Source organism: Clytia hemisphaerica, unplaced genomic scaffold (genome assembly GCF_902728285.1).
Source record: "Clytia hemisphaerica strain Z4C2 unplaced genomic scaffold, Clytia hemisphaerica genome assembly, whole genome shotgun sequence".
NCBI classification, from domain to species: Eukaryota; Metazoa; Cnidaria; class Hydrozoa; order Leptothecata; family Clytiidae; genus Clytia; species Clytia hemisphaerica.
Window position 1 is genome coordinate 1,381,202 of NW_027103573.1, and position 71,360 is coordinate 1,452,561.

At 36.0% G+C, this 71,360-nt stretch overlaps 5 protein-coding genes and 2 long non-coding RNA genes across 7 annotated transcripts in view; 4 read left to right on the forward strand and 3 right to left on the reverse strand.

The window, feature by feature from the left end:
* Nucleotides 1-2,542: 2,542 nt before the first annotated feature.
* On the forward strand, nt 2,543-6,485 carry LOC136801187 (uncharacterized). Its single transcript, XR_010845814.1, has 2 exons — nt 2,543-2,697; nt 5,554-6,485. It is a non-coding gene; the product is annotated as an uncharacterized lncRNA (long non-coding RNA).
* A 5,405-nt stretch (nt 6,486-11,890) lies between these two features.
* LOC136801190 (dnaJ homolog subfamily C member 2-like) lies at nt 11,891-27,244 on the reverse strand. Its single transcript, XM_067057826.1, has 18 exons — nt 27,111-27,244; nt 26,507-26,706; nt 23,865-23,940; nt 23,397-23,649; nt 23,102-23,182; nt 22,906-22,971; nt 22,582-22,673; nt 22,169-22,278; nt 16,140-16,208; nt 15,882-15,962; nt 15,630-15,715; nt 15,448-15,517; nt 15,267-15,321; nt 14,892-15,125; nt 14,470-14,601; nt 13,258-13,301; nt 12,963-13,073; nt 11,891-12,021 (listed from the first exon to the last, which is right to left on the reverse strand). Exons 1-18 carry the CDS (start codon nt 27,172-27,174, stop codon nt 11,971-11,973), a joined length of 1,875 nt encoding a protein of 624 aa, XP_066913927.1. The 5' UTR covers nt 27,175-27,244; the 3' UTR covers nt 11,891-11,970.
* A 50-nt stretch (nt 27,245-27,294) lies between these two features.
* On the reverse strand, nt 27,295-27,924 carry LOC136801116 (Fanconi anemia core complex-associated protein 24-like). The gene has a single exon (XM_067057737.1). The coding sequence runs from the start codon at nt 27,922-27,924 to the stop codon at nt 27,295-27,297; it is 630 nt and encodes a 209-aa protein (XP_066913838.1).
* An 11,411-nt stretch (nt 27,925-39,335) lies between these two features.
* LOC136801117 (uncharacterized) lies at nt 39,336-43,825 on the forward strand. Its single transcript, XM_067057738.1, has 2 exons — nt 39,336-40,377; nt 43,616-43,825. The coding sequence occupies exons 1-2, from the start codon at nt 39,336-39,338 to the stop codon at nt 43,675-43,677; spliced, it is 1,104 nt and encodes a 367-aa protein (XP_066913839.1). The 3' UTR covers nt 43,678-43,825.
* A 9,293-nt stretch (nt 43,826-53,118) lies between these two features.
* Nucleotides 53,119-63,440, forward strand: LOC136801195 (tyrosine-protein phosphatase non-receptor type 18-like). The gene is made up of 18 exons (XM_067057832.1): nt 53,119-53,273; nt 53,786-53,888; nt 54,070-54,146; nt 54,497-54,592; nt 55,119-55,157; nt 55,486-55,551; nt 56,437-56,499; nt 56,723-56,865; nt 57,629-57,695; nt 57,819-57,890; nt 58,024-58,149; nt 58,337-58,568; nt 59,078-59,149; nt 59,569-60,243; nt 62,085-62,192; nt 62,501-62,715; nt 63,068-63,140; nt 63,342-63,440. The coding sequence occupies exons 1-18, from the start codon at nt 53,172-53,174 to the stop codon at nt 63,404-63,406; spliced, it is 2,394 nt and encodes a 797-aa protein (XP_066913933.1). The 5' UTR covers nt 53,119-53,171; the 3' UTR covers nt 63,407-63,440.
* Nucleotides 63,441-65,072: 1,632 nt separating this feature from the next.
* Nucleotides 65,073-71,360, forward strand: part of LOC136801197 (G/T mismatch-specific thymine DNA glycosylase-like) — a 17,142-nt gene continuing 10,854 nt past the window's right edge. The window contains exons 1-2 of the mRNA XM_067057833.1: nt 65,073-65,175; nt 65,613-65,856. Coding sequence (XP_066913934.1) covers nt 65,147-65,175; nt 65,613-65,856 — 273 coding nt within the window. The 5' untranslated portion in view covers nt 65,073-65,146. The remainder of the gene's footprint in view (nt 65,176-65,612; nt 65,857-71,360) is intronic.
* LOC136801095 (uncharacterized) lies at nt 66,900-67,987 on the reverse strand. The gene is made up of 2 exons (XR_010845805.1): nt 67,531-67,987; nt 66,900-67,193 (listed from the first exon to the last, which is right to left on the reverse strand). It is a non-coding gene; the product is annotated as an uncharacterized lncRNA (long non-coding RNA).

Here is a 71,360-nt window from a genome sequence, read left to right on the forward strand (position 1 = left end):
TTCAAACTTCTAAAAACCATAAATAGCCTCATTTGCATGTGTTGACGTAAATTTTTAATAATGAAGAAACACCCTCGACCTTCAAAATGCGTTTTTTCTCAAACTCCCTTATTTAGGAGAGACAAGAGCGACTCACTTTCTGTTTGACCCGCGTTTTGACCGCGCTTAAACGCGTTTCTTAAATATGGCCCGATCTATATTATTACTTTTCACGAAATTCTCATGATGTAGATCGGCCTTTAGATTGATGGACCCTAACCATCCTAGGTCCACGAAACAAAAGCAGAACTCAACCAAATTTTGCTAGAAGGGAGAAAAAACGTACTGAGTCGATCTATGAAGTTCAAAACTTGCCCCGCAAAATGATGAGAAGGCCAAAAATTAGCGAAGAAAGAAAAGTCTCCTAGTTAAGAGAAAGAAATCTCCTATATAAGAGACCTTCTCTTAAATAGAGTATATCTCTTATTTAGGGCATAATCCTCGACTGACTGAATTTTTTTAACATTTTCTTTGAGAAAAACTTGGTTTCTCTTACTTAATTATATTAAATATATGAATGTTGTAAATTCATATAAATATTAAATGTCTTATTTGGTATGAAAACATAGTTATAAATATACTTAGGGTGGAAATATTTGCTAGTAAACTGGTCCTGGTTTTAAACTGAAGCGTGTCCACGGGAAGCTCGTAAAGTTTTTTTGAGCGATATAAACAAAACAGACAAATCTTATTTTGTACTATTTTGTTTGACTGGACATGCTGAATCAATTTAAACATGGCCTGAACATGGCCCGAAGAGGCCCGCGAGAATTCACGGGCCATGTCGAGGGTCGTTCCATCCATCGATCACATATCGATCCGTCATTGAGCCGTTCCGATGATCGATCCGTCATCGAGCGCAGACGTCTGGGATATTGTAATAATTATGCATGGTTTTATCATTGTTTTTCTGCTGGACTACAATACATAATTATATTCAACACAGGGTGGCCTCTTTGAAAAAAGGTCTATAAAATAATTGATTTTGGCCGAATAAGAGCAATGAGCTTATAGTTATATACATTGAAATAAACTCAAAATTCAGTAACTAGTAACTGAACTGGCATAAACCTAAAGAAAACGAAAACATCCTGTAATTTTCATCACAAATTGCTGGCCACATGCTTTTTCGAGGTTTTACTATAAAAACTTGACACTGATCTCTATGGTGTTGAGTAGAATGTAAATGACTACCAAGTCGAAAATTTTTTCAAACTGCGGAAACGTTTAGACGGGGGTATTGTGGTTCCATTGAGACGGGGGTTCTGTTATTATCAGTTAGGTAGGGTCAGTGTTGCTAGTAACGGCTTGTCACTGTGCCGGGTGCATACTCGGCGCCTTGGGCCCCGCAGGGTTGCTAGTAACGGCTCGAATTTCAGTCAGGTTAAAAAAGGGGTACTTTTACCCATATTACAATAACATTACCCCCGTCTTTTTTATCATTCTATAAGTATTTACAAATTTTGTATTCTGCTGTGCGAGTGTGGCTCAACGGATAGCGCGCTGGGTTTCTGATCAGAGATTCTTTCATTTGGTGAGTTCGAATCCCGGTCGGGTCGATATTTGGAGAAAGTTTGAAATATAGAACAGTTAGTAGAAATCATCAGAAAACAAGTCTCAGAAAGTCAGAAAATAGAAAAGACGAAGAAATAGAATGGAAGATAGGAAGTAGAAGAAGTAGAAAAAATCCTGGAGAGTCATTTACAATCTACACACGACCGATCTCTATTTTCCTCAGAAGGTTGGCAGACGATATCATCCACCAGGATGCAAGTGAAATTTTTCAATCTACGGACCTAGACGGGGGTTCGGTTATTATCAGTTAGGGTTAGGGTTGGAGCTCGAGAGTCACAATATAAGGCCGAAGGCTTTCTTAGGGGCATCCGTACCCTGTGACCTAACTTAGGATCCCGTAGGGATCCTTGTAGGGGCACCGGTAGGGTTGGGAGCTTTCTTAATAAAGGTCTGTAAATTACACACTATAACTATTTGTGAATGACAGCATTCTGCCGTGTCTCGTTGGCGCTAGCGGTTAGGCATTGGGTTTGTAAACCAAGGTTGCTTGTATTTGGTGGTTCGAGCCGGGGTCGGAGACCTATTTCACCGGTACGGGCAAATTTCAGAAAAATACTTAGAAAACAATTAGAAACACTAGAGAAAGTCAGAAAATCAGGATAGAAGATAGGAAAGTAGAAAATAGGTGGAAAATAAGAGAGGATGCATCCTGGTGGATGATATCGTTTGCCAACCTCCTCAGAAAGTCCGACTATCCGTCAAGAAGAAATCGATATCTGTAAACAATTTACTGACCAGTTTTTTTAATAAGTGTAAGGTAATTTGAATATTTTGGACTCTAAATATTTTACTAAAACTTTTTAAATAATAATAAAAACAAATTAAATGAGAATTATTACATTTGAATGAGGTCTTATGAATTTTATTCTGATTCTTTAGTAGTCTTCAAATTATCTATTTTTCGTTTGTTTGTTATTTTTGGCGCAGCACGAAGTACGAGTCTATATTAAAAGTTATGCAAAAAACAATCGGATCGTAAAGAAAAGGAAGAACAGCAAAAAAGCCTCAATTTTCTTCGTTTTATCAATCTTCTCTAAACAACAAAAGTTCAATACTTCAACATGGTGTGACTAATCATTGATGGTGAGTTTTTTTTCCTTAAAGGTGTGTGGTTTCAGCTTTATTTTTTCTTTCTGCTCTTCCAAACTATTCTTGAAACTTTCAGACTTTCAGAACACTGGACACTGAACCGACCGACCGGTAAAATTATGACCAAACACTGTGATCTCCGACCCCAAAATGGCGCATGTAATGATAAAAAAAGTCAAAATGCTGCGAATGCGCTAGAAATCGCTCTCAAAAAATCAGCAATAATAAAACTTTTGAACGAAGGAAAGGTCATTATATACCAGTCGGGTGTTTAAGATAAAAACTGCAATTATTGCTCTTTTCGGAAATTATTGCCGAAAACGGCAATTTTTTTAACGATGAAATGCTGAATCAGCAAAATATGTTGTCCTTTTAAGGGCAAAGATGTCAGAGGTGTTTGAAAATAGTAAAATTGCATCAAGAAAAAGGTTTTTCGGATTTTTAAAAGTGATTTTTTAAATTTTTCGTTGCTCAATAACATGAAAAGTTCTAAAATAATAAGTTAGAAGATCCTGCATCGATGCCGAAACACAGCCAGAAAGAGATAACAAAACCCCCGTTGTGTAAATTTGTTTACATATGACTCGATTTTGCTATCTGCATTTCCAACAAAAACCAGTTGAAAACAAAACTAAACGAGGCACAGTGGGCCTACTTATAGCGAGGGTGTCAAACACCACGTGTTCAATAATTAAATCAACTTTATTTGCAAAAACGGCAATAATTGCCGAAAATGGCAATTTTCATTTATTTACTTTTTTATTTTTCTGCTGATTCAGCATTTCATCGTTAAAAAAATTGCCGTTTTCGGCAATAATTTCCGAAAAGAGCAATAATTGCAGTTTTTATCTTAAACACCCGACTGTATACAGAAAAATACTAACAAATTTACCGACTCACTGACTCAATTCTACTCAATTTTCGAGTGTCGGTCAGGCGAGGCGAAACAAAGATATTTCTGATTGCCGCCTTATAGACCTTTTTTCAAAGAGGACGTCCTGTTGAATAATTATGTAGTCCAGCCATAAAACGATGATAGAGCCATGCATAATTACTGTATCATGCATATTGTAATAATTATGCATGGTTTTATCATTGTTTTTCTGCTGGACTACATAATTATAGACCTTTCTTCAAAGAGGACGTCCTGTTGAATAATTATGTAGTCCAGCCATAAAAACAATGATAGAGCCATGCATAATTACGGTATCCTGCATATTGTAATAGTTATGCATGGTTTTATCAATTGTTTTTCTGCTGGACTACATAATTATTCAACAGGGTGGCCTCTTTGAAAAAAAGTCTATTTAAATATGGGCAAAAGTACCCCAAAGCGCCGAGTATGCACCCGACACAGTGACAAGCCGTTACTAGCAACCCTGACCTTACCTAACTGTTAGTTAAAGAATGTATATGGCTTTTTGAGGGGTATTCGAGGTCCCCCGCAAAGATCCAACCATGGTCTGCTGAGTCAGCATACTGACCTGACTAAACGATAAATCATCGTCTATTTTGAAAGCATTCTCTCACACACACGCACACGACTATTCTTTTAAACATTACTTTTTTCTTCCAAAACAACCGAAGATATCACCCTCACCCTTCCGGTTTTTATTTAATAGTCTTTTATATTGTAGCATTTAAAAGAAAGCTTAAATCAATAAGGAGTAGAGAGTTTTGTTTGTTTTGCAAATTCTTCCCCTCTCATTTCATTTGTGAAAAGTTTCTTTGTTAAAATCTTTTGTTTAAAAATTTTTGTTTAGAGAATTATACTAATTATGTGAATTCTTGATAATAGGCCCGATAAAATTTGAATCTCGATTTTTTATTTGTTATGATGACTTAGCATTTTATGGTCGGATCTTTCATAGTGTCCTTCAGGGTCTCTTCCCCCCATGCCTAGAATGAAAATTTTCCATTCCCCCCCTCATTTTTCCCCACCCTGCCTCCAAAAATTTCTCTGTCCCCCCCCCCTCAAGCAAAAAATTAAAAAGCTGTAATTTGATGAACTTAACGCTTATTGTTTTCCCTAAGGTAGTTCTAATTCAAGATAAAATGGAAAGGATGGTTGTTTTAAACCATAATAATACATGTTTTTTTTTTTATAAGCAAGTGTATGCCCCTTGGTCAGGCTCGAGTATGCTTAAGCTTTCAAAGCATCCAGACATAGAATATGCTTATTATATGCTTAAGAATTATTATGCTTTTGATTCACCCAATCAAATTTTTTAGTAAAATCTTTAAAATTTTGTTAATATTCAATTCAAAAAGCATTAAATTTTTGAGCAGTGGAATGTGGCTAGCCGTGGAATGTCTTTTTTTACTTGACCACTTGCAAACCTTTTTGAATAGAAAGAGATTGACTACTTGAAAACTATTTCAGGCTAGCGTATATGCTTATGTTATGCTTAGGAAATCTGCAAATCTGAGCCTTCATATGCTTATAAGCATTATGCTTATAAAAAAAACATGTATTAATAAAACTAAGCATTATGCTATTATTATCATCTCATAAAACCAGATGTTTTTCAATTTTGAATTGATTTTGGTGAGTTCCCCCCATGCCTAGAATGAAAATTTTCCATTCCCCCCCTCGTTTTTCCCCACCCTGGCTTCAAAAAAAATTCTTTCCCCTCTATACGTCCTTTTGACCTCAAAACCCATTCCCCCTGAATCCAGGGGGGGAGGACACTATGTCTTTGCGGGGGACATGGATATATAAAGATTTCATATGGCTTTAATCAATTCCAAACAATAAAACCCCCGGAAACACGAAATCGTAGATAGGAAAAAAAACCATGTTTGACTGACGGTCAATTTTTATCAACTTCCTATTTTTTCAACCTTTAGCTGGAGCATATGTCTCCCGAAAGATCAGCGCCTTCTTTTCAAGGTCATCAAGGCAAGCTGTTCAAACGGGAGCTGCTGCGTCAGCATGTCCATTTCGCGGAGAACCAAAACATAAACCACTCAAAGAAGATGCAGCAGACCAATCAAATGATCAGAAATTTGATGACATCTCTAACAATCAACCGTTAAGAGATAATGGCACAGAAAGTAACTTAAAACAAAGATCAACTGTTTCTTGATCACATTAGCATAATCTTATTTATATATGTATTCCTCTTCATTTTTTGTAAATATTTTCTGGAAATTATGGTCATAAAAATCTAAAATGACGTGTGCAATAATTTGAAATCAGATGTTTTTGCCAAGAATCGAAATAATATCATCTGCTTTTTTTGCTTCTACCATAAGTTGGTCTAATATCAACATCCCTCGTCTAATTCTGACTCCCTTCTTTAGAGAATGGAATAATATGAAGGCTTGAATCACTGATTGAAAAAGGATTATTCCTCTCTGACCACTAAGCAAAGAAAACAAGTTTCAACCTTTCTATAAATTTCAGCTGATAAAAAGGGTGTCGGAATTAGAGGAGGATTGTCGACATTAGACCAAGTTACGGTACTACATGAAGGTTTTTTTGACTGAAATGCCTAACACACTTTTTAATTTTATTGTACATGCATAAATGATAATTTGTGAGTGTTAGATAAAATCATATTATATTTGTTCGTCAGTTCGTATTTTTATATTTTGAAATGAAATCTTTAAAACTTATGAAAATATCAAGTGGAAAGTTTTATATTATAAGCTAGCTTGTTGTTTGATGTACATATAAAAATGAAATGTGTTGTTTTATGATTTCATTGCAATTGTATAAATTTAAGTATGAATAATGTTCTCAAGACTTGAAATAACAAAATGCTTATCAACGATAATTTCCCTTTCAGAATTGGTACGGATGCTCGGATGAGCTTTGGAGTCTGAAAAATTTTCAGTCATACACGTTTTTTTTAAGAAACACGAAGCTCAGAATGCCTAAAAACTAAGAAACATCTACAGTAAGAAACATGCTGAGGTTGAGAACGAGAACCTTCCAATCAAAACAAATGTTTTTTTTCTTTGCATGAAGAATAGACTGATTATGTCAAAAAGTTTAGAAACATGTAAGAAACATTTAAGGCTCAAAAGGCCGATTTCCTAAGAACCATTGAGGCTGCTTGGTAAAACTAGTTTCTTAAAAAAAACAACGTGTAATTAAAAAAAAGGCATTTTCATAAATGATTTCGAGTTCAAAGGCTCGTTTTAAACCAATTACCAAGGTGATTACAATTCCCCCATGAATTCAAGTGTGTTTTTTTTCACTTTTAAAAATAGATTAAACTTCGCATTGGCAATCTTCAGAAATGTCAAAATTTTAGTATGCTCTACTTTATAGCCAAGAACATCTTGATTGTCACTGAAAGACTAAAAGGTTGCATAGGAGAAAGAAATCTCAAATCAGGAAAAAAATTCAAAAAGATTTACTAATTTTTGCATGCGTTACTACCTTAAGGGCCCTAAGGGAAAGAATTTTTCGTGGAACAACGAAACACAAAGAATTTCAAAATTTAAAAAATTACCTTTTAAGGGCAAAATATGCCATATTGTGAACAGAAAATGATCTCAATCGCGAAATATGACCTATACCAGACTCGCATTATGCTATAGCATACTATTGTTGTTAAACAAAAGAGCCATTGTTTAGGTACAAAAAAACTGAGCCTATGTTTTTTAAGCCTCATGCTTATAAAAAACCTGTAACTGGCGAATCAACACAACGACAAAACTAAAGGCTTGGGAACACGAGAAGTTTTTTTTCGTGTTGGTACAATGCAACCTGCTCTATGCCACCAACACAAGGAAAAAAGTGTCCCATGGTTTATTTTTTTGGATTCATGATGGGACAAAAAATGAGGGAAATACCCAAAAGACATGCTGATTTTGTCCTTGGCATAACCATAACGTTTAAGTATACTTATAGGCTCAAACTCGGCCACCATATACCTCCAAGCTGAAATGCAAAAAAACTTGGTGCAGCTTTTCTAAATCGCTGACCTTTTCAGGGTTACTTATAAAGCATTACAAAAAAACTGTAATTTTTTGAGCCGAATCAATGTTCTGACTTAAAAGTTAGAAATTTGAATGAACCCAGAGAAAATCAACAAAATTAAGGCTGAAAATGAGATTTTGATAAGAGTTTTTTGAGCCTCGACCCGATTTTCTCGCATGCTTATAAAAAAGAGTGTAAGTGAATATAACAGGCCTTCCCAGCGGTTTTCGTAAATGACGTAATTGACCTTTTTCCAAGTTCATGATTTTTAAAATGCGTGATTACGTGATAGAAAGGAAATTGATTACGTGATAACGTATGATTTGGAATTTTTTTTGCGTCACTGTGTGATTTGAAAGATGACTGACGGGCCTCATATTCATGATATGCACCATAGTAGGGGGAATTTTGTTCGATTTTTTGGAATCGCTTGACTGTTTTGTTAGAAGCACTTGTTATACATTTTTGGAAAGCTAAGGGGTAGGGGAATCGAAATTAATATGTTTCCAATTTTTTTTCGGACACTTTGGTGTGATTTTCGGACAAATATGACGGTCTCTCAGGGTTAAAAATTAATAAAAATTTTAACTCGAGAAAACGGAGACCTGTTGTATATTTTTGGAAAGCTCTCAAAAAAATAAGATTAGAGCAACGGATTAGAATAGGTGGATTAAGAACTCATAGAAAACACTCCTCGTTAGGTTATAAAACTTTTTTACGAGTTTGCTAGCAATTAAAACTTGATAAGTTGTAAAAAAGTTGTAAAAAATCATTACTTTCAACATTTTCATTGGTCATTACGTATCACGTGGTACATTTTAAATAAGAAAATGCACTTTTTTAGCCCTTTCTATCCAATGCAGAAATTAGCCAAATAATTTGAAATTTATTTTCCTAATTCTAAATACAGTCTTCTTTCACCAGTATGCAACCCATTCGTGACCCATCGATAGTTTCTTAGTTATAGACCATACGTTAATTTTCACTTATCTGAAGATTGCCATTGACAAAAGATTAAAAATTTACATTAAAACTGGTCTAGCGTTTGTTGATGCTAAAACTTAAGTGCAGGATTTAAAATATTTGCAAAATCATCAAAATTGATCGAATCATAGGACAAATTCGTTTTCGAAACTGTATAAATTGGAAAATTGTTCTTATAAAAACAATGAAAAAACTAAACGAGGAGTGCGCAGAGTCATTTACAGATTTTTCTTGTAACAATGAGAAGACAATGGATCTCTCTTGGGAGCAACGAGAGAAGTTAATCCACCTATTCTAATCCGTTGATTAGAGATATATTGCAAGTATAGGTGATTTCTGTACCTAACTCAAGATATTAACCCTTGAAAACCGTGTTTTTCAGCCAGAAACAGCTATTTTGTCCAGTTTTTGCGCTTTTTGAAGCTCAATATCTCGAGTTAGGTACTGAAATCACCTATACTTGCAATATATCTCTAATCCTAATTTTTTGAGAGCAATGAGAATGAAATCTGACGTTTTGTTTTTGAACTACGTAATCTTACGCGTTCGAAAACCAGCCAATGCCAGGGTATTATCTAGCGCTATCAGTAAGCATCAAAAAGCTGATAATGCGCAGGGAACGAGGTTGTGAATGTGATAGAGAATCATAACATAAAGTCTGTCTATTATTTCGATTCAATTAAAGTGACATTTCCATAATTAAAAGTTTAGTAATTACTGTTATACATTTGGGGATATCATGTAAAAGATTTCTTTCGAAAGAAACTCCACTTCAATTACACTTGGAGGTTTCTGGGGAATATTCGCAAATAGTAAACTGCATACTGATACAGTCTGCTAGACATTAATAAGGTAGTATTTGCTCTTCATCTTTGATTCTTTCTACAGTGATTAGATTGACACATCTCCGGTAAGTTAGGCACTTTAGGCAATAAGATTTGGCACACTGAAAGATATTCAGGTAAAGAAAATTTTTAAATAAAAAATTTCCCCTTTTTCTGCTGATGTCAGCAGGAATAAGCAAAAATCGAATTTTTTCAATAAAATGCTGACGTCATCGATTTTCTTTAAAAAAAAAAATTTCAAACTCTAGTTTACCACAATACCTTTCAGTGTGCAAAATTTTAGCTTTGCAATCAAAGTATATCAAGAGTTATTGCAAAAAACAATTTTATGACGTCATCAGTTGCCTTAAAATTGAAATTTCTTAATTTTTGAGCCACAAATTTGAAAAATTGTAAACTTTTAGATTCAGTATCACGAGACACCATTTTTAGCACCGAAATGAATCAAAATGGACATTCAATATCGAAATCCTGAATTTTAATTGTGATTTTATACTTTTTACCCCCGGATTTTCTCGTTTTTACGTTACCTCCCTGTATAAAAGTGGAAGGCTCCTTCTTGCAGTAAAAATCCGCTAATTTTTGTTCCAATTAGCTTCACAAAAAATCCAATAACTTTTTTCTATAAATATTACAGAGTTCAGTGACCCCCGTAGGCAAAATGGGTGCCGGGTATGTGCGAGCCATAAGGGTACCTTTTCTCATTCCTCAAAAGTCTCTCAAAGGGGTACAAATTCAAAAGTTAGTCTCTGAAAGGGTCCCAAAATCACGAAAATAAATTTCTCTCTCAAAGGGTCACGATTTCCAAAAATTTTGACCAAAATTTGGTGAAAATCAAACCAAAATTTGGACCAAAATTTAGGAAAAAGTCTCTCAAGCCGACAGAAAACGACCAAACAAATGACTGAACATGAAGGGTATTATGATGTAGTTTCTAACCTGATGTGTAACCTAATTACTTTTTCACTGATTTTCGCAAAAAACCGCAAAAACTGATAATGACGTCATAAAAACTTTCAAATGATCGACTTTAGTGGACAATTGGATAAACCATTCTCGAGAAATTCAATTTTTAGTTTTTATTATGACGTCATCGACGTCATTCGTGTTCAGTCATTTTCTGTCGAATGGTAGGTGCGGCCACGAGTAGGCAAGCCCTATGTATTACTCGAGTCACCCGACATCTAACCAAAAGAGTAGAAAGTGTTGATCAAGCACAATCTATAGAAACAAAGAGACTTAGAGATAAATAAATGGAAATCTCATTATTCAAATGGATAGTATTGTAATGACTAAATCTTTTGTTGTCCCCGACCAAAAGTTTTACCGAAACTTTATACTCTAGCCGAAAAATCAGATCAATATTTTTTATGTTCTTAGGGGCCGTCCACATAGTACGAGGGGAAGGGGGTGTCTTCTCAAGAGCGTATGCTTGCGTACCGGGGGGTGGGGGGGGGGTCGAAAGAAATGTACGTACGCAGAAAAGCCTTTTTCGCTTGTAAAATCGTTTGAAAGAGAATAAATAGAGAATTATTGTTCGCTTGTTCCTTACGAAATATCAGCTGTTTCTCTCTCTAAAAGAAAAAGGGGACAACTTTTACGCTTTTTATACTCATCCTCCAAGGAGAAAAAAAAGTTCCTAAACATTGAGTTTCCTAAAAGAAAAATAGGTCCGACCGTGGTCTGGCAATTAGAAATGAAATGTTTTTCAGCCTTGTGGGGGGGGGGGGGGTGAATGAAAAAGGTACGTACTCTTAGGTTCCAAATAAACACCCCCCGCTTGTTAATTTTTCGAAAATTTTCCAACCCCACAGACCTTACTAGGACCCCCCCGTTTATTAATCTCTAAGAATATTTTCAGCTGTCATAGAGAAGGCCCCTCATTTTGCTCTAAATAGCCTGATTTTAGCCTAATTTTACCTTATTTTTGGGTTTCAGAAGTACAATTTCCAACCCCCCGGCAATTAGCCCCCCCCATTTATTAAAATCTAGAAAATTTTCCAACCCCCCCCCCGTTTATTTGGAACCTAAGAGTACTAACCAAGGGGGTAAAGCCATTTGCGTACAGGGGTACTTGATTTTCGACATTATAGTGCGTACGTACTACGTGGAAGATTTTGCTGGACATTTTTTCGGGACACCCTGTAAACAAATCCCCACGTAGCAGATTCATGTAAAAACAAGTAACAAGCCATGGCTCTAAAATAAAAAATGTATCCATAGTGTGTCTTTAGCCCAGCCCAGCAGTATTCTTGCTTGAAATCTCCGGGGAAATCTCCATACCTCAGAAAGAATTGTGACAGGGTGATATCAACATAAAATTTGGAAAATATTTTTCTCTGCTTTAATTTAAATTGCTTTAATCCAAAATCTCATTCAACCGGAAAAATTTTCAAGGCTGACACATTAATCACGAGTACAATTTAGTTTAGAATTGTAGATATTTTTTATAAAAATAAACAGTAATTGGAATATTATAAAAACTACAAAAGAGAGGATTTCTCATCCTTGAGCTGCAGCCTTCTTCTTAGCTTTAATCATCTCTACCAGTTCCTGAAAACGAAGAAAAAGGTTCAATAATCTGATAACAGCTGTTCATAATTTTCTTACGCGCGCGGTAAAACTCTGAAGGCGCTTGAAAACAAAGAAAAATGTTGGTACTGTACTAGAAAATGTTGGAGCCACCCGTACGGTTTATACATTTTTGAGATTTTTTAAAGAAAAATCATTATTGATCATAAATTTTTGAGATTTTTTAAAGAAAAATCATTATTGATCATAAATTTTTGAGATTTTTTAAAGAAAAATCATTATTGATCATAAATTTTCAAACATTGGGCTCTTCCAGAAAAAATTCGTTCATGGGGGGTGGAGGATATATTATTTTGTCTTTGATCTACCCCTGGACATTTCGATTTTTCACCCCCTGGACACGTGTTTCACCCCCGGACAAGCATCAAATTGACCCCCTGGACACAAATAATTACCCCTGGACATCGTAGATTCACCCCATGGACATGGCAGTTTTTCAGGTTTTTTTCACTACCCCTGGACAATATATCCTCCACCCCCCATGAATGGTTTTTTTCTGGAAGAGCCCATTCTACACTTTATAATCGAAAACAGGAAAATTTATAACTCTCATGATTCGTAAAATTAAATTCCCGCGAAATACGAAAAATTTTGCGAATGGCTTAGCTTGCGAAATTATCTAGTCAAAAAGACTTCTGAAATTGTTAAGAAACAAACTTTTTTTTTTTGAAGGAGGGGGTCCTTTCGCATGAAATTTGATGATGGATGATTAAAATACAATGAGGTGGAAATTATTTTGAGTCATGGCAATAGCGGAGGTCGGAGTTGCCGCCTTTTAGTTAACATTACCGGATTTTGAAGTTGATTTTTGGGATTACTTTCAAAAGCCGTATACTATACTCCTTTAAAATGCGGGACAGATTGGTAGGGTGATTGTATGATAAAAAGCTATCTTTTCTCACCTTGTATCTTTTCATACATTCTTTTTTCGTCCTTGATGGTACAGCGAGCGCAATTTTCTCCCAACGTTCGGGCGTTTTGGCGTCGTATGTTTTCAAAGCTTGTTCTAATAACTGAAAGTAGAGGTGGGGTGTTTCGAATAGAATCAGTCATTTTGGAACTTGAAACATAAAAAGTGTGTGAGACATCCTCTCGGCGAGTAGGGAACCCGCTTAAACTTCAACTCAAAGCTACATATCACAATTTTGAGAATTTTATCCAAAAACAACAGTTTAAATAAATAGTTTCTGCCCTCACCCTCTGTTCATCGGAGCTCCATGGTTTGGCTGCTTGTTCAGGACCTACAAGAAAAGAAAAGCGAGGTTAAGCATCGATAAATAGATCACGAAAACGAACAAATCCCCTCTATCCTTCGTTCACGTCACGGAACTTTTCTACAGATAAATAACAAGAATGCAGGAAAGACTTATTACGCACCTAGTGTATTCCCCTCTGCTTTTAGAACAATTTTAGATCCAGCAGAAATTCGTTCTGAGGCAAAATTTCTTTTTCGAGTAGGAACTACGTGTATGTAAATGTGCCCAAAACTCAAAAACAACTCAAATTGTAATTTTTCGATTCTACTGCCATTTATTTACGGTGACATACACTGTGTCCAAAAAAGCAGACAGATTTGTTATAAAGGTAAAAAATAAGATAAGGTAAAATCCTCAAAACTCATTATCTAAACTGGGCTTAGAATAATTGAAACAAGCAACATGCTGAATGGACTTACCTAATGATTAACATCAGATGAAATAAGAAAAAAGTGACAATAATTGTACAGAAATTCAGAATGGAAAAATAAAGCTTGTGTGTTGAATATTATAAAATGGTAAAAAGGAATTTCCCCAAATACGAAAATCACTTAAACTATTCAGGCCCAAAAAACCCTATTTTTAGGCAGTTTTTGGCACAAATTTGCCCAAATATATTTTTTTTTCGAAAATCTAGCTCCGTCACATTTTAGGCATTGCCATTTTGCATCATTGTGCAAAAAATCCGAAAAAAATAATGAGTCAACATTGAGAAAAGCTATATTTTCTTACTTATTTGGGTAAAGGTAATTTCCCCAAAATACGAAAATCCGTTAGCCCAAATAAATTTTTTCCTCAAAAATCGGGCTCCGTCACGTTCTGGGCATTGCCATTTTGCATAATTGTGCCAAAAATCAAAAAAAAACTAATGAGCCAATCCTGAGAAAAGCTGGTAACAGACGGACGGACGGATGGACGAACGGACAGGGGTTAATTTATAGGAACACCGGTGGTAGGTCCAAAAAGAGTTAAATTCTCTGTTCAATCAATAGATATTCAATTTCAAAGACGATTGAAATACGTATACAAGTCATGAAATTTGGCATATGTTATGAGGATTACATGAGGATTATATTATTAGCATAATACTTTATATATCAACGCCTCACATTATGTATCAACGTTCAATAAAAAAAACAACAAGTAAACATACCGCCAATTTTGTCGTTGTTGACCGTGGCGTCGGATTGTATATTTTGTGCTGACTTTGCATTTTGTTTGGCGTTCGTCGTTTTCTCTAAAGCACTGAACGCTTTTTGGTTCACCTCTTCCTTTAGTTTCGCATCTGAAGTTATGAAATAATATGGTCAAAGCAAAATTCTTCATCTCAGACGGAAAATGGACAAATTAGATACATATTCAATATTTTTCTGGATTTCGCTAAGCTCTGGTAGTTGGAATAGTTTAAAACCAGATAAATCAAAGCCATCGTTCACCTGGCCAATAAATATTTTAACTTCCAACAGCTCATACCACCCTCCAGATCTGTCTGACCGTTTCTGTCACGAATGCCGGCTCAGCTCTCAAAGACTTTTTCTAAACTAAATTTGAGTAAGGATAACGAAAGAGCCTTACCTTGCTTTTTGAGACTTTTCACTTTATTGATGACTTGCTTTGAATTCTTGGTATTGCCTTCATTTTGTCCATGTTCGTTGATGTAGTCTGCAATAACGTCCCATCGTGAAGCTGTTCCAATCGGATACAAAGTGGTCGCTTTGACCAACAATTGAAGCTCCAATTCTGACCATTTGTTCTCAGAACTACTCTGTGAAGATTGGCTTTGTTTCGCGTTCTGTGTTTTTTTGATTTCTTTAAAAAGAAACATAATTTATTCAGTAAATTTCTCTTACTCTTTATCCACAACCTTGCACTACGTAGCTGGATGCTCTAACTGCTACGGCATCAATTCAAAACAAAAGAAAAATAGAGAGTTTAATTAAGTTTCTTTACCGCTTTGTTTTCGTTCGTCTTCGACGGCTTTGAGTTTCTTCAAAACTTCACCTGACTGAGGAATAAGCAAATATTTTTTGAATACTGCACCGAAAATCTAAATTCATTGCACACCTTTTTAAGCATTTAATCTTCTATCAAAATTTTCCGACAAGTTAAAGTGTAAGCTGCAATAACTCACCATTTCGGAGTAAGATTTTTTGAAAGATTGTTTGTCTTTTTTGTCCACCAGGCCTTTCAGTGTCTGCAAGCTAAAGAATGAAGGCTATCGAGTTAAATGAGTCAAAAAAGTTGAATGACTCCTTACTCTCTATGGGATATCGAGACAGATGAACAAATGAGGACAGTGTTAAAACCCCTTACTCTTCTATTGACAAATTCTCCAGTGATTTTTCTAAGCGTTCGAGTGACGTCAGCTCATCTTTATCTAGTCCAAAGTGATTTTCACACTGTGAAAAAAAAACAACAAAAGGACGTAAATAAAAGACTAGCAGTTCTTTCGTAAGCCTAAGAAGAAATTGAAAATTACTTCTCTTACCACTTATGAGATTTACAGTATATTTTAGTTATCAATGAATTTAACAAGAGAAGTTGTCAAACAAATTACAAACTCACCTTGACGAACTGTCGAATAGCTTTCCGATCACGAGCGGCCGCTTTCTTCATTTTATCTTTTTCTTTCTTCTCTTTTTGAGCCTGGAATAATCGCAAAGTGATAAAATGTTAGACAAATAGCAGATACTCTTGTAGTGTGTAATCGCCTGTAATCGCTCTTGCAGTATTCCAGTATTCTGCTAAAAATGTTAACTCTAATGTCGTTGACATCACGAATTTCGGCCTTCCAGTCATTAAGAAAAGTTAGAAAGTGAATACTTTTTCTTTAGCTTCCAGTTCTGCTTGTTCTTTCTGTTTTCGTTCAGTTTCCAGTTGCTCTTGGCGTTTCTATGGAAAGAAAGATAGATATTTCAAAACAGTTTCCAGTTGCTCTTGGCGTTTCTATGGAAAGAAAGATAGATATTCCAAAACAGTTTCTAGTTGCTCTTGGCGTTTCTATGGAAAGAAAGATAGATATTCCAAAACAGTTTCTAGTTGCTCTTGCCGTTTCTATGGAAAGAAAGATAGATATTTCAGTTGCTCTTGGCGTTTCTATGGAAAGAAAGATAGACATTTCAAAACAGTTTCTAGTTGCTCTTGGCGTTTCTATGGAAAGAAAGATAGATATTTCAGTTGCTCTTGGCGTTTCTATGGAAAGAAAGATAGACATTTCAAAACAGTTTCTAGTTGCTCTTGGCGTTTCTATGGAAAGAAAGATAGATATTCCAAAACAGTTTCCAGTTGCTCTTGGCGTTTCTATGGAAAGAAAGATAGATATTCCAAAACAGTTTCTAGTTGCTCTTGGCGTTTCTATGGAAAGAAAGATAGATATTTCAGTTGCTCTTGGCGTTTCTATGGAAAGAAAGATAGATATTCCAAAACAGTTTCCAGTTGCTCTTGGCGTTTCTATGGAAAGAAAGATAGATATTTCAGTTGCTCTTGGCGTTTCTATGGAAAGAAAGATAGATATTCCAAAACAGTTTCCAGTTGCTCTTGGCGTTTCTATGGAAAGAAAGATAGATATTCCAAAACAGTTTCCAGTTGCTCTTGGCGTTTCTATGGAAAGAAAGATAGATATTCCAAAACAGTTTCTAGTTGCTCTTGGCGTTTCTATGGAAAGAAAGATAGATATTCCAAAACAGTTTCTAGTTGCTCTTGGCGTTTCTATGGAAACAAAGATAGATATTCCAAAACAGTTTCTAGTTGCTCTTGGCGTTTCTATGGAAAGAAAGATAGATATTCCAAAACAGTTTCTAGTTGCTCTTGGCGTTTCTATGGAAAGAAAGATAGATATTCCAAAACAGTTTCTAGTTGCTCTTGGCGTTTCTATGGAAAGAAAGATAGATATTCCAAAACAGTTTTCTAGTTGCTCTTGGCGTTTCTATGGAAAGAAAGATAGATATTCCAAAACAGTTTCTAGTTGCTCTTGGCGTTTCTATGGAAAGAAAGATAGATATTCAAAAACAGTTTCTAGTTGCTCTTGGCGTTTCTATGGAAAGAAAGATAGATATTCCAAAACAGTTTCCAGTTGCTCTTGGCGTTTCTATGGAAAGAAAGATAGATATTCCAAAACAGTTTCTAGTTGCTCTTGGCGTTTCTATGGAAAGAAAGATATTTCGAAAGAACAGTAGAAGTTTTCGTTCAGTTTCCAGTTGCTCTTGGCGTTTCTATGGAAAGAAAAATAGATATTCCAAAACAGTTTCTAGTTGCTCTTGGCGTTTCTATGGAAAGAAAGATAGATATTCCAAAACAGTTTTCTAGTTGCTCTTGGCGTTTCTATGGAAAGAAAGATAGATATTCCAAAACAGTTTCTAGTTGCTCTTGGCGTTTCAATGGAAAGAAAGATAGATATTTCGAAACGACAGTAGAAGTTTTCGTTCAGTTTCCAGTTGCTCTTGGCGTTTCTATGGAAAGAAAGATAGATATTCCAAAACAGTTTCTAGTTGCTCTTGGCGTTTCTATGGAAAGAAAGATAGATATTCCAAAACAGTTTCTAGTTGCTCTTGGCGTTTCTATGGAAAGAAAGATAGACATTTCAAAACAGTTTCTAGTTGCTCTTGGCGTTTCTATGGAAAGAAAGATAGATATTCCAAAACAGTTTCTAGTTGCTCTTGGCGTTTCTATGGAAAGAAAGATATTTCGAAAGAACAGTAGAAGTTTTCGTTCAGTTTCCAGTTGCTCTTGGCGTTTCTATGGAAAGAAAGATAGATATTCCAAAACAGTTTCTAGTTGCTCTTGGCGTTTCTATGGAAAGAAAGAAAGATATTCCAAAACAGTTTCTAGTTGCTCTTGGCGTTTCTATGGAAAGAAAGATAGATATTCCAAAACAGTTTCTAGTTGCTCTTGGCGTTTCTATGGAAAGAAAGATAGATATTCCAAAACAGTTTCTAGTTGCTCTTGGCGTTTCTATGGAAAGAAAGATAGATATTCCAAAACAGTTTCTAGTTGCTCTTGGCGTTTCTATGGAAAGAAAGATAGATATTCCAAAACAGTTCTAGTTGCTCTTGGCGTTTCTATGGAAAGAAAGATAGATATTCCAAAACAGTTTCCAGTTGCTCTTGGCGTTTCTATGGAAAGAAAGATAGATATTCCAAAACAGTTTCTAGTTGCTCTTGGCGTTTCTATGGAAAGAAAGATAGATATTCCAAAACAGTTTCCAGTTGCTCTTGGCGTTCTATGGAAAGAAAGATAGATATTCCAAAACAGTTTCTAGTTGCTCTTGGCGTTTCTATGGAAAGAAAGATATTTCGAAAGAACAGTAGAAGTTTTCGTTCAGTTTCCAGTTGCTCTTGGCGTTTCTATGGAAAGAAAGATAGATATTCCAAAACAGTTTCTAGTTGCTCTTGGCGTTTCTATGGAAAGAAAGATAGATATTCCAAAACAGTTTCTAGTTGCTCTTGGCGTTTCTATGGAAAGAAAGATAGATATTCCAAAACAGTTTCCAGTTGCTCTTGGCGTTTCTATGGAAAGAAAGATAGATATTTCAAAACAACAGTAGAAGTTTTCGTTCAGTTTCCAGTTGCTCTTGGCGTTTCTATGGAAAGAAAGATAGATATTCCAAAACAGTTTCTAGTTGCTCTTGGCGTTTCTATGGAAAGAAAGATAGATATTCCAAAACAGTTTCTAGTTGCTCTTGGCATTTCTATGGAAAGAAAGATAGATATTTCAAAACAGTTTCCAGTTGCTCTTGGCGTTTCTATGGAAAGAAAGATAGATATTCCAAAACAGTTTCCAGTTGCTCTGGCGTTTCTATGGAAAGAAAGATAGATATTCCAAAACAGTTTCTAGTTGCTCTTGGCGTTTCTATGGAAAGAAAGATAGATATTCAAAACAGTTTCTAGTTGCTCTTGGCGTTTCTATGGAAAGAAAGATAGATATTCCAAAACAGTTTCTAGTTGCTCTTGGCGTTTCTATGGAAAGAAAGATAGATATTCCAAAACAGTTTCTAGTTGCTCTTGGCGTTTCTATGGAAAGAAAGATAGATATTCCAAAACAGTTTCTAGTTGCTCTTGGCGTTTCTATGGAAAGAAAGATAGATATTCCAAAACAGTTTCTAGTTGCTCTTGGCGTTTCTATGGAAAGAAAGATAGATATTTCAAAACAGTTTCCAGTTGCTCTTGGCGTTTCTATGGAAAGAAAGATAGATATTCCAAAAAGTTTCTAGTTGCTCTTGGCGTTTCTATGGAAAGAAAGATAGATATTCCAAAACAGTTTCTAGTTGCTCTTGGCGTTTCTATGGAAAGAAAGATAGATATTCCAAAACAGTTTCTAGTTGCTCTTGGCGTTTCTATGGAAAGAAAGATAGATATTCCAAAACAGTTTCCAGTTGCTCTTGGCGTTTCTATGGAAACAAAGATAGACATTTCAAAACAGTTTCCAGTTGCTCTTGGCGTTTCTATGGAAAGAAAGATAGATATTCCAAAACAGTTTCTAGTTGCTCTTGGCGTTTCTATGGAAAGAAAGATAGATATTCCAAAACAGTTTCTAGTTGCTCTTGGCGTTTCTATGGAAAGAAAGATAGATATTCCAAAACAGTTTCTAGTTGCTCTTGGCGTTTCTATGGAAAGAAAGATAGATATTCCAAAACAGTTTCTAGTTGCTCTTGGCGTTTCTATGGAAAGAAAGATAGATATTTCAAAACAGTTTCCAGTTGCTCTTGGCGTTTCTATGGAAAGAAAGATAGATATTCCAAAACAGTTTCTAGTTGCTCTTGGCGTTTCTATGGAAAGAAAGATAGATATTCCAAAACAGTTTCTAGTTGCTCTTGGCGTTTCTATGGAAAGAAAGATAGATATTCCAAAACAGTTTCTAGTTGCTCTTGGCGTTTCTATGGAAAGAAAGATAGATATTCCAAAACAGTTTCTAGTTGCTCTTGGCGTTTCTATGGAAAGAAAGATAGATATTCCAAAACAGTTTCCAGTTGCTCTTGGCGTTTCTATGGAAAGAAAGATAGATATTCCAAAACAGTTTCTAGTTGCTCTTGGCGTTTCTATGGAAAGAAAGATAGATATTCCAAAACAGTTTCTAGTTGCTCTTGGCGTTTCTATGGAAAGAAAGATAGATATTCCAAAACAGTTTCTAGTTGCTCTTGGCGTTTCTATGGAAAGAAAGATAGATATTCCAAAACAGTTTCTAGTTGCTCTTGGCGTTTCTATGGAAAGAAAGATAGATATTCCAAAACAGTTTCTAGTTGCTCTTGGCGTTTCTATGGAAAGAAAGATAGATATTCCAAAACAGTTTCTAGTTGCTCTTGGCGTTTCTATGGAAAGAAAGATAGATATTTCAAAACAGTTTCCAGTTGCTCTTGGCGTTTCTATGGAAAGAAAGATAGATATTTCCAAAACAGTTTCTAGTTGCTCTTGGCGTTTCTATGGAAAGAAAGATAGATATTCCAAAACAGTTTCTAGTTGCTCTTGGCGTTTCTATGGAAAGAAAGATAGATATTTCAAAACAGTTTCCAGTTGCTCTTGGCGTTTCTATGGAAAGAAAGATAGATATTCCAAAACAGTTTCTAGTTGCTCTTGGCGTTTCTATGGAAAGAAAGATAGATATTCCAAAACAGTTTCTAGTTGCTCTTGGCGTTTCTATGGAAAGAAAGATAGATATTCCAAAACAGTTTCTAGTTGCTCTTGGCGTTTCTATGGAAAGAAAGATAGATATTCCAAAACAGTTTCCAGTTGCTCTTGGCGTTTCTATGGAAACAAAGATAGACATTTCAAAACAGTTTCCAGTTGCTCTTGGCGTTTCTATGGAAAGAAAGATAGATATTCCAAAACAGTTTCTAGTTGCTCTTGGCGTTTCTATGGAAAGAAAGATAGATATTCCAAAACAGTTTCTAGTTGCTCTTGGCGTTTCTATGGAAAGAAAATAGATATTCCAAAACAGTTTCTAGTTGCTCTTGGCGTTTCTATGGAAAGAAAGATAGATATTTCAAAACAGTTTCCAGTTGCTCTTGGCGTTTCTATGGAAAGAAAGATAGATATTCCAAAACAGTTTCTAGTTGCTCTTGGCGTTTCTATGGAAAGAAAGATAGATATTCCAAAACAGTTTCTAGTTGCTCTTGGCGTTTCTATGGAAAGAAAGATAGATATTCCAAAACAGTTTCTAGTTGCTCTTGGCGTTTCTATGGAAAGAAAGATAGATATTCCAAAACAGTTTCCAGTTGCTCTTGGCGTTTCTATGGAAACAAAGATAGACATTTCAAAACAGTTTCTAGTTGCTCTTGGCGTTTCTATGGAAAGAAAGATAGATATTCCAAAACAGTTTTCTAGTTGCTCTTGGCGTTTCTATGGAAAGAAAGATAGATATTCCAAAACAGTTTCTAGTTGCTCTTGGCGTTTCTATGGAAAGAAAGATAGATATTCCAAAACAGTTTCTAGTTGCTCTTGGCGTTTCTATGGAAAGAAAGATAGATATTCCAAAACAGTTTCTAGTTGCTCTTGGCGTTTCTATGGAAAGAAAGACATTTCGAAAGAACAGTAGAAGTTTGACTGAGTGGTAGGGTTGGGTTAGGGGTTGGCTAAAGTTTAAAGTTGATAGAACTGACAATGAAGCAAATGCTTATGTAGAAACTTTCGTTATCTTTACGTGACTTCATCAGCAAAAAAGTTGAAAGTTGAAATACACCTCTATGTGAGTTTATGACAGAAAATGAAAATGACGACTCAATGTAAGTATTTCAGTTTTACTAATGAGGTAATGAGGTTGTGAAAAAAGAAATTCTAAAACCCGTTGTTAAGTAATGAACGGAAGAAATGGATGTTGGTGAGTTGAACAAAACAAAAAAGCAAAACAGTCATGCAGCTTACCCTTTTTTCTTCAGCAGCAGCATCTTCGCGCGCTTTTTTCTTCTGTTCTTTTCTCTTCTTTTCATCATCCCGATGCTTCTTTATTCGAGGGTCATTCTGATAGGCCAGTTCTAAAACAACACAACAAAGTAAAGTAAGCTATTGAGTGCCATCACTCCACACTCAAATGCACGCATTCACCCCAACTAAGAGAAAAATGCTAATCTCGACTCGACTCAAAGCAGGGCGACGTCAGGTCCAGACCTACCAGTAAAGAACCAAAGAAATTGAGCGATCTCCTATGATTGCAGTGGCACTTAATAATGGGTTAAGCTTGATTTTGATCCTCCTAAATTCCTAACTGTTTATAAGAAAATTACCAAGTACATATAAAGAAAGACCTCAATTTGAAGAGCATACAGTTTTAGGCATACCGACGAAATTTTTGATTCGTTTCATTTCTTCCTTTTTTCGTTTGGTTCTTTTGGATTTGTTTTCTCGCTCCATCCAGCGTCTTTCTTCACGACTGAAAAATGAGTAAGAATTAAATATCAAATTGTTGTTGAAGGGTTGTTTATAAGGAAAGATCACATGAGGATTTTGGATTTATTTTCAAGTTCTTTTAATATATGATATCGTTAAAGAGAGAATCTTTTATTAGGAACGGGTTTTTAGAGTCCATATCCTTCACTCTCTATACAACAGAAACAGCAAATGAAAAGGAGAACACTTAAAATGTAAAGCACTGTTAATGTAACCTTTCAGCTTTGTCTGTTTCTTCTTCATCTTCATAAGAGTAGTTTCTCCACGATGAAAACTCGAACCTGAAAGAAAATAAGAGCTGTTACAACATCCCTTAGAAAAGCTGTTACAACATCCCTTAGAAAAGCTGAAAAGTCCCCAAGTCGAACCGAATAACCAGTAACGTAAACGAATTTCAAAATTGGAACTTACCAGAAAGTGTAAAAGTTGTTGACGTCATCAATGCTTTCATCCATATCTCCTAACAGAGGAGCTGGTTGTTCGTTTGACCACCTGGAAATACAACGAACAATAAATTGACACACCACTATTATGACAAGCTTCATATTTTCTTATCTTAGTAGGTTAAATCATATTCGAAGAAGGCTTACTTTGAAGTTTGTTTAATCATCAATAATTTTGATGTTAAAATTGAAGTTACAACCCTGCCAATCTATACGAGTCTTGAGTTTAAGTCTAGTAAAGTGGAAGTGCTAAAAATACCCACCTAGAATTTCGTTCAAAGACAGCTTGGAACGTTCTGAAGAAATCTTGTTTTGAAGAACTATACGTCGAGGGTGTTGTCTCGTCAAAGGTGGGATCCACACTGTCGAACGCCTGCCGCCCTTCCAGTGTGGAAAGCTGTTCGAATGCTTTTGTGATACACGTGAAGTACTCGTGAAGATTGACTTCTTTTGGGATGTCCAAAGCACCTTCAGCTTTCCTTTTGTCTGGATGGTATTTCAAAACCATTCTTCGATCTGAAAATTCCGGAGAAAACTCAAATCAATATAGTGTTCACTTGATGAAACAACTTTGTGTACTCACATCCAGTATTGAAACGAGCCACTTAACTAACCAAATAAATAACTCGTATCATCAAGACTTTAGACTGCCTTAGGGAGACAGTCATATAAACTTTGAGGGCGAATTAATAAAAATACTTTTCGAAAAGGAAGAAACCATCGAAACTTACACGCTCGTTTGATATCATCGTCTGTCGCTTTTGCTCGTAAATGTGGAATTCTCAATACCCTGTAGTGGTCTTGTTTCTGCAAACAAAACGAAAAATCATGCGTAAAACCAAAAATATTTACGAATTAAAGCTTGAAATACTGTCAAGATATACTGATATAATCTATGTAAAATTAAAAAAATAACTGAAGCCTTTAAACTTGATTAGTCGATTATTTAGTATTTTTCTTCAGTTAAATAAAGGATTTGGTACTTAGTTTTAAACCGAAGGTTAGATGTCAATCTTCAACTTATCCCAAGCAAGAAAAAATGAAGGCCTAAAAATTTAAGCGCTTTCTTTCTAAAAGTGTTATTTTTTTTACAGTTACCCACAATAAGAACGACCTGTCAAATCAAAGGAGGAAAGGGAAGCATCCCTTAGATCGGCGCATAGAAAATGGATCATCTCACTTCAAAACGACGACACTGAGAGACGTAGAAGGGAGTACGTAAGATGGCGCAACGCCGCTAATAGAGCCCTGACTCGCTCCAAGAGAGAGTTCGAAAAAAAGATCAGCGAACAATCAAAAACAAATCCAAAAAGATTCTGGAAATATGTACGTAGCAATCTGAAAGCAAGAACGGGAATACATCCTCTCCTCGAAAACCCTAATAATGAAAATTCGATCAAATATGATGACAAAAGTAAAGCCAACATACTCCAGAGCCAATTCTGTAGTGTCTTTACACCTGAGCCACTTGAACAACTCCCTGAATTCCATTCCAGGACGGATAAAGAAGTAGAGATAAATATACTAACTGAAACTATAAAAAAGGAACTCAAGGCGTTAAATCCAAACAAATCCATGGGGCCAGATTAACACCCAAGGATGCTCAAGGAGCTCGCTGAATATATTGCAGAACCGCTTTTCCTTATAATGACAAAATCTCTCAACGAAAGTTGTCTCCCAAACGACTGGAAGCATGCTAATGTATCACCTGTTTACAAAAAAGGAAACAAAAATATAGCTGAAAACTACCGTCCGATTAGCCTGACATCCATTGTGTGTCGAATGATGGAAAAGATTCTTAAAACACATATGTCCACTAGAGCAAGAGAAACTACTTTCTAACAAGCAACATGGTTTTATCAATCACCGATCAACAGTAACACAACTGCTAAACTATCTAGATGTGTGTACCGAAGACATTGCTAACGGTAAAACTGTTGACGCAGTATACTTTGACTTTGCAAAGGCATTCGACTCAGTTCCCCACCAAAGACTCTTAATCAAATTAGAAGCCTACGGAATAAGAAATAAGTTGCTTGAATGGATCAGATACTTCCTGAAGGATCGATTTCAGATAGCTAAAGTAAATGGAGTTGAATCCGAAAAACAATTAGTTCTTAGTGGAGTACCCCAAGGTAGTGTCCTAGGGCCTACCCAATCAACGATTTACCGGATTCAATTAAATCACAACTCTTTCTATTTGCTGACGACACTAAACTTGTCAATAAAGTAGAATCAATTGAAGATGCACTTATAATCCAGGAGGACATCGATCGACTACAGCAATGGTCAAATACGTGGCTTTTAAAATTTCATCCCAACAAATGTCATGTACTAACGTTAGGTAAGCCGAATATAATTAAACATGTACATCAATACACACTCGGAGGAAATTTACTGAAACATGTACAATTCGAAAAGGATCTCGGAGTTATCTTTGACCAAAATCTCTCATTCGACGAACATATATCAAACCAAGTAAAAAAGGCAAACTCAATGGCTGGTCTAATTAGAAGAACCTTCACGTATCTCACTCCTGAATTATTCCGTAAACTTTACATAACATTTGTCAGGCCCCACCTAGAATATGCCCAAGTCATTTGGTCACCGAAACTGAAAAAACACAAAAAACTTATAGGTGTTCAGCGGCGCGCTACAAAAACGGTTGAAACATGTGGACGACTATGTTATGAAAGCAGACTACAAAGAATTGGAATCCCAAGTCTAAAATATAGGCGTGCGGTAAGTGATATGGTTGAGATCTTTAAACATTTAAATCACTATGAAAAATCGTGTGTTCCTAAGAAATTTAACCAACGAATAAGACCAATGAGAACACATAATTCTGAACTGGTAAGAATTTTCGGGAACGATGGTGTCCGTGGACCCCAGAGCAACTCCCTTTACTATCGGGGCATTCAACAGTGGAATAGCCTACCTGAAAAAGTAGTTAAATCATCTACAATACAAGAGTTTAAAGAAAACCTCGGTCTAGCTTGGAAAGAGAAAATGTTTGAGTATGATTGAAATTGTCACTATTGTTGCATATCTGTTTGAAGTTAACCTTTGTAATAACCAACCAATGTATGAGCGATTTATAGAGGCCCATGTGCTTGCACGGTGGCCTGGAAATCTGTAAAACATTATTATTATTATTAATTCTGGTGGAAAATGTTACTCCCAATGCAGCGTTTGTATGAAAACCACTTGGGCCGCGCAACTTATTGGGAAATTAGAAGCTTCAAACTTTAGGAGATTCGACTCTAGCTTTCGGTTAGACCTTATTGATTAGATAGTAAGAAAATAATAAAATCACCCTTGAAAATGATGAATTTTAATATGAAATCTATGTTGACTTAGAATTTCAACAAACCTTCCACTCAGCAGAATCGAGCGTCAACAAGTATTGTTTTTCATCGAACGTCAGTTCCTTGCATTCTTCATCTTTCTCAATGGCTTCTTTTTCATTTTCCCCTTCTTCTTCTTCCAATGATATGGATTTTTCATTACGCAAACGTTTGACGGCTGCCTCGTAAAAACGTCCTACTGGCTCGTAATGGATCAAAGTGGCCGCTAAAATACAGAATACATTCTACTCTTCAGAACTTTCTTTGAAGTAGAACATGTCTACACTGAAGGAGAGCTACAAGGATAAAAAAAATACACCACTCAACCCTGAACTCACTGATTTGTTTCAGTTCTATACCGGCAGGTCTGCACCTAGGAGCACTGCTACCCAGCCATCCTATCTTTTATCCTGCGAAATTAAGTTAAGATTGACATTTTCGGACGTCTACATACATTTGGACACAAAAAGTATTTGAAAATTTGAAGTTACAGATAGTGACGGAAATGTGAGAAGACTTGGTTTGATTACCAAGAAAGAATAAAACGTCGATATGTTCTTATCTTCAGCACCCAGAGCCTAAATAATTTTCTTTAACAAAGTATTCACAAAGTTCTTCAAAGTTTCTTACCAGAACAGGTGCAATAGACTTCTGTTGTTTCGTCTGGCGATGCTTCCAGTAAATACATTTTCATCAACCAATGTGATTTTGATATTTAATAATTTGATTCTCACTAAAGACAAATGAAGAAAATAACATGCAAAAAGTTCTTCATCAAAGATCAGACAAAAACGTACAACAGTCTTTCATAATTTTAGATATTTTTCAAAGAAAAAGAGGTTTTCTCGCCAACAACTTCTGCTAAATCTTTCGTAGGAGCTTCCAAAATATTTTTTAAAGTTCCAAATCTTTTCAACAATTCTTTAGCTTTCTTTTCTCCGATGCCAGGAAATGAAGTCACAATCTGAAGCAGAGATTCGTTATGAGAAGGTCTATCTGAAGGTTTTCCAAACAGGGAGCTATTGTCTTGGTGTTGACTTAACTGAGTTAAAAAAAGCACTACTTCGTTCAGTTTTGTGAATAAAAGGATTGACAGTTCCCAATCTTCACGTATCACCTTTTGTTGCAAAGTGTTCAGATATTGTTCAGTAGTTGATGACATCTCAAATAAAACAACCTTCTTCTTGGAATATTTCATCAGTTGACGTAATTTCGATTTTAATTCAAGTTCAGTGACAATCAAATTTTCAAATGCAATCACAACAGCACAACTTGTCGAAGGAAAACAATCAATCAATCCTAAAGTGTCTTCATAAAGCACCTTATAACCAGTGCTAATAATTTCTTTTGACAATGAACTTGATTGAAATTTCAAATTCAGCAGCAGATGTCTACTTGGTATTTTCGAACCTTTCAAACAAGGTGTGCAAATTGATTTATCCATTATTGTTGATTTCGCTACCTTAATTCAAAAGGGGCCTAAGTCCTGTGAGCCTTAATTCAAAAGGGGCCTAAGTCCATTTGGGTCATTTTGAGAAAATTGCAATTAAAGTTTTTCCTTGATTCTGAAACCATTTTTGATGGTAAAGCTTTGAAGTAAATGTTTTCTGAAAGCCATAGCTATAAGTTGTTTTTCCAATGAAAAGGCATTCGTTTGAAAGGAATGTATTTTTGTATGTAACAGGTGCAACTTAGTAAATCTTGCTGAGTGGACTTAGGCCTTTTTTGAATTAAACATGAATTTTGAAAAACGTGTGAGGGTTAATTTCTGCCTTTTAGAGTTCAAAACTTGCACATATGACACTCCAAAATAAAACCACTTACACCGAGATTCAAGATAAAGAGAAAAGACAATCTCAGTAAAATAAAAAAAAACTCAATTAAACTTTTTAGGATGCATGGACTTAGGCCCATTTGCAATTCAATTGGACTTAGGCCTCTTCAAAACTTAACAAACTTATTTTGGTGGACTTAGGCCTTTTTATTGTAAAAAGTTGATGGACTTAGGCCCTTAATTGTAAAAAGATGATGGACTTAGGCCTCTTTTGAATTAAACATCACTTTTATCAGAGCTTCAGTATGAAGTTTTGAACCTTTTTAACTTTAAAACTACTTTTTATGTACATCAAAAGAGAGCAAATGAGCCAGAGATTGAGAAAAACTAAAGATCTCAAATTTCATAAAAATGGACTTAGGCCCCTTTTGAACTGGGGGGTACCTGGACTTAGGCCCCTTTTGAATTAAGGTAGCGATTTGCATGGAGGACTGTAAAAAGACTTTTTGTCAGCACTTTATATCAATTATCAAATTATCAAGATTAGATGCTCAAGAGCCAGTTTTTTCAAACATATAATGCAGAAAGAAATGCTGACCTATTTCACAATGGCATTTCTCGAAAGACAAGGTAAGAAAATTCCTTACAATCAACTAACATTTAAACAAGAAATGAATTATGTACCATTGATATTTTTAATGTACCTTTGGTGGTTGACGCTGTACAGACATTTAAATCTATACCAAGTAATGTAATCCTGAGGGAATAGGCATTTGGGGGATGGCAAGAAGGGGGGGGGGGTCATTTAAGAAGGGGGGATCATTTAAGAAGGGGGATCAGACCCCTTTCCGCACTATGGCAACTTTATTCATTTGTTTATCTATTGCTTTATCAACTTGATACCTTGCAATTTTATTCATTCGTTTATCTATTGCTTTATAAACTCGCTTTACTTTGCTTCATATACTATCTCTTACTTTCGCTTTTCTAGAGAAATGTATTGAAGATACTTTCACATTTTCTGTGTGATGTTGTGTGATCCCTGATGAACCTCAAATTCATGGATATACTGGGTGTGGGGGCAGGAGAGTGAGTTACCGTGAGTGGTCTTAAATCCAACTGCCCTGCCTTAATCTGATGGGGTCTTTCAAAGATACAAACTAAAATAAAAACAAACCTTTTGCTGTGACGCAATGAAGATATCAAAGTGTTAAAACTAAACTGAGAGATTTGATACACTGAACCAATTGAACCAAATAACAATAATTGCATCTTATACAAAACATAACTTTTTATTACAAAATTGTTAATGTTTTAAACACGAGCAATCGCTTTAAGAATAATAATGGAGGTAATTATTTTTACAAATCACACTATGATCACATTAATAATTGAAATCTTGACATTATAGTCATCTTGTTAGATGTTTTATTTCCAGAGTTATTGCAATAGTTTATTGTTCAACTTGGAGAATAGTAGAGGGCATTTTGTAAAATCACTCGACTGTTTTAAATTTATCTGTTTTGTTCTGTACCTAACTCGAGATATTTTAACCCAGCCAGAAACAGCTATTTTGTCCAGTTTTTGCGCTTTTTGAAGCTCAATATCTCGAGTTAGGTACTGAAATCACTTATACTTGCAATATATCTCTAATCCTAATTTTTTGAGAGCTTTCCAAAAATATACAACAGGTCTCCGTTTTCTCGAGCTACAATTTTCATTAATTTTTAACCCTATGATTTTTGCCTGAGACCGTCATATTTGTCCGAAAATCACACCAAAGTGTCCGAAAAAAAATTGGAAAACATATTAATTTCGATTCCCCTACCCCTTAGCTTTCCAAAAATGTATAACAAGTGCTTCTAACAAAACAGTCAAGCGATTCCAAAAAATCGAACAAAATTCCCCCTACTAGAAGGAATGTTTGTAAACATTGTATTCTTTTTCATAGCAGTTATTTGGGGGTCAGATTTAGGCAGGGCTGTCGGATTTAGGACCACTCACGGTAATTGAAATTCATTGACAGTTGAAAATGAAAAATATTTGCTGAGATCAAAAACAGAGATGTGGTTCACCAAGAAATCTTTGCTTGAACCCCTACACTAGTCCAGAAAATGCAGGATTTTCCTGATTATTTTTGGTCATCCCCTTATTGGAAAATCCATATAAAATTTGCTCTATTTATTGCTTAGCTTAAGTATCAGAAATTCCAAGATTTTCCTCATGATTCTTGAATGTTATGGAAATCCTGAATTTTTTCAAAAGTAAGATTGTTATGATGGAAATCCATGTCGTCCACACCACAGGGGGGGTCCAGACGAGGGACTATACTGGAACCGCCCACAATCAATATTGAGCACTATAATAATTAATATCCAAAGGAATATATATACTATATATACCGCCCAATATTGAGAGCACTACCGTGAGATTGGATAACTTGCATCAGTGGAGGCCAACACGCATAGCCCTCAAATGACTGACCAGCAATCTAAGCAGCAAAATTTCAAAACAAATGAACTACACAGCTCTGCTTGCAGCTCTACTCTACCATTTTTGTTTTGATTTAATTTTGTATTTTAATGACCCTTTTAATCACCCCTGTATCAGGTCATATATTTGAGGGCTATGCATCTTAGCCTCCACTGATGCAAGTTACCTTATCTCACGGTAATAAATAATATCCAAAAAAACTCAAACTTGACTTGTTCTCCAGTTCTAGAAAACACCAGGGGATGTCAATCGAAAAATTCGATTACCGAATCAATCGAACTTAATCGAAGCCAATCGAAAATTCCAGACTTTTAGTCTAAAAAGCCATGTTTTTCCAGATTTTTCAACTGAAAATATCAGAGAATTTCCAGATATTTTGACAAATAAACCAATATTTTCCAGACATTTTATCCATTAGGAAGGTTTTCAGTCTTTCCTTAACGTCATTTGAAAGGCCAGATTGAGGAATACAACGTAATGAGAAATTTAAGAATGAACAAGATTTAAAGATTTGGTTGCGAGCGTAACAAGCAGAAATTTTTTAGGAATTTCAAATGCCAGGATAAAAGTTTCCTATTACCAGAAAGTTTACTAGGCTTCATTCAGGACTATTTCCTTCAAATTCTATTCTTTTCCAGACATGTATGCCAATTCCAGACTTTTCTAGACGGGGATGCCAATTCCAGACGTTTTCCAGACTTTCCAGACATTTCCAGACTTTAACCTAATTCCAGACATTTCTGGCAGACGTGGCAACCCTGGATTAGCCAAATTGATCGAACGCCAATAGAATTTCACATCTTTTTTTTGATTGGATTCGATTACTGTTCGAATGGTGTTCGATTGACGTTCTATTAGTTTCGATTAGCTTCCATTGCATATACTCTTTCGATTGATTCCATTTATGTTCGATTGGCATTCGATCAAATTTTGTTCCGGTTTTTTTGTAATTTCAATTTTCGTGGTTCCGTATTTCCTCTATACCGCCACCCTGTTTTAAAGCGCCTCCCTTAATATAAGAGCTGCACAGTAATCTCAAGTTTCGGAATAAGAGCCTCCCCCAATAAGCCCCGCCATCCAATAACCGCCGGATTGATCGAATGCGGCTTGCGTATTACGTGGGAACTAACCCCACAGAACTATAACTATCTCAGTAGTAATGTATTATGATACCTACTGTAGAAATCTTTGCTTTCATCAACTAGATATAATTTTCTACGAAAAATAGACATAAAGAAATAACGAAAAATATTTAGAATAAAAAGCAATAAGTGGCATCAATATGCGTTATGTTTCGTGAATTAAGAAAGCTCATTTTTAGAAGTTTAACTCAAAGGCCAGTGACCTGGCACCATCTAGAAAACTGAGATTTTTTCAATAATTTTTAATACAAAAACTAAATCTGGAGTGGCACGCTTGAAAATAAGTTCATGCAAAGGTTTTGAAAACTCTTGGAACATGAAAAAATCCAGCGCATTATTCGAATTCTGCAGATGGGCTCAACCGTGAAGTTATTCTCCATGGAAATTAAACTCATTTAAAGTGAGTTTCTCGCCCATAAGTCAAGCCAATTGAAATTGAATATCGAAGTAAAGCCCCCGGGCCAGGTACCTACTTAATGTGGCATACATAGTTGAATAATCGATCAATTCATTATATTCTTGTTAATAGGGTTGGAAGATGATGGGTATGTCCGGATGGGACCCCAAAAAACTGACCTTTAGAGAGACTGATTTTTGCTGAAAAAGTGACCCTTAAAAGAGATCCTTGAAAAATTTCCTTCAGAATTTGAAAAATTCCCTACCCTTAGAGAGACTTTTTTTCAATTCTTTCTCTCTGAATCAAAAAATTTCCTAGAAATCTTGAATTTTACGACCCTTAGAGAGACAGATATGAATTTTTGTGATTTTTGATACCCTCTTAGAGAGACTTTGAAAGGTGAAAAAAACAATAGTCAGGCAGCTGAGGCCACATAAAAAAGTGAGTACCTACAAAATTTGCGAACAAACCAAACGCCACAAATTCCATTAAAAAACACTAAAGGATTGTTACTGAGCAAACCGGAGTTTCCAAAATTAATTTTGTATTGAACAGTAGCTCTTTGAAATTACGAAAACGACACCTTTCTTTTCTCGTATTTTCACGCCGCCATCTTGGAAATGTTTGTTTACAATTCGGAGTTCTAACATGACTGGATAATTGAATCCGACTTACTAGGTATATTTTCATTCAATAAAACCCTTATCAATACCCACTTCGGTAAGCTAACTCTATTTTATTAAAAACATTTTTTACAAAAAATCATTTCATTCACAGGCTCTGGAGCATCAATTGATCGTATGCTGAATGGCAAACAGTACAACCACGCCATGCGAGTGCTGGAATATCTCTACGAAGCGCTGACTTGTTTACAAATCGAAAGCTTCAAGAATTGGCTTAAAGAAAACAAGAAACAACATCTTCTAGAACGTTTTACATCTACTGATGAATTTGATAAATGCAAAAAAACGTCTCTCAAAAAACCTTTAGTTCCATTTCTCTCTCAAGGAACATTTCTGCATATGATCTAGGTTGAGTTAACGATGAATTGTTATTTTTAGCTCAGTAAAGCTTTTTCATCTAAAAAAGAATATATTATATTTTGACTTTTTTTGACATTTTCAGCCTTCTTTGGACACGTTTATGGAAATCATTAAAGACGAAGAGTTTGCGGATGAGGTTCAAAAGCATGGAGAAGTTTTGCGCAACGACAGAGGAGCTACTAGCTCATTTTGGATGTCTTGTCTCGACATGATGAATATCCTATTTGCCCATAACCCAGCAACAAAACTTGGTGACTGGGAGCTCCATCTCGAAACAACCCACAAGATGATCCCATGGTTCTTTGCTTATGACCGACAAAATTATTCAAGATATCTCACCTTTTACTGGGCTGAAATGATGAAATTAGAAGATACCCATCCAAATATTCATCAAGAGTTCATGTAAGTGATAGCATTGAAATGAAATTATTTCCAAAGATTTATGCCTTGAAATTAGTTTTGTCAGTTTCATTCAGCCTCGAATAAAACCTTTTTTCGATTACAGTCTTTCTTTTCAATCTTAAGAGTAACTGCTACAAAATTAATATTGTTCTAAAATATTATCTTATTCTTTTGTCTTAATCAGGAATGGAAATTTCTCTGTTAAACGATCACCTGGCAAATTCAACAAAGTTCCGACCGATTAAGCCATTGAGCAGTCAATCAACCGTGAACAGAAATGCAGTGGGGGAATCAAAGGGTACAGTACATCGCCCGGCACCATACAAAGATGGGTTTTGACTAGCCACATTGCCTCCAAATGTATGGCCCAAATGCAAGAAGAGTTTGGCAACCGCTCTGACAGTGTTCCAAAGGATTTGCGTAAGACCCGTATGGAATTCCACATTACAAACGTGGAAACAGCTCTCGAAGTTCTCATTAGTTGGGGATCACCATTCGACCAACGTGATGCATTGATCAATATCACGTCTGGGCTTGAAGCTAATGAGGAAGTCACCAAGCAACTGTCTGAGGCTTTAAAGAGAGGTACAGAAGCGATGACCTCATTTATAGATGATCGTATCAAAACATCGAAAGTTTCTTTCTATAAACCGATCAAACAGCTAGTCTTGAAGACGTTCAGCTCCATGGCCAAGAAGAAAACAGTCAAACTACAAGATAAAACCATCTCGCTCGCTGCCGAAAGAAGTCTTTTCGGGAGATTGTTCTTGCCAGAAATGGAAATGGCTTGACTTTGAGACAAGTCCTACAGTATTCATTAAGTCCAATTCCTTGGGCATTAGGGTTGCCAGATGGATCAATGGTCAAAACTGCAAAGTCAAAGCTGCTTAGTAAGTATGCCATTCTTTTCCCTATTCCAAAATCCTTATCGGTATGTCCCTTGTTATATTGTACGTCTGTTAGTTCTGGCGAAAAGGACATTAAACTGATTCAGTGAGAAATACAAATATACCTCTGGTGTTGGTTGAAAATTGCTTTATAGAAGTTTTATATTCAAATTTTGATTGTGGCAGAAAAACGAAAAACCTATCAGATATTAACATTAAAACATCTTATTTTCAGATACGATCGAAGCATCATCTCCATCAATCTGCAAAGCGGTTCCACCAGACACGCCATATGTGGTTGATGGTATGGTTCTGATCCAACAGATAGACACCAAAGAGCTACTAACATTTGGCGATGTATCAGCCAGTTTGCTGAACAAAGTTGCCAAATCAAACGTCGTATACTTTGTGACGGACCAGTATCAAGAAGGCACAATCAAATCATTCGAGCGTGATCGTCGAAAGTCGGAGATACAATCCATTTGAATGAAAGTCGAACGAGGAAGCCAAAAGTGTCCAAAACAATGGAAAAAATTCTTGAGAGATGGAAAAGATAAAATCCAACTCTTGAATTTCCTTCTAAGAAAAGATTGGACAACAAATGACGAACTCCTACAAAAACTGTCTGGGCGAACTATCTTCTTCAACGTGGAGACGAAATTCTACAAGTTGACGTGTGCTGAGGTATCTATATCGATTCTTTCGCTTACTACCTACAATCAATTTTGAAATCTATTTTAGTATCGCGATTCTTCTTTCATTTGATATTATAAAACATGTCTTAAATTGATCAAATTTCATGTGACTAAATGTAGGAATTTTTTACTTCTAGGTTACTTGCGAGGAAGAGGTATCTTTGGAAAGCAACCAAGAAGAAGCAAACACAAAAGTCTTCTTGATCTTGTGCATTAAACACGCCTCCTCAACATTCGAATTCGATCAAATCTGTCTTCGAACCGTTGACAGTGATATAGGGATCTACGCCCTTTACTTCCAACAGCTTCTTGGCAAAAGGATCTTCTTGGAAACTGGGTCTTCATCATCGCATCGAATCATTGACATATCGTCACTTTGTGAAGAAATTGGTCCCGAATGCTGCCGAGCTCTTCCTGCCCTCCACGCCTTCACCGGCAATGATTACACATCAGCATTCCATGGGTTGGGGAAAGTGAAAGCATATGAAATCATGAAGGAATCACCAGAGTTCATTCAACTCTTTCAGTCCATGAGAGATCATTTGAGTTTGATGCAAGCACCTTCAGTTTGGTTGAAAAGTTTGTTTGCCGTCTTTAAGGAGTCGGCCAGTGCAATGACGTCAACGAGGCTCGATATATCAAGTTTTGCGCCAAACAAAAAGCTACCGAACCTCAACGACTACCCCTGACTCGTGACGCACTGTTGTTGCACTGCAAACTTGTGTGCTTCTCAACTTGTCAAGCGCTCGCTTCAAAACAGCCCACACATTCCATGCCCTTATGACGGATACGGCTATGATTTGGTCGACCGAGAGTTGGAAATTCAATGGATGCTGCTACCCCCCGCACCAGATGCTGCTCTGAAACTCATCCAATGTGGCTGTAAGAAGGGCTGTCAAACGCGAGCCGTACCTGTAAGGCCCATGGTTGTTCAGAGCTATGTCATTGCAAGGATTGTAAGAACAAAGAAGAGCGCCCGACTATTGACGAGAATGATGGAGGAGATGATGATTATTGCTCGGACACAGAGGACATTGACGGTGAACAAGATGAAAGTGACAATTATGAATCTTCTGATGACGAAGATTATAATAGTATCCGCTAGCTGATAAATTTTCTTTGAGTTTTTCTATTCTTTTCGGTCTCTTCTTTAGATGACCAGACCACGTATTCTAATATATTTGACTTTTATGCTTTGTTTTAGTTGTATGTATTTTTTATAGAAAAAAAAGAAAGCTCATTATTTATCTATTCTTGGTCAATTTGATCAATTTTCATGGTGACATCACACAAAGCTTCTTGGCGCTCTATCTTTTTATAGCAACGTTTTCAGATATGGTTACTGACCTTTTTCTAAATCTACATGAAAAAAAGCTTCGATTGATATACAACATGTCTATGTTTTGAGTCATACATTTTTCTGTTTTGCTTACGAAAAATTTATGACTCAAAACATAGACATGTTGTATATCAATCGAAGCATTTTTGCTTATGACGTCATCAGGACCTAAAATATTACGGGACGCAACCGGTAATTAATGAAATTAGGTCCGGTTTGTTGTTTCGAGATATTCAGGTCGTATATTTTCGATTTCGATCACTTTTTGGTTGTTCCCCCCCCCGCCCAATTTTTTTGTGACCTCAGCTGCCTGACGCATATATCCATCACCCATTTTTGCCCAAGAATTAAGCAAACATTCTTCCGCGTTAAATTATTTTGGCGGGAAGGGAATTTCATGGTGGTGTTATATACAAAAAATCTTCCAAATTTAGCCCCGCAAAATTTAAACTTTTTAAAGTAAAATCGAAGTTGATCTCGAACGTTAATCGAAGTTGATCGAACATTAATCGAAGTTGGTCGAACGTTAATCGAAGTTGATCGAACGTTGATCGAAGCTTGTCGAACTCAATCGAAACCAATCGAAACCAATCACTAAAAAATCGAATAGCCCTTTTCGCCTTTCCATCCGCCATAAGGACCCTGCCGACGCACTGGACTTAACGAACACCGGACACGCGAAAGTCCGGTGTAAAATGAGAATTTTTTTTACCACCGGACAATTTCTACACCGGACTTAAGGAAGTCGGATGTCCGGTGTCGGAGAAAGATATTTTTCCCACCGGACAATCAAAACACCGGACATGACCAGTCCGGTGCGTCCGGTGTTTCTTATTTTTTGTTTCATAAATGTCCGGCGTCCAAAATTCCCTGTATGCAACACCGGACTGACACCGGACTTATTGCGTCCGGTGTAGCGAAAGGATACTTTTTGCCACCGAACAAATACACCGGACAGTCCGGTGCGTCGGCAGGGTCCTCCGCCATATTGATGAATTGTATGCACAAAAATTATGGCGGCCGAATTGCCGTGGTGAAATTCCCTTAGAAAGTAGGCAAAACATATGCAAAAAGAAAGTATTAATATAAAACTTACATGCATCATTGGCATTATATTAAAGTGTAATCTTGTTAGCGACTCCAGAAGTCATGCAACTTTCGTTGACGTCAAACCAAATGTTTCATTTTTCTGTGAACTTTGAACCCTTGGAACTTTTATTCTATGTATGCTAAAGCGTTCTGGTTTTTACTAAATGAAAGCCCGTGATCTTAGCTTTCCAGCGGTATATAACACTGTGGACACGGGCTAGACGGCAAATTGGTAAAATGCCGAATGTTTTGCAACATTTTGAAAATTGTTTGCTGACAGGAGAAAAAAAATTTGCAACTATCGAAAAACAAATGTGTCTGGAAATGGAGGAAAATGTATTTGGAGGCTGAAACTTTGTATGTTTATCAGAAAAAGGGTGAGGAATTCAAAAATCACAATTGCTAATTCTAGTTCTTTCATTTTCATGTAGTTTTTTTAACTTTTTTGCTTCTTTAGCATGGGAATGTCCCAAAAAAAAGTTTTTATTTCTGCCGAAATGGATTTTCTTTTCATTTGGGGTTTCTCCTTTCAGAAAAACTTATTCTTTACTCATAACATAAGTTTTTGTTCCTCCATTTCCAGAGGCCCCTTGAAAATGGGTCCTACCACCTTTTTTAACTCATTTCAACCTTTTCCAAGCTATTTTCTTCAAAAACAAAAATAAAACAATGCAATGTCTTCTTTTTTCAAAAAAAGATATATCTTTCGTTATTTTGATAAATATACTAAATATTTTACAAATATTTTTATATAATAATATTTTACCACCATCAAAGAATTCTCCCTCCAAATTTGAGGTCTCTAGCTATACTAGAAAAAGAGATATGCAAAATTTAAGAAGCATGACTGGAAAATTTCTTTTTTTTCTTTTTTGACACATTTAGTCGCGCGGCTGAGGTCGAAAAAAGTGGCTAGAAAATGATTTTCGTGATACACCTCTTAGATTCCACTTTTTTCGATGGAAACTCTCGAATTAGTATATGTAGATTCCAAAATCAAAAAGTTTCCACGATATTATCGTGCAAGTAACGAGTAAATGGCGATTTTTTGCGTTTCCAGGCAAAATTGCAAGGCCTGGAAATTCATGATTTTTGGGGGGTCTTCAAATTAAAAAAAAGACCTATATCACATGATAGAGCTCTTCAAACTGAGCAAAAAAGTGTATTACACCAAAGTCCCAACTTCTCTAGATCAAAAGTTATGGGCCTATTTGTGGTCAAAAAGATGTTTAATTTTGCATAAATTAATGCAGATTGTGGGGAAATTCCCTGTTTTCCATCAGTTTTTTACCACAAATAGGCCAATAAATTTTGATCTAGAGAAGTTGGGACTTTGGTGTAATACACTTTTTTGCTCAGTTTGAAGAGCTCTATCATGTGATATAGGTCTTTTTTTAATTTGAAGACCCCCCAAAAATCATGAATTTCCAGCCCTTGCAATTTTGCCTGGAAACGCAAAAAATCGCCAATTTTATATCGCTTAAAATCAGACGAATTCATTATGCCGAGCGGACGCAGTCTAGAGTGAGTGTTCACTTAGGCTTGCGGAACGCCGGCTAAGTCCTTCTTTCACTTTCGCTGCTCAAAGAACAAGATGGCGGATAAATCCGCTGCACCGAAAGTGAATAGTGATGCAACTGAATCGAGTAATATCAAGGGCATCGTAGCAGAAACCGATCCCAAAGTTCAAGAGGAAGGAAGAAGAACTTACAGTAAACACAAAAAGAGACAAAGATCTCCTTCCAGTTCATCTTCAGAGAGTTCCTCGTCGGATACAAACAGCACAAGTTCGTCATCATCAGAAGAAAGAAGACGTCGAAAAAGGAAGAAAAAATCCAAGAACAAACGTAGAAGGAGAAGTAAATCCCCTACAAAGTCACCAGAACGTGAACAACCTCTCTTATTTCAAATGAAAGAGGATGGTAGTGACTGGATGCTAGAACAAAGACTAGCCCAATATTTGAACGGTCACATCACAAAGTATATATCAGATAAAGATATCTCTTCAATGGTGCTGGAAGAAATACCAGTTCCCTCTAATGTGTCGAATACATTAAAAATGGACACTTTAACTGACACCCTTCTGAAAGAGAAAGGCTACATGGGAACTAAAACCCTAGCCGTAGACAAATCTATTTCTCGGATATCATCCAAGATACGAGACATTCTTGCTCCACTTGCCTCAATCTGGCAGAATATTGAAGAAACACGCACTGGCGATGACTGCGAAAAAATCGACCTCGAAGAAATAGCTAAACGATTCCAACAAGCTATCTTATTGGTTGGCCAAGCAATAAATGCTACCAACTTCTTCAGACGTAAGAATGCGTTGACTGCCCTAGGCATCAAAGAAAGTGAAGTAAGCAGCTGGTTACGAGAAACATTAGTTGATGACCTAGAAAACAGTGATGGTAAACTATTTGGAGAGAAAATGTGGAAAACTCTAACAAAACAATCCAAAGCAGCAGGCTACACTTATCTTAAACAATACCTATTTTCCAGACGACTGCAGGACCAAAAGAGGAAACCCTTTTCATGGGGCTCTTCCCAGACGAGCCGTGGAGAAGAGCGTCAACACCCCCCTGCTGAAGGACATGGCTCAAACAACAGACATCCATCCAACAAGAAATGGAGAGGTAAGAGAAAATCTACCAAACTTGACAGCCCCCCTTTCCAGTCAAGCAAATGCTCAATTAGAGTTTCAAACACACTACCCTGGGAAAATACACCCAGGGATAGAAAATCTCCTAGAAGAGATAATAGTACCCCAGTCAACATTGATTGCTGGCAAAACAAAATTATTTCAAAAGAATTGGGCCAAAATAACCCAAGACACATGCATCCTGGAGACCATCTCAGGCTTGTCAATCCCAGTAATGGGAAAACCAATTCAAAAGACACCACCAAGGCAAATAAATTTCGACTCAAACATGAAAGCTCTAATACGGGCAGAGATAAGAACTTTACTGGAAAAAGGGGCTGTAAAGAGAGTTCTTTACAAGCAAGGCCAGGTCCTGTCCACTCTGTTTTTGAAAGAGAAAAAAGAACCAGGGAAATTCAGACCTGTGATAAACTTGAGGGAACTCAACTCTCATATCCCATACCAAAAATTCAAGATGGAGACCCTAAGGGATGTAAAGAACATTCTTCAGAAGGGGGACTTCATGGTCAAAGTGGATCTGAAAGATGCATATTTTTCTGTCCCAATACACCCACAGTCGATGAAGTATGTGAGATTCAGCTGGGAGGGAAACCTATACGAGTTTCAATGCCTAATGTTTGGACTAGGGCCAGCTCCCAAAATATTCACGAAACTTCTCAAGGTGCCCATTTCTCTATTGAGAAGATTACAGATAAAACTGATAATCTACATAGACGACATCCTGATTGTAGCAAGGTCAAAGGAAGAGGCCATCTTCTCCAGAGACACAGCGATCTTCTTATTGGAGAACCTAGGATTCACAATCAACATAGAGAAGTCTGTACTGACACCATGTCAACAAATGGAATACCTGGGGGTACTGATAGACAGCTCCAGCATGATATTCAAAGTCCCTCAGGAGAAAATGCTAAAATTGAAAAAACTTTGTGTCCAAATGCTAAATCTGAAGAGCTTCCCTATAAGGAAACTTGCAAGCCTAATAGGCAATCTAATGGCAATAGCTCCAGCCTTTACTCTAGCTCCTCTTCAGATAAGACTCTTGCAGAAATGCATGAACAAACAGCTAGCGAAAAACAAACAACATTACGGCTCAATGATGAAACTAGACAACCCTGCAAAGGAAAAATTAAAGTGGTGGATAGGAAACTTCTCCTCAGGAAACGGCAAGGACATAAACATTCGTCCCCCAGATTTAATTATAAGCTCAGATGCGGCAAAGGGAAAAATGGGGGGATGGGGAGCTCATTGTGGTCAAAGCTCCACAGGAGGGCTATGGACAGAGTCAGAGAAAAGGGAACATATAAATATCCTAGAAATGAAAGCAGCCCTGATAGCACTGAAAACCTTTATAAAGGGGAATCACCTAAGGTCAGTACATCTACTGATAGACAACCAAGTAGCCCTGGCACATATTGTGAAAATGGGTCGGCCGACAAACTCTACCCTAATAAGCCTGTCAAAAGAGATTTGGTTTTTGAACCAAAAGAACATCAGCCTCACTGCAGAATATATTCCATCGACCCTAAACAAGGAGGCCGACTTCGAGTCCAGGAATGCAAAAGACTGGGGGGACTGGAAACTAGCAAGGCAAACGTTCAAACACATAATGAATGTGTGGGGACCCCCAGAAATCGATCTTTTTGCCTCAAGAACCTCTCACCAACTACAGACTTACTACAGTTGGAAACCAGACCCACACTGTCTAGCAGTAGATGCACTGAACCAACCCTGGGACCAAAACCTAGTGTATGCTTTCCCCCCATTCTCTCTAATAGGGAGGTGTCTGGAAAAAGTAAGGAGATCCAAAGCAACAGTATCCTAGTGGCCCCAATTTGGACGACTCAAACTTGGTACCCAGTCTTATTGGGAATGCTAATATCAAACCCAAGAAAGATAGTAATGAGGGAAGACACTCTAACACATCCATCAGGGGAGACCCACCCTCTAATACTGAACCAAACCCTCCACCTAGCGGTATGGGAAATCTCGGGAAACAAAAGCTTTCAGGCAAACTATCACAAGCAGCTTCTTCCCTTATCCAACAGTCCAAGGCAGAGGGAACTAGAAAACATTACCTGTCAGCCTGGAAAAGCTTCAGCAGCTGGTGTGATAGGGAGGAAACTGATCCCATTTCAGCCCCTATAGAGAAAGTGGCCAATTACTTAGGTACCCTATTTGAAGAAGGGAAAGAGTATAGCACCATAAATGTACATAGGTCAGCCATCTCGTTCTATCACCAACTAGTTGAGGGCTTGCCTGCAGGACAACACCCCATGGTCACCTCTCTATTAAAAGGAGTCTCAAGACAAAGACCCCAGCTCCCCAAATACACTGAAATATGGGATATCGACACTGTGCTCAATTATATAAGGGAGTGGTCAGATAATGAGTCACTACAATTGAAAGACCTCACACTAAAAACAATAACACTTTTAGGAATACTAGCACCTAACAGGGGCTCCGAGCTAACAAACTTGGACATAAAGCTAATGGGAAGGTCGGACTCCACTATTATTTTCCACTTAAACAAACCTCCAAAACACTTCAAACAAGGGAAGAAAGCAGAACCCATTGAGTTCAGGAAATTTGAAGGGAATATTAAACTATGCCCTTACAATACTTTAACAAGTTATATCGAACTCACAAAAAGATTCAGAGACAGACATAAAACATCGAAGCTGTTCTTAAGTTATGTTGAACCACACAAGCCCATTGGGAAAGACACAACAGCCAGATGGGTCAAAGAAATGCTAAAGATGGCAGGCATAGACACTGCCATTTTCCAAGCCCATTCTAAGAGATCAGCCTCAACCTCCAAAGCACACCAAAAGGGAGCAAACATAACAGACATTCTAAAAATGGGTAATTGGTCTAACACGTCAGTATGGCAGAAATTTTACAACAAGAACTTTAGTACAGCAGAAAAGTACCAAAACTTGCTCCTAAAGGACAATGAAGCTTTAAACAAGGACTTAGCCGGCGTTCCGCAAGCCTAAGTGAACACTCACTCTAGACTGCGTCCGCTCGGCATAATGAATTCGTCTGATTTTAAGCGATATAAAATTTGAAAATTTTCCTAGGCCGAAGGCCGTAATGGGAAATTTGAATTTTATGAGCTTAAAATCAGACGAATTCATTCCCATCCCACCTCCCTACTTTACAGTGTTAAACAAGTTCAATGCGACAAAACTCAAAAATACTTTCTCGTTTAGGCAACCTGAACGGACCACCAAGACGAGGTTACTACAGAGGTAGAGGAAGAAGAGGAAAATAACATTTTATTTACATTTATTTACTTAGGATTTTACTGATGTTCATATCATAGTTTACTTCATGTTTATATTTCGAAAAAAGAAAACAATCTACGCCACAGGTGGCGTTTACAAAATTGACATTTACTTATTACACTCCATTTGCATCACTTATAGGACGCATCTACGATGCTTTTTCTTAGCCTTCGTTCCACTCACTCTAGACTGCGTCCGCTCGGCATAATGAATTCGTCTGATTTTAAGCTCATAAAATTCAAATTTCCCATTACGGCCTTCGGCCTAGGAAAATTTTCAAATTACTCGTTACTTGCACGATAATATCGTGGAAACTTTTTGATTTTGTAATCTACACATACTAATTCGCGAGTTTCCGTTGTTTTTTTTGGAATCTAAAATATGTATCACGAAATGAGACGTTTTTCAACCTCAGCCGCGCGACTAATTTTTCGAATTTTTCCAAGCTATTTTCCTAACCTTTTTTTTGACATTTTTAGTCAAATTTTTGACACTAAAATTTGAATATCTTTACAACCACTAATCCTCTGGAGGCCTATGACCCCTCATTTTCTTTCTTTTTCAAAGCTCTACAAGATAGGATGGATTTTGAAAAAAAAATTAAAACTTGAAAAATCTTCTGGAGTTGCTAATCTTGTAGAAGAAAGATTAAATTTGCTTCTCTTGAAAACTGAAAATAATTATATTCCCTCATCTCTCCCAACAAGCACTTCGAAAATCAATAACATTAGACGTAAATTGAAACTGAAAAATCATCAGCGAAGGTAAAAAAGTAATCCTTATTCAGCTGACGGTAAAATTCTCCTGGGAATAAAGAGCAGCCCCGCCAAATGATCAAATCATATCACATGAAATGAAAATAGAACAGCAAATTTGTGAAACAAAAAAATGAAGAATGGTCGATGGAGGAATATTACAAATCTTTTACCTGTTTTACCTGTTGTGAAACAGAACAAACATAGCTAGGCTAGATTGATTGATGGAAGCAGGAAAAATATCCTATAAAAACGAAAAACCAGAAAAACGCTGCTTTCATTCTCGGTTTGCGATTTCGGACCATGTGGAGACAGCTACTTACCTGTGGAAGAGTTAGGTTTCTTCTAGTGTACATGCATCGCACATTTATAGCAACGTTTTACTTTTGGCATTCGATCCAATATTTGTGACATAAAGGAAGTAAGTTTTCGTTAGGTGAGAAAAGTGCCTAGGCTCTCTAAGGCCACTGATGATTTGAGTGAGGGTCCAGCACCGACCATAAGATGTAAGAGTCGATAAAATCAATATCCTTCGTTGGAAGTTGAAGTTTCAGTCACAATGACTTTTTCCTTGTACTAAGGTTTTTTTTTACTGCCTGACAATTGAATTTGTAAGTGAAATTTGTTTTTGTTTATTTATATATTTAATCCAAATGGAAATATAGTATACATTTAAAAGTCGAGCGAATTAACGCAACCAGTTAACTTCACTACAAAACAAGGCAATCAGAATAATTCAGACGATCTCAAACGAACGGAATCAGCAATTGAACCAGTCAAACCAAATCAAACGCAATCGACCGATTGAAATTCGATTGTCGAACGCAATCGAATCTCAATCAAACGTCAAAATTCTGGGTAATATTCGATTGGTTCAATTGTTGTTCGACTAACGACTGGCTCGATCGTCGATTCCGTTCGATTGAGATCGTCTGGCTTTATTCTTGCAGCTTCCCAACATCCAAGCTCTCAAATATCACAAGCCGAATGAAATTACTTTCGATTTCTCATAGAAATTATGCGATGAACAATCCGGGGGTCAATGAATCGACGATCGAACGCAATCGAACATCAATCGAACGCAATCGAATATTAATCGAATCTGAAAATTGCGGTAATATTCGATTGAGATTCGATTGCGTTCGACAATCGAATTTCAATCGGTCGATTGCGTTCGATTTGGTTCGACTGGTTCGATTGTCGATTCCGTTAAAATTTTTTTTGCAACTTTGTAAAAAATTTGTAAATGGTGGTCTCAATACCAAATATGAGGCATCAAGTTAGTATCTGGTACTCAAAATCCTGCCAAATCACAAAAAATGTTCTTTTACTTTCCTTGACTTATCCAATTTTTAAGAAAATGCAAGAAAATGAGTTGAAGAGAAAGCTTTTTAATCAAATTTGAAACTTCCAGCAGGGCCAGAAGCGAATTTAATTCAATAGTATACTTTATAAGTTCTTAGGATTTTCTTGAGATGGTTGTTACATTTTTACCTTTGGATGAGCAGTTTTAAAACTATTTTTAGCTTTTCTCCTTCTGTAGCTATTCTTATTTCTCATATTTTCGAGACTAGTTTATTGTAGTTCTTTTGATTTCTTGACAAGCTTGCAGGGCTGCAAATAAATATTTTTAGTCAATCGGACATCATGTCCGACAGAAATGAAATCCTGTCGGTCAAACTCAAAATCCTGTCGGTCATTCAGTGTATATTTTTTTTTAAAGTTACGGAGAAAGCGAGTAGGAAAAATAAAAGTTACCTTTAAACAGTTTGTTACTGTATATAACAGAGAAATTGATTCGATAAAAGTGATCTTAGAAACACCTTTGGAAGTTACGAAGAAAGCAAGTTGATAAAAGTTAACTTAGAAACACTCTTAAAAGTTAAGAAGAAAGCGAGTTGATAAAAGTTAACTTAGAAACACTCTCTTGAAAGTTATGAAGAAAGCGAATTGATAAAAGTGATCTTAGAAACACTCTTGAAAGTTAAGAAGAAAGCGAGTCGATAAAAGTTAACTTAGAAACACTCTCTTGAAGGTTACGAAGAAAGCAAGTTGACAAAAGTAATTTAGAAACACCCTTAAAAGAGTTACAAAGAAAGCGGGTTGATAAAAGTGAGTAACGAAGAAAGCAAGTCGATATTAAAGTTAACTTAGAAACACTCTTGAAAGTTATGAAGTAAGCAAGTTGATGAAAATGGTCTTTAAAAAAAACTCTTGGAAGTTATGAAGAAAGCGAGTCGATAAAAGTTTAACTTTGAAACACCCTTGAATGAAAGTTACGAAGAAAGCGAATTGATAAAAGTGATCTTAGAAACACTCTTGAAAGTTAAGAAGAAAGCGAGTCGATAAAAGTTTAACTTTGAAGCACCCTTGAAAGTTACAAAGAAAGCAAATTGATAAAAGTGATCTTAGAAACAAAGAAGGTTACGAAGAAAGCAAGTTGACAAAAGTAATTTAGAAACACCCTTATAAAGAGTTACAAAGAAAGCGGGTTGATAAAAGTGATGTTAGAAACAAAGAAAGTAACGAAGAAAGCAAGTCGATAAAAGTTAACTTAGAAACACCCTGAAAGCTACAAAGGAAGCGAGTATTAAAAGAATAGGCTAAATAAGAGACAGGGGTGTAAGAGATTTATTTTCAACTCTCAAGTTAATGGTTTATTCCTTTTTTCATTCGGACATCATGACCGACACAAAAGATTTTCAGTCAGTCAAATAGCTTTTTCAGTCGGACATTGACCAATGACCGACGCTTATTTGCAGCCCTGCTTGTTATACAAGCTTTTTTTATAAGAATAGTGTATTTTGTATGAGGATCAAGTATTCTTAAGTAATTGCCAAAATTGAGGGTGAAATATTCTTAACGTATTCTTACTTTTTTGGACTTGATTTTTTTACAAACATGAGAAAGGATTTTTAATTTGAGAGTTTTTGACTTTTGAATGAATATTTGGAACTAAAATTACATTTAAATTCAAGTCTAACAAAGGAAGCAGTTTTCTTCCGTTAACCAAATACAAAATGACTGTATTCTTATCAAGTTCTGTGAAACTCACCCTAGAGGGTATTCTTAAGGTATTCCTACGATTTGGCCAATAAACTGATATTCATATTAAAAAAAACGTGTACATATGTTTTTATTTGAAACTTTATTTCTTTTGATTTAAAAAAAAATTGGCTTTAAAAAAAGATATTTGACTTGACCCAACTTGACAGGAATTTTTCCTGAGATATTAAGGGTGGTACAGAGTGGTGTGGTATATTTTTTAATAACAGTGTTGTAAAGTTTTTTAGAAAATCTAAAGGAGGTGTACCAGAAAAACCAGAAACCAAAGACCAGAAAGTAAATTACTAAGATTTAAAGGGGGAAAATCAACTTAGTACAGGGTACTTAACGGTGGTGTGTCATTTTTCAATGGTGATATCAAGATTGTACCGGGTACTAAAGGGTGGTATACCTATTTTAAGGGGTAAATTCAACTTAGTACCAGTGGTGGTGGTCTCAGATAAATTTCAAAAAACAAGAAAGTACAACTTTTCGGCACTGGTCCAGTACCACAACTTGGTACCCCCCGGTTCACACTATGTGAGTTAATAAGAGACTCTGAAATTGTAATTGAACGTGATCAAATAGTTGCTATACAATACCTACCTCTTTGTACCTCTTTTTGGCTTCTGCTTAAACAGCTCATCCAACTCATTGAGTCCGATGCTTCGACATTTCCTTAAGGCTGTTGGAGCCAGCTTGCCTAAGATTGAAATAGTGGGCAAGCAGAGGTTTGTCTGGAACAGTTGTGAGGAAGGTGCCTAAGTGTTCTTTGAATACTTCTTTGGGGCAGTTTGTCAAATCTCTTATTGGTCTGCGAAGGGTGTTGAATAAACCAGGGCCTTCTTAGGAAAGACTTCCCCTACAGATATCATAGTGTCCTCCCCCCTGGATTCAGGGGGGGATGGGTTTTGAGGTGGGGGAAAACGAGGTTTTCGATTTTGAGAAGTGATTAGCGTACGAGTAAAAGGAATTTTGGGTTGGATTTGATTTTAGAGGTTGCTTGAGCTTCTTTCTGTTCCCTCTCTTGAGCAAAGGATTTTTGAATTAGCACTTCAATTTCGACAAGTTTTTCTGTAGTTTTAGGATTTTGAAATCTTTTTCTCGGGCTCTTTCTTTTTCACATTAAAATCCACCTGTCTCTTGGCCTACGTTTCTTCTTGGATGAAATTACTTTTGGAGGTACATTATTTGAGAAGATATAATGAATGCATTGTTTGATAAAAGCATCATATTGGGCGTCAGGATCTGAATCAAGTGGGTGTAAAATATTGTGCCAGTCAGTGTCTTTGAAATTTTCATTGAAGATAGCCCAATTAATTTGATCATAATAGAAGTTAAAACTATCAAGCACTGATTAAATTTTTATTATTGTTATTATTATAATTGTTTTCAGTCTTAGAAAAGTTCAGATGGCTTGTAACATTTATAACAAAGTGATCTGAGAGAGTAGTTGGTGTGCATAGGTAGTTGAAGATTGAATCTGAGTTATAAGTCAGTAAGAAGTCTAATATATTGCCATTAAAATGAGTAGGTTTATGGATTATCTGGTTCAAGTTTAAAATTGAAGTAAAATTGTTTAAAACATCTAGAAGTTGTTTGTTGCAGCTAATTGATGGTATGTCTGGGTATGTCAGAGTCATTTTTTATGGTGTGGGGTATATTGAAATCACCACATAGATAAATATCTGGGGTATTTCCTTCGATTGTTTCGATGATGTCCTGCATTGCTGAGATAAGGTCCAAGAATTCTGGAGCTGCTGATTTGTGCAGAATGTTTGTTGGCTGTCTATAATGCACCAAGAATAAGGTTAAGGTTTTTTAATGAAGTAGTAGAGCTTCATTGACTCCATTTGAAAATTCAAGTATTGGCTCAAACATTAGAGGTACGTCGCTTCGAAGATAAAATGCGACACCTCCGCTATGTCTGCCATATTTGGATTTGATGCGATTTCTATCCTTACGAAAAAGCTCATATCCCTCAATCAATGCAATTGTATTGTCAAACACAATAGAATTTCAATCAAACAGCCCGATTCCTGGGTAATATTCGATTGCCTTCAAATATATATAACATTAAATCAAACTTCAATTAGCTATATTACCGTGAGATTAGGGAACTTGCATCAGTGGAGGCTAACATGCATAGCCCTCAAATAAATGACCTGGCTGGTCATTAAAATACAAAATTAAATCTAAACAAAAATGGTAGAGTAGAGCTGCAAGCGTAGCTGCGTAGTTGTTCAACTAGGGCAGTGTGACCGCTTCAAAAAAAAGGAGAGAGAACTTTCTGTGATGGTATATATCATCAGAAAAGAATTTTCACTTTATCTACTTCTTCCTATAATGGTTAACAAATCTTTATGTTATAATACAAATGTATGCTGACTATTAGTACTAGTAATCGTATGGTTTGGAGTGCAATTAACGATTAATCACTCGTAACAAAGGAGAAAATACTGTAATTTGCACGACAAAACATACGATTCCGAGGTAATCGTCAGTAAATAATCATTAGTAAATCATAGTTTTTTTGTTTTGTTTTGTAAACATTCAAAAACCTCATTTTTTTCTTTTGTTTAAAAAGAAAACCTCGCAGTGTAATTTTTCTTTGTTTTCAATTAAAAGAAGCTATTGTAACGTAAAATTTCTTTGTTCTTTTTTATATTGAAGAAAAAAAATGTCTTTGTTTTTTATTACATAGTAAAAAAAAGTCTCTGACACAGGACTTGGGAGAGAAAGGAATAAGGGGACAAAAGTGTCCCCCCGCCGAAGAGTGCAAAAAGTGGTAATAGTGCAATTAACGATTAATCGCACTCCTCTAAACCAATCAGATTCGAGTAATTTTGCACGGCTGACAATTATGATTTTAATGCTATCAAAATCCTTGTTGTAAAAACATAATGTTTATGTCAGTTTGGGAAATGTATTCATTGAAAGAAATGATGCACAAGTCATCGATGACACAAGAAGTCAACAAAAGAAACCAATAAAAGATCAAAGAGAAAAACCATAACTGGGAAAAAATGATATTGTTCACCAATCTTTGGGATTTGCCAAACTCAAAAATTAAGTTGGCAGGTTTCGTGAGCTTTTCTTATGGTATATAATATGAAGCCACCCAAGATTGGCAAAAATGAAGAAATAGAAGAAAAACTAAAAATTCACCCCTGGGAAAATACTTAGATTGTTTTATTTTGTTCAATACAAACACTTGTGAAAGCGCAGAATATTTTACCATGCAGTCACGGGGATATATATTGTTTTATTTTCTTGTCCTTAAAATCAAAAAATTGCTGTATCATTGTTTAAAAAAAAGAAGTATCAATGAAGGTAAAGTGCATTCTTCCAATCTGAAAGATTATTTCAAAAAACGATGCTCGCATCAAATCCCCGCTTTCGTTTGAGAAATAAAGATAATAAAAAATTCTGCCATGTTAGGGGAATTGGATAGCCAGTTCAAGGTGCTGACAGGGCGCCATAATTGAAAGCGTCTATAGTTGCGAAAATGGGCCTCAGAGCCACAGATCTGTAAAGCCCGAAGGGCTAGATTTGCGGCTTTTATCGAAAAGTGGAAGCCTAGGTTTGGAAGGATTTCCTACCAAAGTCACGTGACTAAAATATGCAATTTCACCGGTTTGAGAGATGTGAAATAGCATTTGCCGCCTACTTTTTTTGATCTCGCGCTCCGAAAACAATTAAAATGCTAGATCCTATCCATCGGCACGAAATTTAAAAAGTCAAATTTTTTTTTTTTTTGCTGGAGAAAGCTTAAAGTTGCCTATCTAGCCCTTCGGGCTTTACAGATATCTGTGCTCAAAGCCTCCTGCAACTCAACCAAATAGAAATAGAAAAATTCAACCCTTAGAATCAACGATTGAAACAAATAAAGTTATATGACTGCTTGTCATCCAATGCGCCAGAAATCTTTTAGCACCAAAAATTAGGGCGGGTCGTTAAAAACCTTCATCATACTCAGCAATCTTATTGTTTGAAATTTAAAAAAGACTTTCCAATAGAGCAAATTATGGAAGGCACTGAGAAGAAGAGACAACTTTCGTTTTTATTGCAGATTTCAATATAAACATTGCATGATACTCTAGGGGCTGAGTTAGGTCCCGTATGCGCATCGGCGTATAGTCATTTTTTCTTTTGATGATGAAAGTATAGTCCTTGAAGAGTCAGAAAACGTGTGTGACGTTATTTGGATCAGGCTCAAATTTCCATAATGGCGGATTTTAGATTTCCACCCTTTTTAGCCCTCTTGCTTGAAAAGAATTTTTTTTTTGACTTTAAACATAGGCATATTATATACCAACCGATCACAAATTTTATGCTGATTAAGAAAAAGGTCAGAATCATGGTCTGAAAATTTTGTTATCTGGAGATATGAAGCACTTTCGATTTCGATTTTTTGAAATGACTACTTTTGGTTCCAGATTTGCGTGGCTTTAACATTTGATTGGCTTACTTTAATTTACTTGAAATTTTCGGAGGGTCTTGCCTACCGTTCAAATAATAAAATTCAGGAAAAGTTTTTTTTCTACATGAATTTCGAAATCCATAATGGCGGATTCAAAATTTTCTTTCGTCACATGGGCTCTTAGGCTCTGCTAGGCTAAGAAAAATATTTTTTGAGCTTAAAACCCTGCATATTATACACCAATCGATCACAAATTTTATACTGATTAAGAAAAAGGTCAGAACTATGATCTGAAAATTTCGTTATCATAAGATAGGAAGTACTTACGTTTTCTAAGTTTTGAAAACGAAAGTACTTCATAGCTCGAGATAGAAAAATTTTCAGACCATGGTTCTGACCTTTTTCTTAATCAGCATAAAATTTCTGATCGATTGGGTGTATAATATGCAGGGTTTTAAAAGCTCAAAAAATATTTTTCTTAGGCTAGCAGAGCCTAAGAGCCCATGTGACGAAAGAAAGTTTTGAATCCGCCATTATGGATTTCGAAATTCATGTAGAAAATAAATTTTTCTGAATTTTATTATTTGAACGGTAGGTAAGACCCTCCAAAAATTTCAAGTAAATTAAGTAAGCCAATCATATGTTAAAGCCACGCAAATCTGGAACCAAAAGTAGTCATTTCAAAAAATCGAAATCGAAAGTGCTTCATATCTCCAGATAACAAAATTTTCAGACCATGATTCTGACCTTTTTCTTAATCAGCATAAAATTTGTGATCGATTGGTATATAATATGTCTATGTTTAAAGTCAAAAAAAAATTTCTTTTCAAGCAAGAGGACTAAAAAGGGTTGAAATCTAAAATCCGCCATTATGGAAATTTGAGCCTGATCCAAATAACGCCACACACGTTTTCTGACTCTTCAAGGACTATACTTTCATCATCAAAAGAAAAAATGACTATACGCCGATGTGCATACGAGACCTAACTCAGTCCCTAGAGTATGAGGAATGCTGCTATCAATGTGTATTATGTGTCAACTATGTAAGCATTGTATTGTTGGAATAGGAAAGAGAAAAGAGGTAAGTCTAGGCTAGTCCCCCATTTCCCTGACCCTGAAACAAACTCTGTTTTAACCTCTGTCGACTTTTGTTAGCTTGAGAAAAAGATTGAATTTATCCTGTTACGGGTGCTTGTCATGGTTTTAGATAAAAGAATGAAAAAGCTTATCACTTAATAGTATATGAAGAATTGTGGATATGGGAGACAATCTGAATGGGCTGAGAAAATATTTGGAAAAATATGCAACACTTGCTGAAAATAGAACACGCAACATTGATATTGTAGGAAACGAATTTCAGGTATTCTGCAATTTTTATTTATTTACATTGATGTTATTATTTCTTGTTATTCCATGAAAATTTATATTTTGCAGTTTCAGTGTACAAGGAAAAAAACAAAATGTGAATTATAGTACTTCAAGTTTCATCTTTATCGAATCGTCAGCTATTTTGCAGTTTCTCTATTATTTCAAACAGGTGTACCTTCAGCTTTTAATTCTCTTACATTCTCTTAATTTCAGCGGAACTGATTTGTTTTCTTTTAAAAACGTCAAGAAATTAGAACCTATGAAGTACAAATTGTTATAAACATTTATTCAATTCCCTCAGAATTTCTTTACTGATTTAAAATCAATTCTAGCAAGATACTGTAAGTTTGAAAATATCAAGAATGATGAATAAAGAATCTATAAAGAATAATTTATCATTTCACACAGACTCTGAGTCAACTTTGTCAATTTTGTTTCAACCAGATTTTTCATCATGTTAATTTTTTGTTTTCTTGAATCAAAACAAATCGTCTACATTTTCAGGAAATTCGGAATATAGCGGCTGACTTGAAGAAACTTCTTCCAGCCAATGAAGGAGCAAAGGATGTGAATCGCAAAAAGAATCGCTACAAAGACATTATACCATGTAATTAACAAGTATTAAAATTCAACAACTATTTGTAACAATGTTAACTGTGAGATGTTGTAACTAACTAAACCTCGTCAATTTGAAACTTCTCAATGTTCCTTGTTTATATTGTACCCTCTTCATAATAATTTAATATAAAAATGAATGAAAATTATTTATTCTAACTGTATTATTCTAGATGACGTTAGCAGAGTTAAAGTTGAAGTCACCTCGTTTGAAGATGGAGCAGACTACATCAACGCCAACATTATCAAGGTTTTTCTTTTTCTTTTTACTTTATTTGTTTGTTTTATGAGGATCTTTTGTCATTCATGCTTTTTTCTCAATGAAAGCCTCTAATTCCGCTCCCTCTAACCTCCCAAATGGCAAATATTTATAAGATTCAATATCTTACCACTTTAGCTATTTGCACGTACTCGAGCAGGTAAATTACAAGAAATATTATTATTCATTTGCTTGAAATTGATGTAGTTGTTATTTTGAGACACTGAAGGGCATAAAAACCTTTGACACTTTTACTTGAACTTATTTGAACTGTTAATGATGAAAAGTCATAAAAAAATTAATTTTTACTTTTACCATAACATTTCTCATTATGTCATTAGGATCATGTGAAGAAGGTTTGCTACATTGCATCACAGGGCCCAATGCCTCAAACTGTTGTCGAATTCTGGAGAATGATCTGGGGTTATCAAGTCAAGGTACTGTATGTCAGAATGAACACTTTTTTTACATGGCATGAATGAATGCAAATTAAAACAGCAGTAACCGTGTGAAAGATGTTGTGTTGCCATTTTTGCAAACAACAATTTTCAGACCTTGCCATTCCATAGAGACATTGCAACGAGGGTTGTCCTACCACCACAACATTGCACAAAATATCCACTTATCCATAATAAAAGTGCCTGCATAAAAATAAAAAGATAGCCTAAAATAAAAACAAAAAACTCTTTTAAAATAACTAGCTTTGTAGCACATCATTACGAAATATGCTTTAAAAAGTCCAACCCCTCCTTTGAAAGCTACCCATTCTCATTACTCTACTCCACTCTTTATATAGCCTCTTTTCCCCTCTCTTAAGTGTTTTTCGGGAGGTTTTTTTACGAAAATATTTTTCTACAGAATTTCTTTTTCTTATCTACCATTAATTAGGTTTTTATTCAACAATATCGCTTTAGAATATCTTGTCATAAGATTTTTATGTTAGTTTTTTTTTTCGTATTTCAGCTGATCATCATGGCTTGTAGAGAAATCGAGATGGGAAAGGTATCAGAATAAGAATAGTACCTTATCGGGGAAAACTTCGTCGGTAAAAATTTTCGGGGAAAAATTCGTCACTTGCTGGTAGTTGGTAAACGCATTAAGGCCGGGGAAAATTTTCGTCACTTGTCCAAAATTTCGTCACTTTTCCCCGACGAAGTTTTCCCCGATAAGGTATTACATTTGTTGTACACAGACAGAGTAATGTTTTTTAGTTGTAACAACTGTTAGCAGAACATTTCTCTAGTAGCAAACCTTTATTTTTATAAAATGGCGTCTCATGGGACAAAGATTTCTTGTATGAGCTCTGTCACATGTCAAATGATCTCTTTAGGCACGATGTCAGAGGTATTGGCCTTCGAAATCTGAAGAAGTGTACGGAGATGTTTCGGTTACTTTGGTAAGATTTGTTAAAGTTTTTTGTATCTGAGATCAGAGTAGAATGTCTCGAAAACCTTCCAAAATTAACCTCTCGATTCTAGCCTCGATAAACTTCTAATATGAATATTCCTGGATTGATGAAGTCCAGATTAATATGAAATGTATATAGTATTATAAATCTTTGCCTTTTTGTTTGCACATTTATTTGCATTGAAGAATTAGATTGACGAACTGATCAACGCGCACTTTAAAGAAGGAAAGATTTCGCAAGTTTGCGATTTTTCGGCCAAATCGCGAACATTAAGTTCCGCAAAATATGGTCAAATTTGTCATTCGCGAAAGTTAATTTTCACAATATACAATTTTTTTAACCCAAAATTTTCTGAAATAGTTTAATTACAGGAGTATAGGAGAACCTGTTCGCGCTAATATGTCCGGTTTATATTTGTTGATATCTAGAAGGGGAGTGATTGTACCCTATTTCCCCTCACATGCTGGACATTATGTGTTGTGGTGATGATACTCATATGTTCAGTACCTGAGAGAACGCAAGGTTCTCCCGTACTGTGCGAGTATCATCATCGATACAGCATGGCTCTGATGTGTCGCGAGCACAGAGTTCAATGTCTGGTAAGCGCTGTGATTTCCCTATCTCGGGATAGGGCCCGGTCCGATGATATCGGAGGGTCAGCTCCTCTTTTCTCTGTCTATATATCTAGAAGGAGTATAATTAGTCGAATATAGTCAAATTTGTCATTCGCCAAAGTTAATTCTTGGGAAATAAAGTTAAATGGGCCATTCAAGAAAGTAAATTCCCAAAATTTGGCGATTTCTTCGCCTGCGAAAGTTTCTTTCTTTAAAGTATTTTCAAACATGAACATTGAAATTCCATGTCTTTTTTTAGCTCAAAGAAACTTCAGTGGCCAAAAACGTGATCCTCCGTGAATTATGCGCAACGAGGAAAGGGGTAAGCCATAACTGAAAAGTTGTGGGTCTAGTATTATTTTTCTAATCCTGTAATACGGTATTGTTGAGGTTTTCTGTGTTTGCAAATCTAACTAAGCTAACTTAAAACTCAAAGTTAAGTTAAGACCATCTGAAGGCTTCAAAAATGTTATCTGTTCTTATAAAAATATTTGTACAATGTCTTTGCAATTTGAGTGACAAAAGAGTTTGTTCGTCATTTTTAGACAAAGAGGAAACTATATCAGCTCCACTACATGGATTGGCCAGATCATGGAGCTCCAGAAACATTTGAAGTGATCTTACATCTGCTGAAAATTGCACGCAAAATTCAACCGAATGATGAAAATCCTTTACTGGTTCACTGCAGGTAAGTGTATCACGTGATCACTGACCTTTATTATACCCTGGACAAAGTTTCTCAATCCCGGCCAAGCTAAATGTTTGATCGAATTTTTTTCATAAAGTAGTACCCTGATGGTAGCACTGCTCATTAGGTGGTAGATAAATACATCGAGATCTACTTTTCCTGGAATACTTTTGATGATATAGTGCCGTTGATTTTAACACTGCAATGACTTCCTTGCGGGTACCAACCACTTTCAAAAGAACTCCAATCAAAGATGGTGGATATATCTTTGTCCGGGGATGTTTAAAGTTCAATGAGTTAGGATCAATTCTTTCAGTGAGTATTAAAACTTTCTTCAATGAAATTACTCTACCAAAAGATTTACTGCAGCATTCTCGTCTATTAGACTGGATTAGATGTATTTTACTGCAGTTGAGTCTCTTTAAAGTCGATTCTGCACGGGAACACAATTCTTTTTGAGATGAGAGAATTTCGAGTTGTGGAGTATGGTTATAGACATTGTCAACTAAAGGGACGAAAGACGTTCGAGTTGCATTGTATTTTGATCAGCTTCTTGTTCTAAATAATAGGAATTTCATTAAAAATGACGAACTAAGCATATGCAAGTTAATACAAAGTTTTCAGAAAACACAATTTGCTTTACAGTACTTAAAGTTTCGTGGTGTTACAATCATCTTCTGTGAAAGGTAATACAAAGTTTCGCTAGAAGCAAGTTCCACGAGAGTAAGCCATAAACGTTTAGGTGTTTTTCTTCTTTTTTCAGTGCTGGCTGCGGGCGAACAGGAGCAATCATCGCCATTGATTATGCAAGGAAATTGATCGAAGCCAGGGTAGGAAATTTATCAAAATCTCAAAGAAAATTTTCAACGTGAAACAGTTTTTTAAGGTTAATCTACACATAGTTTTTTCACACATGGAACAATTATTTTGTGACTTTTCTTCTTTTTTTTCAGGCGAATAATATAAGTATATTTGATATAGTGAAACATTTGCGACAACAAAGACCTTCTATGGTACAAACTAAGGTATGTCATGTTCTTTCAAACACCTTTTCCTTTGTAAAGAATAAGTGAACGTAGTGAACGTAGCCAGTTTCTCACTTTCTCAACAATTCGTGACCTTGACAATGACATTGTATTTCCAATCTCTCAAATACAGGAGCAATATGAATTTATCTATGAAGTGGTCAGAGAATTGGTTTTGAAAGAATTGAAAGCATGTGACGAAGAGTTTGAAAATTGCAGTCCTGATGCCACTTACGAAAACATTCAGTTCATTTTGAAGGTAAAGACATTGACCTCTGAATGTTCAGCTATGATGAATTAAATGAGAATTCTGTAATCTTTATTACTAAAACCCACTGTCATTTCACTATCATATTTAACTCATTTTCACCCATTTGTGCTTTTTTATGGTTTTTGTTGCAGATAAGCGAAAACTTTTTCATTAAAAAAACTAATTACTTTCTTAGGAAAAGAATTACAATCGCTCAAAATCGGCCGAGAAAACAATAGAAGATTCTAACAGTCACATTTCACGTTCCAAATCAGCGGAGGATGTGTGCAGCAAGCCTTCAACTCCGTCACAACAAAGAAGACAAATTGTTCTTCCAACTGAACACGCTATTAACACTGGAGGAAGCTTCAGAAGGAGTCGAAGTCAAAATAGAAGGTCTCCAAACGTCCCTTCTGCTGCTGGTTCGAGTAAGTTCAATGTGAAAGTTCTTCCCTTTCAGCGAAGTATATAAAGAGGCTTTTCCTTTTCAAAATTCGCCAAAATTTGGTGAATGTGATAATCTGTTTCACACAAATGGCTTTGCTAATTGACCACTGTGTTTACCTTTCTTGACTCACAGCAGGGTCTTTGAAAACACTTTTGGTAAACGGACCCGTTATCTATGTACGTAAATTTACAATTCCTTATCCTAGAGGCAATACGTGAGAAACACTTTGTATAGAGTATTGAAAATATTGCACCTCTTTTAAACTCCTCTATATATTTGAAGGAACTGGAATATTGGTCCCCTCAGCTAGAAGTCAGCATAAAATACTTTCTATAGTTCGAATCTTACTTTAATTCGAAGAAAATCATACGTCCCTTGAAGATCGAGTTAGAGAGAGCCAGTTATATTCATTGATTCATTTACCTCGGATTTTTCTTGACAAAGGAATCCTTTCATTCATTAAAAATTGACGAAATGTTTGTCTTGCAGGACCACCGCTTCCGAGGAAAGGGTCAGAATCAACGGACAAAGCATACAGTCCAAAGAAGAAGGATACTGAAGGTACTTTCATTTCAACCTGTTATTTACCAGACACAAGAGTAAATATATGGATAATAAGTCTTAGGAGCGCGTAATACTAGAATACAGATATAAGTAAAATCTTTTCGTCATATCGAGTTATATGGTTTACTTTAGGAAAATTATGGTCCAAATGTTTTTAAAAAGCTTATTATGTAAACTGCTAGTAATTGGAAAACTTATTTTAGTCAAGTAAAATTTATCAAAAGGTTTTTTGATGTTAAACTGTAGTGATCAATTTTTAAATGTATTTTGTGAATCTCAAACTATTTTTGGAATTGAAATATCGCAAATACTTTTTTAATATATACTGTTTTATCTGCCTTAAAATTTACGATGTATTTTGTTTTAATGGCCTTAAAGATGACCTGTTTTCATACATAGTTTTTCCTTGTTTTCAGCATGTAAACAAATGCCCTCCAAACCTCTTTCCTCCTCAACAGGAGCCATCCAACTTCGATCTCAATTTGAATACGAAAACATCCACCCTCCACCCACCGCCGCCCATTCGAAGCCACGCTCTACGAGTAGCGAACCAATGAGTCCGTTTGCTGATGAAGAATATATCCCGGTGGCCAAACCAGTCGGTCTGACGTCGTACCCGATCAAAACAGCCATGCTGAATGTGAGTGCGATCGAGCATCAACATCGCCCCATCAAGCAAACACGAAGTCATGAACGTATCCCACAATCCTCCATTCCTCCCTCCACAATCTCAAACATCAATCAAGAACGAATGAAGAAATCCTCCTCGGCAAACGATATTTGTAACGATCTTAAAGAGAGCCGGGGTGGAGGAGGGAAACAGAAGGACAGCAAGGCCTCCCCCATAGATGCTTTATACACACCGGTCGAAAAGTCGAAGAAAATAGCACCACCATCAACCAATCCACCGAACGAAGATTCGCTATACACACAAGTAGACAAATTGAAGAAACCAGCGCCCTATCATTCCTCACACGATAAAGTGATACACAAACCAGCGGCGCCCATGATTTTGGGCAGTGCGGTGGAGCGGAACCGAAGCAGCGTCAAAAAGACAATCATGCAAGACAAAGCATCCGAAATAAAGAAAGGTAATTAATTTATAAAACTGACCTCTTCCTTTCAACGCTCGCAGATAATTATGGAAAGCCCATAAGGAATCAGAAAGTGTGCGTTGGAAATAAAGAGTTTTTGGACCTACCCCGGTGGGGTAGAGGTCCTATAAATTAACCGATGTCCGTCCGTCTGTCCGTCCGTCCGTTCGTCCGTCTGTTACCAGCTTTTCTCAGGATTGGCTCATTAGTTTTTTCTGATTTTTGGCACAATGATGCAAAATGGTAATGCCCAAAATGTGACGGAGCCCGATTTTCGAAAAAAAATCATTTCCGGTCGAAAATGCCGGAAATATGCCGGAAAAACCGGTTTTTTGGCATTTTCTCAAGATTTCATCATTAGTTTTTTCTGATTTTTTGCACAAAGATGCGTATTAGCAATGCCCAAAACTTGGCCGAGTCCGATTTTTGAGAAAAAATCTTTTCCGGTCGAAAATGCCGAAATATGCCGGAAATCGTCGTTTTTGCAGATTTTCATCGGACTTTTTCCTTATATTTCGTTGTTTTTTCACACAAAAACATTATTAATAGCAATGTCCACGAACAAGCATGATTCAATTGTCAATAAAAATGTTATTTGAAGCCGGAACTTTCTAAAAAATCGCCGGAACAGCGATTTTCGCCGGAAAAACGGTATTTCTTGATTTCTTGAGCTGTACTTTATATTTTTTCATGAAATTTTGCACACTGATGCAAAATGTCAATACCTAAATTGTGACGAAGCCAGATTTTCGAAAAAAATTCATTTCCGGCTGAAAATGCCGGAAATAGGCCGGAAATCGCCGTTTTTCTAGATTTTCATCGGACTTTTTCCTTTTAATTGGTTGTTTTTTCATTTAAAAACATTATTAATAGCAATGCCCACCATCAAGCATGTTTCAATTTTCAATAAAACTGATTTTTGAAGCCGGAACTATTTTAAAAGTCGCCGGAACAACCTATTTTCGCCGGAAAGACAGTATTTCTTGAATTTCTCGAGCTGTACTTTATATTTTTTTATGAAATTTTACACACTGACGCAATATGACAATATCTAAAATGTGACGGAGCCCGATTTTCGAAAAACATTTTTTTCCGGCCGAAAATACCGGAAATATGCCGGAAAAACCGGTTTTTTGACATTTTCTCGAATTTTTATTTTTAGTTTTTTCTGATTTTTTGCAGAAAGATGCGTATTCGCAATGCTCAAAAAATGGCCGAGTTCGATTTTTGAGAAAAATTTTTTTCCGGTCGAAAATTCCGGAAATCGCCGTTTTTGCAGATTTTCATTGGTTTTTTTCCTTATATTTCTATGTTTTTCACACAAAAACATTATTGATAACAACATCAAGCATGATTCAATTGTCAATAAAATTGTTTTTGAGTTTTTCACACTGGTCTTTGCAGGGTTTCAGTTTCTTAAAATATATTTGATTTCTATTATATGTATATCCAAATAAATTTGTGATTTATCTTAAAAAAAAAAAAAAAAAAAAAAATAAAACTGATTTTTGCGACCAGAACAACCCTTCCCTCTCCCCCTACCATCAATCAATGATGAATTTTTTTTCATTTTTCTTCTTGCATTGCTATCTAACTTTCATCATCAGGTAGGTCCATTCAGCATCTAGCTTGTTTGATTTAAATCTACTGTTTGTTCTGTGATTTTTTCCCCTTTGTCTCAAAATATTCAGTCTTCTTTCTTATGGAATCGTATATTAAGTATATCACGTCCAAAGAGGTCGAGTTCGGATTTTAACTCTTTTTATTCAGTATGAAGATTTGTTTTGTTTGTGTTTGACATCATCATCACTTCAATCTTTCTTCACATGAATTTTCAGCTGACAAATGGCAGATATCAGTGGAAAGTTCAACGACCTCTACATCACCAACGGGCGGTGACGCCCCTCCACTACCTGAAAGAACGCCCGAATCTTTCATCATAATCGGTATAGCCTTTTATCTTTGCTATTTGGAATTCAATCCTGTCAGCTTGAAGTTCCCATTCCCTTATAAAATCCACATTTTACCAAAATTTAACCTAGTTTTAACCCAGTCTTTTCTATTTTAAATTCAAAAGCATTTTCTTGAAATATTACAATCAGCGCCTGAAATGAAGGGCATCAAAAAATCCCGTTCAGGATTGCTTTAGCTTGAAAATTATTATTTTTGGGTTGAACAAGGATCATTTTGGGTCGGACATTTTCCGATTTCCATTTGCTTGTTTTTGTATTGAGCCGTTTTTCAACTTTTGTAGATGACAAAGCTGATACTCAACGAAACCAACAACCACTCATCAAGTCATCAGTTTTGAATTCCTCCAGTGCGAAACCTGGCTCCAAGGGTGGAAGAGATGTATCACCAGAGGAATATACTCCCGTCGCTTCATTACAGAGCTCTACGTCACAACCAACTCCTCAAGAAAACAAACCGTCCTCGTGGAACCCTTTATCGAAAATGATGAACAAAAATGTCAGTCTTTATTTTCATTTTCCATCTCCGTCGTTTACAATGATATGAGAGGATTCTAGTTGACATATAGTGTTAAAAGTTCCCTCTTGGAAGGATTTCCGTCTCAGTGAAGTACACCTATGTTCAATTCAGCATCTTTCACCAAAAGTTCAAGAATTATGTGCTTGATTCGAAGTAAATCCACTTTCCGTCTCATACGAAAAATCTTGCTATGACCACTAGATACATATTGATTAAAGTTAATTCACTTTTAGCATTCAATATACATCTCTGGGTTGGCTTGCATCAGAAAGCCTTAGAAATTTGCTTAAATTTTTTCTGAAATAAAAAAAAACAAAACCTTCTATTTTAGAAAACGAATGACGAAAGAAATAGTCCAGCAGAAACAAAGAAATCGAACTCTCTCCCTCCATTGAGCAGTCTTGGTAAGTATGCTAAATATGCATTGACTTTGTGTTTATTTCTTATAATCTCATTTTAATCAATTGTGCTAATTGGTGACGAATGGCACACGTCATAGAAAGATTCGACTCTTCAACTTTGTCATTTAATGGCTCGTTAACTAGTTGATAGTCTCCTTCGTTCTTGTTGGTTGTATCTGACTAATTACTATCCGTCATTTGTAGGTTTTGGCAAACGCTTAAAGAAGAAGCCGCAAGGACCGAGGGAAATGCCGTTACATTTTCATTGAAGAAAGATCTTCGGGTTTGTAATGAAATTTAAATTTCATCAGAAGCGATTGTTTGACCTTGGTCTAATCAATTGAAGAGTCAATGGATACCAACGAAAAAAACCCATCTGATTGGAGGATCGACAGTGAGGTCGACTATTGGTAGATTGTCCCTGATTTCAAAACTTGGATACACAAATTACTTCGAATTGACGCCCCGGGCGTTTATTACATTCTTTGGTTTTTAGGAAGGGCGTTTGCTCAGCCAGAGTTGATACAAAGGTTGATCTCGGTGGAAGATAAGCAGTCAATTTTGGTGCTTTTGGTTGAAATGTTGGAAAGATTGTCTATCCATTTTTTGTTGGAAATTCAAAGAGGCCTTCGTTTCCTCGCTGGTACCTCGCAAGTAAACGATTTGATAACGTGTTAATAATATGAAGAAAATGTTGTTGCAGTTCAATGTTTTGAAATGGTAAATAGTAGTAGTAAGTAGATATCTAGATATCTTTTTTGAATTCTATTTAGTTTACAATAATTATTAGTACAAACTAATTTTTGGAGAAGCGGTCTGATTTTTCGTTCGATCCTTGCAACAATGCAATGGATCAAGGCCCCACAAAGCGCCACTTTCTTGAAAGAGGATCGTTTTATTTTGAAACCAGTAGACATTTTTCACTATTTACTTTAATATTGGAGATAAAATAGAGAGATTTTTGTAAATTTTTTATAAAGTAATTATTTTCTATATACGATAATTATAACGCTTTCAACTCATTTTGTAATTGCAGTTTTTCCATACAATATAAAACAATGACGCATCTCTTCCCTCCTTTGGGTAAGCTTTCGGTTCGTAGACTAGCTAAAGTTTTGCATGAACACATGATGGCCTGGATCTCCTCAGTCGATAATGTCTAGCGGTAACTTGTAATCAGAGGGATTTCGCTTTTGTCCATGCTTACGGAGACCGGTCTTAAAATCGGGTTAGGTCGAGTCTACCAGAAACGAACGGCGCATACACGTTTTTTAAAAAGAACAAACTATATAAGAACATTCGGCTTCGATGACCAAAATATTATGAACATGCTAACAGCACTTTAAGGCTTTACAACGGACTCGAAAACACCTATTTTCTTAGGAAATTGCATAAAATACTCACAAAATGGTGAAAATAGAAAGATTTTTTCAAGGAATGTTTTGAGGCTAAAAAAGTTGAGAACATCCGAAGGCTACAAAAATTTTGGATGCGCTTGTAAAAAAGCGTGTATAAAGAGAGAACGCCCTGGGCGGTATCACATCGATGGGGACGAGATGGAGTTTTTACAAGCTCTTATTTGATTTGGTTGGTCGTTAACAAGTTGTAAAACAATTTTGTTACTTTTTCTAAAGAACGCATTTTATTACTTCAAATGACCAATTATTAAAGTATCTTATAAAAACTCCATCTCATCTACATCGATGAGGTCACAACTGGTACTGACATCTTATGTGCTTCATAACAATCCTCTTGTTTTTGTGTTAATCAGTATTGTCATGTTTGCTTAAGTTATGTAATTTCCGCCTTGGCAGCAAACGTTCGAATCTGTAGAAGCGTCCCCTTTCCCAAATCTAACATTTGCTTCCATAATGGCGAAAATTAAAAATGTTTCCTTTTTCTCGATTATCCATCCTGTTCTTTTTCTCTAGATGGTAAATAAATTAATAAACAAGGAGAAGCATTTCTTGATGGTATGATTGGAAGATAATTTATGACAATGGTTAAATATGGCTTCAAGACGCTACACTCCGTATAAGTAAGTTAATTAACAGTTATTTCGATCCAGTAATCACAAGAACATTTACTGAATTTCGGCAACTTTTTGGTTATTCTCAGTTCAAAAAACAATATCTTCAGACTTGTGGTTAGACTTCCCCCTTTATTCGTCTGATTGTGTTTCTTTCGGTCTTCAGGGCTTTTTGATAAATTTCGCATCTCTGAAGAGTATGGCCTCGTTAAAATTGAAATGTCGTTAAATACTCAGAATACCTGCAGACTTAAATTAGGGTTAAGCTTTTTGTTTATAAACGACCACCAACACGAGAGCATGTTTAAGCGTTAGTGCAACGCCGACCGATAGTGGGGAACTTCAACTTTCGTCTACGGTGAACCGCGCGCTACGAGTGTCTAAGCGTTCTGGCCATTTAGCCAATTGTCGAATTTGAGTGTCTTATTCATTTTTTTATTTTTCAGTTTCACAGAGGATCCTGCACAAGAGAAAGCAGTAACCAAGAATCTGACCCACATTGAGAAACAGAATGCTGGTACCTTTGGCAAGTTTAAGTTTAATGCGAAGAAGAAATCGAAAGAGGAGAAGAGAGCTTATGAAGAGAAACGAATGCGAACTCCTGATAAACGCTTTGGTGGGTTAACTGAAGAAGATGTCAAGAAATTGGTTTTACCGGATCATTTGGCTACAAATCTCGACATCTTATTTGTAAGCACATAATTTCTCTTTTTATTGGGGTTGGCTTCATTTTACACTACATTTTACATTGGAGAATTTATAACTCGAACATGCATTGCATTACAGGGAATCGAAATTTCTTCGAGTTATATGGAAATTTCGACTTATCTATTGGAATTTCGAGTTATTGAGTAGAGTTTTAAGACATATAAACTGAAGGGACCATAAAACATGTTTATTTCGAGTTAAAGAGACTCCATTGCAGTTCTTCAAGTAGTTTTACTCAAATTGCAATTCTTAAATCGTGAATATTGTGCATATTTATGAGTTTTTATGGAGGCCCCCTTTTATGGAGGTTGGTTTGTTTTAGCGTTTCTTTTCAATTTGAAAGAGTTGCTTCTCAAGTCGCTGAAATCAGTACAGTAGACCCCCGGTTATTCGAACCTGCACTTATTCGAATAATTCGGCTATTGGAAGTGAGATGGCGTTCCCCTTGAATCTGCTTACTCAACCCAGGCAAAAACACCCACGGTTATTCGAACTTCAGTTATTTGAAATTTCAGTTCTTCGAAGCGATTTCTACTCCCCTTGGGGCACATTACAGGCTAAATCACCCTCACTTATTCGAATTTTTCTTATTTTGAGATCGTCGAGTGAAAACATTGATTTTCTGCGATTAAAATCTGCGATTAAAATACTTTTTTTTCTTTAAGAAATCAGGTTTCGATATTCATGGCTATAATCGCTATTCAAGCAATTTCTTTGTGTTTATTAATTACGCCCAACTAAACCACAATGCCTCAATTACTTCAGAAAAGTTTCAATTAAGGTTAAGTTTAGAATCTAGCGGGAAAATGAATTTTGCAGTTATTTGAACTCCCGGTTATTCGAAGTAAATTCTTATCCCCCTTGGAGATTCGAATAAACGGGAGTCTGCTGCACTTTTTAATGCAGATCATTTTTATGAACTTGATGATGGTGCTATCGAAAAATTGCTTCATAAATTTGTAATTTTTTTTTAAATTCACAATGACATGGCAAACTTTGACACAAGAAAAGGATTATTACTATAATTTTTAAGATATTGATTGAGCTTTTGATTTTTTATAAATTAAGTTTACAGCTAAAATATTAAAGATCGCATGGGTTTTTTCGTGGGTCCAAGCAAGCATTTTTATCCAAGACAAAATGCAGACCAGCGGGGCATGTCATAACGTATGCAATTCCATTTGAACATGCGATGAAATTGACACATTCGAAAGGATGGCGAATGTTTCCATTTTCTTTACCGATACATGCGTCTCGAACTCTTCGACAAAAACTGTCACATTCTTCCACAGGAGATGCCATTTGAACGGCGAATAGAGCTGAAAAATAAAGGAAATCTTTATTTTTATAAAACAATGCTATTTTCATAAAAATTTTAACTGAAGATGCCAAAATAGCTGAAAAATGTCGAAAAAAGACAATGTTAAATGGCTAACTAAAGATACCATCTGTTCTGTGAAGAGAGCTGAAAATTTGACCAAAAGATCATGACAGTTCAATTTCAGCTCCACTTATGGAACTTAGATTCAGTATATATTAAGTTTAATACTAATTTCATCCTCATGCGTCTGCTTGAGTAGTTTTGCGTTGTTTGTTGTTTGCCATGACGCGTTTAAAGCCTTTCGAGGTGGGATTTGTTCAAGAAATTTTTCCTACCTGTGAAAATAAAGGTGAAAAATAATTTGCTGTTCATCTTGTATGTAAAGTTGCTTCGTCTGTTTTTCTTCTTGAATTATTTGTGGTTGTTCATTTGATTTGATTTGACAATTGTGGTGTATTTATACTCTTTGGAAGAACGTTGTAGTCAGCATTTTTGCAATAAAACTTTAGTTCATAGATGAGTAGTTTCTAATACGTCAAACCAGTAACTTATTACCGTCACGAATAACAAATAAATTGCAATAATTTTATGATAATAAGCAACATAGTAATTTACTTCCTCTTTCGATTGAAAGTCGTTTCTCCTGTTTCTGTTTTTTCAAACTGGACATGCATTTTAAGTGAGCCATAAAATCTGATGTTTCTTGTGTTGCGTGATTTGATGACGTAAAAGTTTGTTTTTCTTGTGGCTTTCAATAAACATCGTAAAACAAGTCATATGAATGATAAGGTAATGTAACTGCTTAGTTGCGGTCATAGTTAGAATCATAGAATCTGTAAATGGTATTCAAGAGAAAGTTAGGGCTTTTTAAACTTCAACAAAAATCACCATTCCTCGACACTCTAGCTAGGTAAAGAATTGAGCTGAGAACATCAACGACTAATCGCAAAATGTAGAGGGAAGGTCTTTGTAAAATACCCAAAGCTTTGCTGCAATTGTGGTATATGAAAAAATAACTGCCTCGCCTAGATGCAAACACAGAAAGTGTTGGAGAAATTATGTAATGTCAATTTGACATCATAGTTTGAGCCAGAAGGAACATTTGTAAATTTCAAACAATAAATTTCATGCTATTATTTTTAGTGATTATTGGTAATAATTTCTATCATCCAGTCAGGCGCAGACCTGACTGAATGATAGAAAGATGCCGAGTGGTAAAACTTCACACTAATTCGCTGGGGGACAGAATCAAGATGAGCAGGGCCAAATTTGGAGGTTCTTGGATCACTGGTTGACCAAAAATGATAAAAAAACGGTCAAAATCTTAAAAAAGTGGATTTTTGTCAAATTTTTGTTTCTTTTTGCATTTTTAGCTTAAAATCTCGCTGAAAAGACTCACTTTTGATTTTTTTTTTTTTTTTTGCTTGGCCATGAAGTCCAATCCGATTCCTACGAGTTAGACCAAAAATGACGATTTCTAACTCAAACTGGGCATTACAGGAGGGCTTCGCCCTCCTACATAGCCCATGTCTGATATGTATGACATTGGCACTTAAAGTGTTAAGACCATGTTCGCACGTAACGGTTCTGTTTCGCTCTGAAACGAAATGAAGCTATTCTATTGGTTAAAAGTGACGTAGAACTTGAATTTAACCAATATAATGCCTTCATTTCGCTTTGGAGTGGAACAGACTCATGGCCTGTGAACATAGTCTCACTGCCAGCTTTCTGCACATTTTTTGTCTACTCTAATAATTAGACTAGGCAAGACAGAAAATCGGCCGTCTAAACTAGACGTGGTCCTCTAAGACGTGAGGCGGATCTTCATTCTGTTGATTTGGTCGCAGATTACATCGAATGGTGTTGATGTATGTTAAAAGTTTAGCTTTAGTGGCTCTGTTGATTATCAACGTTGAGATTGATGTTACGATGCCGGTGAAAATGTTGTTCAATGTGTTTGTAAGAAGGAAGACAATAGTCGTGTCCTGTTTCATCAGTTTTTCTTTTCTAGATTTGATAAGACTAGATACAAAAGACGTGCATATAACCAGAAGATTACTGATCAGGTAAAAGATGAGGTAGAATTTGGTGATTTTGGTAAGATCTTGGTTTATAGTGGAAATATTTCGGCTTTGTTCCACATGTTGTCTTAGTTTGATGTAAGATTTGGTGTACAAAACCAAAAAGATGATCAGAACAATAATGTTGAGTGGTGTGACGAGTCTTGGGATCCATTGTGGTTGGTTGTACATACTTGACAAAAGGTGACACGCACTTACACTAAACACAGCCGTCAAGTAACTTCCTAACATCACCCGATACCAAAATGAAGTGAATTTGATATGGTAATCTTGCAGATGTTTGACTCGCATGTACCGGTCGACAGCTATAAGACATGTTATGTACCTGGCAGCGTACATAGTGAATAGCGAGAACATACGCTCTGCTGTTAGGTAAGTGCATGGTAGAACATCTGGGAAAGCGATCAATATAGTTTTGCATAAGCTTGAAACATTCATCGACATTTCGGCCACTGTTGCATAAAATATCAACCTGAAATTTGATCAATAACACCATTAGCTTGCTAATTGCAGTCGAGGGCGACCCGAAAGCTCCTTTTTTTCTAGCAGCATCACCAAAGGAAGCGGAGGGCGCCACTTCTTTCCTTGGATTTACCTAGAGGAATGTAAAGAGATGGAAAAACAGCTTCTTGAAAACAATGGAAAAACGGCTTGTCATATACCAGGTCTCTTGCCCTTAAGGGAGTTTATGTCGAGTAAATAGGTTTCTTTTGTTGTCGCTTTAAAAAATCTGCATAATTAGCGTGTTATGACAAAATTCTTTTGTTTCAAGCCTGATTATGCGCAAACTTTTAGGGCTTATAATTTGGGTACACCTCTCCTATACGAAATGGTACCTATATCTTCTTGCTCAGAATTTCCTAGTGATTCTATTGATATAAACGCATCATGACCGCACCATAATATGGAAAGCTAGAGCTCGAGAAAATTATAACTTCATCTTGATTTTATTCGACTTCTGACAGTTTTACAAGAACCAATTTAATATCATTGCGTTAAGAATTTCTTTTGTTATACAGGGTGTCCCTAATTAAAGTATCGAGTTTGAACATGCGATTGAGTAGAAAAGTTTGTGTGTGTTATCGCTAAAATATAAGAACGTTCTCCATCACACAGGCTTATTACAACAGGTAGTTACAACGTATAAATTAATTGTAATGACACAGAAAAAAGAGGGAGAGCTTAAAATACAATTTTGTGAACACGCACATAAAACTTTCTACTCATAGTTGTGTTTCGACTCGATACTTTAATTAGGGACACCCTGTACATTGGTAAAAATAATGCTCCTTATTCTTAAAAATTGAACTAGTAATCGGCAAAAAAGGAAAAACAAATTTTCATTTCCATCGTCAAATCGTGTAGAAACCGTCCGATTTGTATGGCGAGCCGTCTTTTCTGGACTTTCATTTAACGATCTAATCAACGTTTTTACAATAGAATTTTCAATAGAAGTGATCGTTGAACTTTGAGTAATCAGAAAAGCTGTTTTTCCATCTCTTTACATTCCTCTGATTTACCTTAAATCTTGTGTTGCTGACATCAAACAAATAAGCATATCGATCAAGTACAATTTTGTGAATCTTTCGTCTGGCCGGCACAGGATCAAACCCACAATTTTGTGCACCGTAGGCTGGATGCTCTACCTTCATGCTACGGCCTCATATATTAACCCCATGGAATATATGTGTTGGAGTTTACCAGGGTAAAATGCCGTTAAATAACCTTAATTTACTGCTTTGATGCGCAGATGCAGATGCAGTAATTGACATCCTTCACCTAGGGTAAGCTATAACCGCTTACTAATATTTGAAAGTCCAGAGTTAAATAACACCCGCCAACTTTAATTGGATTTGAAAGAGACAAAGGGATGTCAATCTGTCAACCTACTCTATGGTTTGAAAAGAATTCTGACCCAAAAAGCCATTGGACCAGTTTAGAAAATGAGGAAAACTTACCTGAAGGAGCGATTTTCTAATTGATTCGTGACGCGAAGAAGAATAATTAGAAAAAGATTCAGAATGATCCCAAACACTGCAAACATGCTTAGCAAAGCCATTGCAACAACTTTTCCCACGTGACTT

Bases quoted from the DNA above. Each gene is read 5' to 3' on its own strand.
- LOC136801190 (XM_067057826.1), bottom strand. From the start codon at position 27,174: ATGAAAATGTATTTACTGGAAGCATCGCCAGACGAAACAACAGAAGTC. The intron at 15,518-15,629 runs GTAAGGGGTTTT...TTCATTCTTTAG, and splicing joins GAGAATTTGTCAATAGAAGA to CTTGCAGACACTGAAAGGCC. The intron at 13,074-13,257 runs GTGAGGGCAGAA...CTCTACTTTCAG, and splicing joins GGAGCTCCGATGAACAGAGG to TTATTAGAACAAGCTTTGAA.
- LOC136801117 (XM_067057738.1), top strand. From the start codon at position 39,336: ATGGCGGATAAATCCGCTGCACCGAAAGTGAATAGTGATGCAACTGAA. The intron at 40,378-43,615 runs GTAAGAGAAAAT...TTTCTCGTTTAG, and splicing joins ATCCAACAAGAAATGGAGAG to GCAACCTGAACGGACCACCA.
- LOC136801116 (XM_067057737.1), bottom strand. From the start codon at position 27,924: ATGGATAAATCAATTTGCACACCTTGTTTGAAAGGTTCGAAAATACCA.
- LOC136801195 (XM_067057832.1), top strand. From the start codon at position 53,172: ATGGGAGACAATCTGAATGGGCTGAGAAAATATTTGGAAAAATATGCA. The intron at 54,593-55,118 runs GTACTGTATGTC...TTCGTATTTCAG, and splicing joins TCTGGGGTTATCAAGTCAAG to CTGATCATCATGGCTTGTAG. The intron at 63,141-63,341 runs GTAAGTATGCTA...CGTCATTTGTAG, and splicing joins CCCTCCATTGAGCAGTCTTG to GTTTTGGCAAACGCTTAAAG.